Below are 69,739 nucleotides of genomic sequence, written 5' to 3'. Positions count from 1 at the left end.
TGTGGGGGGGGAGAATGTTGGGGGGGAGGAAGGGAGGAAAGGGGAGGGAGGAGAAGGGAGGAAGACAGAGGGGAGATGAGGATGGGGAGGGGGGGAAGAGGAGGCAGGGGAGAGAAGAGTGGAAGAGAAGCAAGAGAGGAGGAGGGTGCAGAAGGACATGTACGTTTCCATGACCCGTGTGTTCCTTTCTCTCTCCGTGGTCTCAGTGTTATTATTCCGAGCAAGTACGCTCCCACCCTCGCCAAGCTACTCTGCGCACTTATCAGTTTTGTGTTTCCATAGTCTCCGTCAGCATCCCGCACCTCCGATTAGCACGGTTGGCTACGCGAGGTGCGGAAGAAGTTCAACGTAGCTACACACGTGCTTGCAAACGTCCCTGTTGTCTAAAGACAAGTCATTTCTGACGACGTGCTGGGATGATACACGTTGCATTCCAGTATTAAGTTCAGATTTTCACAACGAAAAAAACCCAATGACACCTGTTCTCGCGGGAGGTAATTATGAGCAGGAGGTTATCGCACGGACTGCTGCCCTGTAGGTGTTACGATTATCACTCGGCAGTTGAATCCCCGACAGAGATTCTTGAACCCCTCCCCCCAGTGCCGGATTAAGCTAGTGCAGGGCCTGTAGCATATGTTATAAAGGGGCCCTAAATATTAAAAAACATGTAAATATTGAAACACAATTTTATTACTATATATTAAATTGTATTTTTTCATTTTCTATACAGCCAGATAATAAGACAAATCGCTAAGCTTAAACACCCGGTCGTTCATAAAAGTTGAAGGTGGTATAGTGCTATAGTAATAGAGCAAGTGCAGAATCGCCGAACCGGAATTGACAAGCTTGAAAGCATTTAGCGCGGGGCCCTTGAAAGTGCGGGGCCCGTAGCTCCTACTTACATATGTAGCTACTACATTTGTAGCTACAACATTTGTAGCTACTGTTGCTACTGGGATAATCCGGCACTGCCTGCCCCCCACATCCCCCAACCTCGCTTCTATCCACCCATCAGTCGATCGTGGCATGTCCCACGTGGTGGGGGCAAAGTGTGGGTACCCCCACCCCTTTCAAAATCGGAATGTTTTATTTATACTGGAGGAATCCGATGAGATTTAAAGCTCTTTTTTTCATAGATGTCCAGTATTTCACGGGATGTCTAGACCATAACTGTACTCCAGAGGTCGCAATCGGGTACCCGATACCCGTACCCTACCCGATACCCGGCTACCCGTACCCAGTCGGGTACGGGTACCCGTTTGCGACCCTGGTGCGGCCGGGTACGGGTAGGCCGTGAGTCACTGGTGAGTCACCGTTTGTCACTCATTTCCCAACGTCTTGCCTCTTCTCACAATTCAAGTTCCTAGAATCAACCCACCCGCGCCTGCAACATGGCTTCATCCCACAGGTCGCAATCGGGAACCCGTACCCTACCCGATACTCGGCCGGGTACGGGTAGCCGGGTATCGGGTAGGGTACGGGTACCCGATTGCGACCCTGGTGCGGCCGGGTACGGGTAAGGAATCAAAACCCGTTTGCGATCTCTGCTGTACTCTCTAGAACGGCTGTCTAAAGCTGCCTCTCAGATCTTATATAGATTCACAGTGCCTCATTATTCCAAGGCCCTTCTGTTAGCAGTGGCTTGAGCAAGCAGTTAAAGGGCTGGCGCCTTTGCCATTACCTGCCCATCACACGCGTCGATAACACTGTCGCCTTTATAGAAAACAATTAAATTTAAAAGGCGACGTTTCGTTCAATGTCCCTTCTTTACCTATCACACACGGGTCAGACAACTCAATTAGGTCCATCAGACGCCCCAAGTTCAAATAGACCTAGAACAATAACCGTAACCAGATTATCCGCGACTCCCGACGTGCACGTTGTGGTTAAGGGTGTCGTTACGAAACGTCTGGAAGGTTTGAGAAGCTGAATGCAAATTCTACAAGTGACTCATAGGGGGTCAGAGAAAGTCACGGGGAACCGCGGAGAGAAGACCCAGCGTGGAAGGCTGATCGTCAAGGGAAACGTATCATTCGTTTTTTGAGCTCACAATTGATGAACACCTGAGGCTCAAAACGCCAAGAGGCCAGGAACAAACAGCACTGCTGAAGGTGTAATAGAGAGTTCACACGCGGTTATTATCGTACGAGCTCGGGGTAATGGGACGAGGGGGAGAAGCTGCGATCTGCATTGGGGGTGAGTGGGTGAGTGAGTCATTTGGTGGGGTGGGTGGGTGAGTTGGTGAGTGAATGAGTGAGTTGTTGTTGTTGTGACTTGCAGTTTGTCGAACAGTATGGTTGGGGAGACGCAACACAGTGAGTGTCTGTAAGACCGAGTCGGCGCGTGAACTTTACTGGAACCGGTACCCACGGTACACTACTAACTAGTAGTCGAGATAGAGGGGTGAGAGGATAAGTGGGTGAGTGGATGGGTGGGTGAATGGATGGGTGAATGAGTGAATGGGTGAGTGAGTGGATAATTGAGTGGGTGGGTGAGTGTATGAGTGGGTGGGTGAGTGGATAAGTGAGTGGATGGATGAGTGGGTGGGTGGGTGAGTGTATGAGTGGGTGGGTGAGTGGATAAGTGAGTGGGTGAGTGGGTGAGTGGATGGACGAGTGGGTGAGTGGATGGACGAGTGGGTGAGTGGATGAACGAGTGGGTGAGTGGATGAACGAGTGGGTGAGTGGATGAACGAGTGGGTGAGTGGATGAACGAGTGGGTGAGTGGATGAACGAGTGGGTGAGTGGATGAACGAGTGGGTGAGTGGATGAACGAGTGGGTGAGTGGATGAACGAGTGGGTGAGTGGATGAACGAGTGGGTGAGTGGATGAACGAGTGGGTGAGTGGATGAACGAGTGGGTGAGTGGATGAACGAGTGGGTGAGTGGATGAACGAGTGGGTGAGTGGATGAACGAGTGGGTGAGTGGATGAACGAGTGGGTGAGTGGATGAACGAGTGGGTGAGTGGATGAACGAGTGGGTGAGTGGATGAGTGGCTGGGTGAGTGAGTGAATGAGTGGGTGAGTGGATGAATGAGTGGGTGAATGAGTGGCTGGGTGAGTGAGTGGATGAGTGAGTGAACGAGTGGTTAAGTGGGTGGGTGAGTGCTGTGTGGGTGGTTGAACAGAGTGTGGTTGATGAGACGACACAGTCTGTATCCCAACACGGGTGGACAAATGTCAGTTCAGTCGCGTTGCATTTTTAGTAATGGCCGAGAAGGCCGGGGAACGCCACGGAATGCCAAAGAAGGCTGCAGAATTTCAAAGAAGGTCGTGGAAGCCCGCGCCATTTCAAGAAAAGTCTGCGACGTTCTGAACGACGGAGGAATGAACGGCACGGGCGGGTGGCAGGAAGGCCATGAAGGCTTTGGGGGGGGAGGGGCATTGGGGAACGTTCGAGAAAGTCGGAGAAGGCCGGCGAGTGACGGGAAATGACATCGGGGAAGGCCACGAGACGGGCAGAAGAGACCGGAGAATGCCAAAGAGTGTGTTGGAATATGAGGAAAATCCAGGGGCGATAAGATCATACAAGAGAAGGCCGTTATTAGGGAAGGGCCGGAGTGACCGGGGAAGGCCTAGACATTACTGTAAACATCAGGGAAGGCCAGGAGAGATCAGGGAATGATGTGGGGGAAGGCCGGGGGAGGCCCGAGAAAGGCCGGTGAAGGCCCGGGAAAGGCCGGGGGAGGCCCGGGGGAAGGCCGGGGGAAAGCCCGACGAAGGCCGGGGGAGGCCCGGCTAAGTCCGTACCTCAATGGACATCGGCAGGGGACCCTGCGGGCCCGGCGCCGCATCCTCCTCGCTCCCCGCCTCCACCGCGAGCCTCAGCAGCCCCGGGAGGTCGCTAATGCGGCTGGGTCGGCCCGGGTCACCTCCTCCCTCGGCCATCGTGGTCACCGCCCGATGCCTCTCGAGCCCGTCACGATCAGCGAGCTGGGAGCACGAAGAGCGGGAGACGTGAACTACTGCTGCCCTGACAGCCACTGTACTGGGTTCAAGGAGGCCACGTGGGTTGTGGGGACGACCAACACCCCCCCCCCACCACAAACCACGTGGTCTCGACGTGAGTTCCCGCCGCCCGTAATGACGTCACGTAATACGATGCACATGCTGCGATGCAATGAGGTCATACTGCGATGCGATGACGTCATGGCGAGGGAATGTCATGCTGCGATAAAATGTAATGGCTGCGATGTGAGAACGTCATGCTGTAATGCAATGCCAAGCAGTAATGCAATGACGTCATAATGTGATGCAATGATGTCATGCTGTAATGCAACTGTCATGCTGTAATGGAATGGTGTCATGCTGTAATACAATGTCGTCATGCTGTGATACAATAACGTCAAGCTGTAATCCAATGATGTAATGCGATCTCCTTTAACAAATATCATAAAATGTATTGACACTGCAGGATGAATGCGATGAGCTACAAAGCTCTTGTAACTATTCCCGGCAAAGCCCACTACCGAGCAATTAGATTATTTTTCATAAGCGACCTGGCGATCGCAAACGACAGCTCAACAAAGTCGATTATCAGCATCGTGTGCGCGTCTCGCAGGGAGACTTGTGCAACGTGTTGAGTCTCAGTCCTTGATGATGTTGAGGCTGGAGGATAATGAGGAGTTCGTATAGAGCAGGAGACCAGCGGTTATTCTTCTTCTTCACTTGGGGTGCACGCTGCACCTCCGGTGTGAATGGACTAGTGGCCACGGGAGGTAATGCCAGGGGAGTCGGCCTGCAGTGTGAATGGACTAGTGGCCACGGGAAGTAATGCCAGAGGAGTCAGCCTGCAGTGCGAATGGACTAGTGGCCACGGGAAGTAATGCCAGAGGAGTCAGCCTGCAGTGCGAATGGACTAGTGGCCACGGGAGGTAATGCCAGGGGAGTCGGCCTGCAGTGTGAATGGACTAGTGGCCACGGGAAGTAATGCCAGAGGAGTCAGCCTGCAGTGCGAATGGACTAGTGGCCACGGGAAGTAATGCCAGAGGAGTCAGCCTGCAGTGCGAATGGACTAGTGGCCACGGGAGGTAATGCCAGGGGAGTCGGCCTGCAGTGCGAGTGGACTAGTGGCCACGGGAGGTAATGCCAGGGGAGTCAGCCTGCAGTGCGAATGGACTAGTGGCCACGGGAGGTAATGCCAGGGGAGTCAGCCTGCAGTGTGAGTGGACTAGTGACCACGGGAGGTAATGGACAGAGGAGTCAGCCTGCAGTGCGAATGGACTAGTGGCCACGGGAGGTAATGGCAGGGGAGTCAGCCTGCAGTGCGAATGGACTAGTGGCCACGGGAGGTAATGCCAGGGGAGTCAGCCTGCAGTGCGAATGGACTAGTGGCCACGGGAGGTAATGCCAGGGGAGTCAGCCTGCAGTGCGAGTGGACTAGTGGCCACAGGAGGTAATGCCAGGGGAGTCAGCCTGCAGTGCGAATGGACTAGTGGCCACGGGAGGTAATGCCAGGGGAGTCAGCCTGCAGTGCGAATGAACTAGTGGCCACGGGAAGTAATGCCAGGGGAGTCAGCCTGCAGTGTGAATTGACTAGTGGCCACATTAGGTAATGCCAGGGGAGTCAGCCTGCAGTGCGAATGGATTAGTTGCCACATTAGGTAATGCCAGGGGAGTCAGCCTGGAGTATGAACGGACTGGTGGCTATGGGAATGATCGAGAATAGGAGCGTGGCCAGGTGACGGAAGAGGACGGTGGAGTCTGCTGGTAGAGCGAGCGGTCTCGAACAAGCGAGAAGGTTTGGGAATGGGGGTATGGCCTCAGACCGTATATAAAAGGGAGATGCGCGGGAGACTCGGGGCTGTTGCGGTGGGGTCTTCGTCGGTTCGGGGGTGAGCACGTGAGTCCTTAAATAAAGAAACCATCTCAAGAGAAGTGCGTTGAAGTCGTCTTAACACAAACAAGACACAACTGTAATAAGATGATTTATTCTAAATACGTCCACAAGAAAAACAACGGACCAAAACAACATCGACTTTGATCGGCAGCTCGCGAAAGGGACAGTGTCTCTTTGAGTCCACATTCAAAAACGTCTAAATCTGAACGCCGTACAACTTGCACTTAAGGCCACGTGGCTTTGACGTCTGCAGACCGGGCGTCAAACAACCCTTTCAAGAATTTTCTTGGCTCCAGTTCGTCAAGGCACATTGCAGGAGAACGGCGTAAACTTCAGTCACTTGCAGATCAGTTGCAAAACGTCAAGGGCTTCGATTCGTACCGTGCCCATTTCAAACGCATTCAAAATCATCATCACCATCATCAGCATTTGAAGTCCCGAACGGTACTTTTTTTGCAGCACTAGTTAGCTAAAGGCACAGCGCTAGCTAGGTACAGCCCCTCGCTAGTTAAAGGAGAGCCCATCGAGAGCTTATCTTGGCCTACGCTTCAACGTTGGCCAGACTGCCTTGGAAGAAGATGTGGGGATTACCCACACTTTAACCCACCGCATGCGACTTGCCGATCGACCAATTGCAGAACCGGGCGAACCAGGAATGTAGAATTCCCACCGCTGGCTCTGCGGGGCTGTAAACGCTACACGAGCACCAATGCCTTCACGCTCATTTGAGTAGGAAATTCATTTTACTTGTTAAACTAAACAATTTTTATTTCACCAGGTAAGGCCCACTGAGCGACGCAGCTCTTTTTCAGAAGCAACCTTGCCACACGTGATAGTTCAACAACACGTGAAAATTCGAAATATGAAAGCAAAAACCAGAGGAACTGGAGAAAAGTCCACGCGACCACGGGAAGGGAGACACAGCAAACTCCAAATATGCAGCAGGTGTCAGGGTCGGGATCGAACCCACCACCTCCTCCATACCAGGCGAAGCAGTTAACATCTCATAGCCACTGCGGTGCCAATGACGCGGCGTGTGACGAGCACCACAGCGACCGAAGCCGTGCGGCAACGTTTCGTCACCTCTCTCGGCAGCGGCCGCCGTTGGCAATCTGGCAACGAGAGCCAACTTCCCGCGGAGCGCGGTGAAAATTCACAATGTGCAAAAACGAACGAGGGGGCGAAAATAAACTGCGCAGTGCACAACCTCAACACAACACCGTTCGTTAAATAACAGCTCAAGGCCACAAGGGCCAAGTAATAAATAACAAAGCGAGGCTACGGCAGAAAACGCGAACAAACAAACGACACCAATGCAACGCAACACTCCTTTCAGACGATTGTCATTGCAATCACCAGCACCCGTTTGGCAAAACATCGCGCGCGTCGCCCTTAAAAACACAATAAAAAGCTAGGCTCAAGGCTACAAAACGATTGATGGCGTGAAGATGATCGTGACGTCAAATCTCCCGCAGCTTTGTCACTGTGCTTCACAATGTCCATCGCATTTGCGTTTTGCCAGACCTCCAGTGAGGATGGTCACTTAACTGAAGATGAACAAAAGCCTGCCACCAATCTTCTAAATCACTGCAACTTTACAATTCCGTAATCTTCACGACAAAGTAAATTTGAGCGACGAGACTTACCTACCGAGGAAAGTCTCACTCGAGTCTATTTCTTGCAATAGGGGTGGGCGATGTCTCTACCCGAGTAATTTGCGGTGCCAATTTTACAAACGCGTGCCACGTCGCCGGACGCACATATGGCCATCTCTTTTTGCGAACGCCACGGGACCTTTTAAACGCTCACCGCGAGTTGGACGGTGCATATTTTGACGGCCGTTGCAGCGGCGGCACCCCGCCAGGAGTTTTAATCAGGGCGGCCGCCGGCGTCGAAACCCGCCCAGCGGCATACGGTCAGCGCCGCGTCGACGATAATCGCGGTACGAATTTATTTTGGAAAATGCGAGACAGGACATTATTATAAATCGCACTGTTCAACACCGCGGGCAACCCTACACTGACGTCAGCTGTTGGCTAGCCTCTCATCTAAACCACCCCCCGCGGAATTCACATTTGTCGGGAGAGAGTTCCACAAATTACATTACAAAGAAAAAACACAAAATCAAAATGCAAACTTCGCTTCAAAAGGTTTGGCGGCGTTAATAACGCACCGGGCCTTCTCACGAGTTTGGCAATAACAACCGGGCGTACGCATGGATTCTGCAACCCTTTCCAACACGAGTCCAACGGTAATAACAACGGCAGCGCTCGTGGCAGGCTCATGGAAAGCGGTAGGCCGCGATGTATGTACATTGAATTTCTTTCCCACTGTACGTAGCCAACCACGCAAATTTGAGTTTGCGGGAGATGACCCACCGGGACTTGGATAGCGGCCTTGCCTTGATCAACATGGCCGGTTTTATCTCAGAACAAGTTCCCCCCGGAACAGCAACGCAAACGTTACAACAAAATATTTTTCATTGATATAAATCAACGTTACGGGAATTATCATAACCCTACCCACCCACCTCAGCCGCTACAGACATTAACACTTTAAAAAAAGCATAAAACACCCCATATCACCAGCCCTTGCCGAATGAAGGCACCTCGGGAATTGATTCTCGCATATATACGAAGGCACAACTCTTTCCAGAATCTGAAACCAAACTTCTCTCTCACTGTGCAATTGTTTGCTCAGTGTTTCAGGTCAAAAGGAGACCTATTTACACACCTCCGTCAGGTGAGCACTCACATTACGTCGGGAAAACGGGCCAAAGTAAAACAAAACTCGAGGCCAGACTTTCAGGCTAAGCCAGATTAAATAAATTAAATTAAAACATCAACTAAAAACATCTCCCGAACGGAACACTACACACGCACGCCGATTGATCTGCGCGCGATCGGAGACTGCGCACGTGCGCACTAACGATTCTAAAAGCAGTTGTGCAGTCTACTTATCTGTTGTGTGGAATTCGACGTCTGCTAGGTACTCTCAATTGTTGAAAAAGAACACATTATGTACATATTTATCAAGACATATTACACGTAAAAAAACGCCTCCGAACCCACGATCTCCACGGTGCCAGAATCCGTGTCTCTGTCACTTCCCGTCTGCTGGAACACGTGGACGAGTGTCAGGGAGTCAGGCTGCTCGAACGGCGTAATCTGCCCGCGACGCCCTTCCGGTCGCTGGGGCAACGTTCCTTGGACATCAGCAACTGCAGCTCTCTGAGAGAGAAAGAAAGAAAGAGAGAGAAGTGGTGGGGGAGACGGTTACTCAATGGGGACATCATTCACAGACCGATGTCGGGGGCCTGCTCAGCGGCCGGCAGAGCGAGCGCCTTGCAATCGCAAGGATTTCGAGTTCAAATCCTGGTTGGGGTTTGACTGGACCCATCATCATCATCATTCCCATAAAACGAGTACCAATCTGCATGGAAATCAACAGCGGTTGGCTTATGGCGAGACTCGCCCCCACCGCCCCCATCCTGCCGTCAAAGGAACGTTTCCACCAATGGAAATATATATGATAATAGGGTTATCCCCCTTTCTGGCAATAAAACAGGTGTTAAGATGTTAAAACACCAAACTTAAACATTTGCAAGGAATCATGTCTGCATTAACCACATATACTTGTGGTGAACATGCAAACAAACAAAAAACATGCTCTGACAGTATATGGTGCATTGTCTTTGAAACGGATTGGTCCACACCATATACATTTCAAGAGCCGCGATGCACGTCAATACGAGACGAGCAGTCCTTAACAAACAAGAGCCGCATGGCGGCACCGGAGCCACAGGTTGCCGACCTCTGCACTAGAGAGAGAGAGCGAGGAAGGGAGAGCGGGGAAAGAGAGAGCGCGAGGAAATAGTGGAGAGAGTACGAAGGCCAGGGGAAGAAGCGTGGGCGTGCAAATCCTTGGTCTCGCTCACCTGCGCAGGTGCGCGTTCTTGAGGCGTTCGCACGACAGTGCGCGGCGCAGCGACCGCACGCTGCAAACCGCGGTGCCGCACAGCGCCGGGTGGCAACACAGCTCCCCCGTGGAGGGGCGCTCCCCCGCCGTGGGTCTCACCATGGCCTGCGTGAGTGGGGGGGTACACGGGGGGTGGGGGGGGGGCACACAGTGGGAGAGACGGTACACGGCCTTCAAATTGACACCTGGTGCGAGCGTGCGTGGCGCTTGGTCAACCGCACACAACTGATCAAAAACCACACCGCGCTCGCCCCAACGGTCCGCTGAAGGCCACGCCGAGGGATCTTTGTCTCCGCGCCCGCGCGTCAGAGGTCGCAAACGGGTTTTGATTCCTTACTCGTACCCGTACCCGGCCGCACCAGGGTCACAAACGGGTACCCGTACCCGGCCGGGTACGGGTAGCCGGGTATCGGGTAGGGTACGGGTATCGGGTACCCGGTTGCGACCTCTGCCGCGCGTCGCTTCTCTCTCACTCGCTCTCTCACCGTGAGGAGGGTGCGTAGCTCCAGCGACAGGGACGCCACGGCCGCCCCCTCCGGCAGCCACCCCTGCCGGATCCGTTTCCAGGCGGCGTCGTTCCGGGGCAGGGGACCTCCGCCGGCGGCCACCACCGCGCTGAGCGCCAGCGCGAACACGTCCGCCTGCGGCGACGCAGAGTAGTCCTGCTCGGGGTAAGGGGGGAGGGGTGGAGGATCGTGAGAGGATGGCTAAGATGGATGTACATACGTCAATTTTATTTTCGCACCGTACGCTGCCAACCGTGCTTATTGGAGTTGCGGATGTACGGCAGGCGACAAGTCCGTCGAATCGAATCGTCCGTGCGCTCACCGGCTGCAGCACCTCCAGCGCTAGGAACCGCGAGTCGCCCTCCTCCACGTGGCGGCTGTTCACCCGCGTCACGTGACCCAGGTCACCTGATAGGGGGGTGGTGGCGGAGGAAGGAGGGGGACACGGCGATGATGGACGCTCGGTGATGACAACAGCGGCTGCGGCGACGTGGTCCCTCCCGGTGGTGACATCACTCAGGCTGGGTGTCGTGTCGCGACGCACCCCCCGCCCCCGTGACCAGAGTTTGATTTCCGCTCGCGACCAACGTCGGGTGAGGAATATAGAACCTGCTTACGGACCTCCCCCTAGGTCGACTCAGCCTCAAATGAGTACCTGGTGGGGAGTGTAAACATCACCACTGGGGAGACAAAGGCGGCCGGAATGGCTGCGGACCACGCGTGCAGTTCCGGCCTTCGTAGGTGCTCGCTAACGTCACTTGCCCGACGGTCTCCATTCAGGCGACACGGGGGGGGGGGGGGATGGGGTCTTTGTCTTTGTCTGTGTGACCACGTGTGCGTGTGCCTACCGATCTTGTAGACGTCTCGAGACTCTCCCACGCTCCCCGCGTCGCTCTGCGGCTCCCCCTCCTCCAGCTCGGACGACAGCGTCCTCTGGGCGATGAAGATGTTACCTGGCGCCGCACGGAGTGGGGGGGGGGGGTGTACAGAGAAACGCTCCGGTCAAACTCATCTCGAGCTAGGCTCCACCATTGTTGAGTAACCACAGCATCACGCTGCAGATGCGGCATTCTACCATCCCACGGTGCGACTACGACTACCAAGTCTGTGTGGGTGGTTGGCTGGGTGGCTGACTGGTTGGGTGGGTGGTGGATGGATGGGTGGATCGGTCGGTCGGTGGTGGATGGATGGGTGGATCGGTCGGTGGTGGATGGATGGGTGGGTGGATCGGTCGGTGGTGGGTAGGTGGGTGGTGGGTGGATGGCTGGCTGGGTGGATGGGTCGGTGGGTGGGTGGTGGGTGGATGGCTGGCTGGCTGGGTGGATGGGTCGGTGGATGGCTGGCTGGGTAGATAAGTGAGTCGGTGGGTGGGTGGTGGGTGGATGGCTGGCTGGGTGGATGGGTCGGTGGGTGGGTGGTGGGTGGATGGCTGGCTGGGTGGATGGGTCGGTGGATGGCTGGCTGGGTAGATAAGTGGGTCGGTGGGTGGGTGGTGGGTGGATGGCTGGCTGGGTGGATGGGTCGGTGGGTGGTGGGTGGATGGCTGGCTGGGTGAATGGGTGAGTGGGCAGATAGGTGGCTGGCTGGTTGACTGGGTGGGTGGCTGACTCGGTGGGCGAGTGCCTGACTGGCTGGGTGGGTAAGTGGCTCGCTGACGAGGCGGCAGGGCGTGGAGGCACCACTCAGGGGGGTGGGGGTGGGCGGCTGGGCTCACTGGGCTTGATGTCCATGTGCACGAGGCCCAGGCTGTGGATGTAGCGCAGACCCCGCGCCACGTGCAGCAGCATCCGCCGCACTCGCCACTCGGGGAACGCGTGGCCCGGGGAGCGCAGCAGGGCGTCCGTCACGCTCCCACCTACATGCGGAACGCACACACGTGTAAGTAAAGACAAAGATCCCCACCCGTATAGCCTCAACATACTGTTGGGGCAAGTGCTGTCAGTGAGTAGCAGCACCTATGACGGACGGCACGGCACTCCCGGCCGCCTTTGCCTCCCCAGTGGCGATGTTTACACGACGCACCCAGGTACTCATTTGAGGCCGAGTCGACTTAGGGGAGGTCCAGGCTCAGTTCAGATAATCGTCACTGGCGTTGGTGCAGAAAAACATCGCTGCGGTGCTCATTCTGGATGTTCATGTGTGTGTACGTGTGGTACGTGCATACCGCTGCAGTACTTTTTTCGTATGTACACGTGGAGTGTGAGCGCGTGTGTAAGCGTGGTATGTGTGGTATGTATGGTATGTGTGATACGCGCCTTTCCTTACAAATCGCTGCAGTACTCTCGTTCTGGATGTACGCGTGGTGTGTGTGTGCGCATGCGTATGCTTGTAGAACGTCTATGGCACCATACACAGCCAACCGTGCTAATCGGAGGTGCCACACGTGTGGTACGTGTGGTACATGCGGTACGCGTGGGGTGTGTGGTACGTGTGGTACGTGTGGTGTGTGTGGTACGTGTGGTGTGTGTGGTGTGTGTGGTGTGTGTGGTACGTGCGGTACGTGCGGTACGCGTGATGTGTGTGGTACGTGTGGTACGTGTGGTGCGTGTGGTACGTGTGGTGCGTGTGGTACGCGCGGTGTGTGTGGTATGCGTGCGTACCGCTGCAGTACTCGTTCTGGATGTACATGTGGTCTTCCTCGGCCCAAGCCGAGTAGTACTGGACCACGTGGGGGTGCTGCCCCAGCACCGCGTGGGCGCACACCTCACGTAGCGCACTCTGCCTGCACCACCACCACCACCACCACCGTTCCACAGTCAGCACCACTCCAACATCGTCACTGCCACCAGAATCACCACCATGATCAACACCACCGCCACCTTCACCGAGTGAGCGAGCGGCGGATGAGAGAACGGGTGAGCGAGCATGTGGGCATCTGAACGACTGGATGGACGGGGGAGCGAGCGAATGAGCGTGTGGGCGATCGAGTGAATGGGCGAGTGAGCGAATGAGCGTGTGGACGAGCGTGTGGGCGAGCAAGTGAGCATGTGGGCGATCGAGCGAATGGGCGAGCGAGCGAAGGAGCGTGTGGGCGAGCGTGTGGGCGAGCGAGTGAATGAGCGTGTGGACGAGCATGTGGGCGAGCGAGTGAATGAGCGTGTGGACGATCGAGCGAATGAGCGAGCTAGCAAATGAGCGTGTGGGCGAGCGAGTGAGCGCGTGGTCGATCGAGCGAATGGGCGAGCGAGCGAATGAGCGTGTGGGCGAGTGTGTGGGCGATCGAGCGAATGGGCGAGCTAGCGAATGAGCGTGTGGGCGAGCGTGTGGGCGAGCGAGCGAGCGCGTGGGCGATCGAGCGAAGGGCCTCTTACTCGTCGGCAGAGCGTGCGACGGGCCGGCGCGATCGCTTGACCGCGTAGACGCAGCCGTCGAGGCGCTTGACGCAGCGCGACACGGAGCCAAAGTGGCCGTGTCCCAGCGCGCCCAGCTCGTGGAACTCGGTGGAGAAGCGCGACATCATCTCCGCCTCCCGCATGCTCATCATGCGCTGCACACGCGCGGCAGCGGGGGAAGGACAACAAACGAAAGACAAAAAGCAGTTGTGCAGAAATTTGTTTTCAATCTAGATGATTTAAAAGTGCAGTGGATTCCTAATACGAGAAGGGAGGGGTTACAGACAGCCGCAGAAGCGCATCCGAAAGCACGCCATGCAGTATGGGCGGGCCAAAAAATAAACCAACACGATACGAGTGCAAAGTATAGAGAAGTCAAGCAAATCACGAAAAGTAATTAAGTAAAATAGAAAATGGAACAAAACCTAAATAGGCGGCGAAGTGCGGTGGTGGAGACGCACGAGCGGAATTTAAAACGCGTGCGTCAGAAAACCAACGCAGGCTTAGAAACGTCACGTTGCTCTTCATCCAGCAGTAGATAGACCACGATGATGATGATGATGGTGATAAAGGCATCAAGAGAGATACATGCTCAGTTACAAGACAAAACCAGGTCAAAATCGGTTTACGAATCAACTTCCTGTTCTGCCGCAGAAAATAATGCAATCTCGTTAAACAGCAGGCTTTCGCTACCAATATCCATAATAGTTTTTTTGGGTTAGATCGCGTGAATATATAAATGTGTCGTTAAACCCTCCACCACCCGACACAGATTGACTTCTCCACAAATCTGGCTGTCCGCCTGATGATGCTGGTTATAATGACTGGCGAAACGTCGTACTCCGATCGTAAATGTTGTGGCTTGGCTCTCCAACACACCGGTGTGCTGTACTAGTATACTACACTATACAAAACAACTATTATACACTACACTCTACACTATACACTACACTATACACTAGTGCTGTACTCGTAACGAATTGGCACGTTCTGCTTACGTGACAAACCTTACTAATTGGCTGTGTCGGGTGGTGGCGGGTTTCACGACACATTTACATATTTACGTGATCCAACCCAAAAAAAAACCTGTATTATGAATGCAATCTAGGTTCGGGTTGTCGGCCCGCAAGAGTTATATTCATCGGTTACCTTGGGTGGATTCGGGCACTCGTCTTGTGACGTTCTCTCCATCCGGTCGTCATCGCTCCTGCGGACGGTACAGCGGGAGAGGGACCGTGACGCGGGGTGCAAACGAGATGGGGAGAGGGGGTGCAGGTGGTACGGGGGGCGCGCACGGTACGCCGCGGGCGCAACAGTCTCCACGGAACGCGCTAAGTCCCCCTCCCGGCGCGCGAGCTGCAGGAGTTCCGCGGTTTGAACCCCCGGCAGGCCGCCCTGGTAAACGCCGGCGGGGCGTGTTAAACCGCAAAAAGGAGACACGACGCCGAGAGCTCAACTGCGATTGGATTTGGGAGAGAGAGAAAAAAAAAAATAGAACGGCATTGTAAGCTCGACTTTTTTGATTTCCTATTTATCATCCGTGCGGGAAGGCTCCGACGTTTCACTTCTTACACACGCGGAGCCTGCACGGAAACACGGCCCAACCTTGACCCCCTTGACCCCCCCCTCGTTGGGGGGCGAGGAATTGAACCGGTGACCCGCAAACCAAGTCCGGTTCAAAGGCCGTCAGCGAGGATCAGAGTTGTTAGTCCACGTTAGCGGGATCAATAAACGGTCGCGGGCAAACAAAGTGAATGTGCTGCCCTTGCATGCCCGGGAGCTCATTTGAAGGCCCGTGCCCTGCCCTGCAGCAAGGGGTCGGAGGCCACGTGTTAGCGATTAGCCAGGACGTGCGACATGCGGTGCAGGGGTGCGACATGTGACAGCTGCCAGCGCCTGGCAGTAGCCATCCACCCCCCTGCCAACACACAAACACCCACCCACCGACCCACCCACTCAAACCCACCGCGTACACCAGTCACGTCCTTCACATACAGACCCGGGGTCAATTATAAGTACGGTTGTAGCAAATGTTTTGCTCAATTTACAAACAACATTGTCATTGCAATTCCCTGTAGAATCATACGCGAAATTACGATTATAATTGGCCAAGGTCTCCCACTCCGTCAACTCACCCACACACCCACCCGCCAGGCCATATATTTCCTATACCCACCCACTCACCAATTCACAACCACAATCGATCCCACCCACTAATCAATCTACATCCATTCTAATACACCCACACACTCACCCAACCACTTACCACAACCCACTCACTTACCAAAACCCATCGACACCCACCCCACATACTCATCAAACTACAACTATCCCACCCACCAACCCACTCACCCACTCGCCAAACCCATCCTCACCGACCACACACACTCACCAACCCAACCACCCACTCACTCACCAAACCCATCCCCACCGACCTCACACACTCACCAACCCACATACCACCCACCCACCCGCCACCCACAGTGGCACGAGTGTGAGGAAGAGGGCGGCCAGGTGTTGGAATCTGCACGAAGCAGCTGCATGGCCTCATCAATTAAAGCGGACTCGACAACAAAACTAAATTAGCCGAATCGACTTTCTGCAGTCGGGTGCGACTCACAAAGGGTAGGAGGGGGGGGCTCTGTGTACGGGGGGCTGCCGGGTTCGAAGCGCAGTGCGCGGACCGCAACACTACAGCTCCCCACAGCCCACGACAACAAACCGCCATTTGCCACTACATGGCGCCAGGCTATGTGAAGTGCACAACGCCCACTAGCAGACCCAGCTGCCATGGCTTGACCGAGTGAGATGACCGGCCGATGCACCACCTGTGCCCCCCACTGTGCCACCTCGCTGCGTTTTAGCCGCACGGCGCTGCGCTCGCTGCTGTGAGCGTCGCTCCTCCGCCCTCCGTTGTTGCTGGAGGGCGACTGCCTCCAACTTCCCAGCAGCGTCCTTCACGAGCCTCCTCCTCCACAGAGGCCGATCTTAACACCACTGCTACCGGTCATTGGTATCAGCAGTGCAAACCCACAAACACAGACAGACAATCGATCAGACAGAGGAGCCGGGGCCTGGGGGGGTGAATGTGAAGAGCTGTGCGTTGCGAGCCACTCACTCCCTCTTGCGGCTTCTGTGCAGGCAGGACCGCAGCACGTCCACGGAGTCCGGCGTGAAAGGGTTAAAGTTGATGCGGGGGCCCGCCTTGGGGGTGGACCGCGTGGGGCCGGCGCCCAAGCGGAACCCGGCGCCCGCGCGCGCCAGCTGCCTCAGGCTCTGCGACATGGACACAGAGACGCAGAGACACACCGACTGTTGGGGCGGGAGCCATTGGCGAGTAGCACCTGTGAAGGCCGGCACGGCGCACGTGGGGGTGGCGTAGACATACAACCAAAACTATGGACCTTATAGTAAACCCATAGAGATACATAGAGATGCATAGAGGCCGATAGGAATACATAGAGACCCATAGAAATACTTAAGAGTCCATAGACGTACACTCACAGCCACTGCATAGTAATAACGATTACCTCGCCTGGAATACAGGAGGTCGTGTATTTGATCCATACCCTGACGCCTATATATTTGAAGTTTGCATGTTCTCCCTGTGGCCGCGTGGATTTTTCTCCAGGTCCTCCGGTTTTCCCCTCCACGTTTCGAATCAACACGCGCTTGGAGAATATGGCTGCTATAAATGTCCACGCGATAAGCCACTTCGCTGAACTACTGTATCATTTGTATCGATCTGGCCTCATTTGACTGCATGCTATGAAGAAGGGCCTTTTCCCCGAAACGCCACAGCATACTCGCATCATCTTCTTTTCAAGGCAGCGCTATTGATTAACGTGTCGGGTTTTCTTTTTGACCAAAGTTGTGTCGTCACGACCCTCCACCGCACCACGCAAGCAAAAAAAAAACGAACTCAAATCGGCACTTTGTACGAGCGTTTAAAACAACGCTCCAGCTTAGCATTCATCGTTCCAGCTCCCCGCGAAGTTCACGAACAATTCTCACAAATGTAGTGATGGGATACAACGACTCTCGTGTGTGTGGCTACGTCGAGCATCGTCAGGACGAGACCCAGGAGGCCGAAGTAACAATTCCATTTAGGTCCAAACCTGGTCACACGTTTTTAAATCACTCCCCCCCCACAAATATCAGCTCTTGGCTCAAAACCCGACGGCGGCTGGGTGCGCAATCGCCAGCGAAACGTCGTTTAGAAAATGTTTCAAAGAATTCCACTCGCTTCCCAACGCTACCGGTTTTCGCTCAATAAACCCAAATCAATGGGGCTAGTTTGTCCACCACGTGACGACTTGAATCGCCGGGTGGTGGAGGGCACGTCGCCCCCATTGATATTTTACACACAAGCTTTAACCCTGGACAAATCGACGACAAATTGACCGCGCAGTACGGCTTGTGTGAATGCAAGTGTTACGAGCCCAAAATCGTGGGCAATCGTCGGTGACTGCATAGAAACACTTTTTTAAAATTTCTAAATGCATGGGCGAATGCGCTGATACTAAAATATGTTCGTACAAATTACTCGACTGAGATTACAAAGATCCCCCGTATAGCCGGAACTGACGTATAGGGGGCAAGTGCTGTTAGCGAGCGGCTAACTGGGATTTACACTCGCACACAGCAGCAGCAGCAATGAGGTCACCCTTGCACATGAGACTCATCCCGGTTATAAATAACAAAATGACAAAACTTTCCGTAGGCGAGTCTGCGGGAGGGGCTGTAAGTTTTACGGTAGAAGGGTGAGTCAACGGTTCAATGCGTAACTGTGTCGCAGGTGTACAGACAGGTGAGTGTATGGCTGGTTAAAGTCTGCCAGCAGACGTCAATGGGTTAGTGTTGTGGGCGAGTGGGTGAGTCAGCCGGTGAGTGTATGGGTGGATCGGTGCATTGGTGGTTGAATGGACACGCACGGCCCGTGTTGCCAATGCACTGCTGGATGCGTGCCTTCCCATGCCGTGCGGCTTATTTGGCCATATTTCACCACGCTGGTGAAAAGTAGAGCGCACAAGTCATACACTGTTGCACGTTATGGCCAGCAGGGGGTGGGGCGGATGCATGGCAGAGTCTTGAGCAGGTGAGTTTGTGTATGGGTGAGCGTATGGGGTGTCTTCGCCAGTGAGTGAGTGCACAGGTCAATTAGTGTGTGATAGGTGGCTAAGTCGGGCAATGAGTGTACAGGTGGGCTGGTGTATGGGTGGCTAAGTCAGGCAATGGGTGTACAGGTGTGGTGGTGTCTGAGTGTGTGGTGGGTGGCTGAGTCAGGCAATGGGTGTACAGGTGTGTTGTAATCTGAGTGTGTGGTGGGTGGCTGAGTCAGGCAATGGGTGTACAGGTGTGTTGGTGTCTGAGTGTGTGGTGGGTGGCTGAGTCAGGCAATGAGTGTACAGGTGTGTTGGTGTCTGAGTGTGTGGTGGGTGGCCGAGTCAGTGGGTGTACAGGTGTGTTGGTGTCCGAGTGTGTTGGTGTCTGAGTGTGTTGGTGTCCGAGTGTGTTGGTGTCCGAGTGTGTTGGTGTCTGAGTGTGTGGTGGGTGGCTAAGTCAGGCAATGAGTGTACAGGTGTGTTGGTGTCTGAGTGTGTGGTGGGTGGCCGAGTCAGTGGGTGTACAGGTGTGTTGGTGTCCGAGTGTGTTGGTGTCTGAGTGTGTTGGTGTCCGAGTGTGTAGGTGTCTGGGTGTAGGGGTAGGTGGGTGCATCTGAGGCTGCCGAGTGGGTGGGGGTGTCAGCGTGCCGCCTCTACCCGCGTCGGCTGCAGTCAACGGCGGGAGACGGGAGCTCTCCATTCAAACAGCAAACGGACACACACATCCCTGTAACATACACACACACGTGTGTACATACACACACCAGTATGTACATACACACACACCCTGTAACACACCAGTCTGTACACATACACCAGTCTGTACATACACACACACACACCAGTTTGTACACACACACACAACCTGTAACACACCAGTCTGTACACATACACCAGTCTATACATACATACACACACCAGTCTGTACGAACACACAAAGACAAAGGTCCCCCATAAAGCCTAAACAGACTGCTGGGGAAAGTGCTGTTAGCGAGCACCCATAACACACACCAGTCTGTACACACTTAAGCAAGCCGTAAGCATACGACTTTCTCTATGCACATACACAAATACAAGCATTTCTTACAGATCCCATCAGCAACGCAACCCTTGTGGGAGTGCATAATTTCGGCAGCATTGCATTCAATACAAGCGAAAACCGTGGACCAGTTTCAACATGCAGCGTCTCATCAGCAGGCAGGCTCGCATGAACCAACAATGATGGTGGACTGCCCAGATGTTTAAATGCAAACACCGGTTTTGAAATTCAGTGTGTCATCAGCAGTCAGCCTCGCTTGAAGCAATGAACTGCCCAGATGTTTAAATGCAGACACCGGTTTTGACATGCAGCGTCTAATCAGCAGTCAGCCTCGCTTGAAGCAATGCACTGCCCAGATGTTTAAATGCCAACACCGGCGTCACTTACCTTGGGAGAATGCGGCGAGTCCATGAGTCGCAGTTTGTGCATCGTCTTGTGTGGAGGCGACTCGGGGCGCATTGACCTCCCCACCTCACCGGGACTGCCCCCCACACCCTGGAACCCCCATCGGGGCCGGGGCCGACGCGGGGTGCGATTCTCCTTGTCGTCCTCATCAGCAGTGCCGCCACCGCCATCATCATCATCATCAATAGCAGTACCAGCAGAGGTGGCACCACCACCACCGTCGTCACTGCCACCTTCGCCAGCGCCACAATTGTCAAGTCGACGAGCTGCGGCAAAGTCGTCGCCCCCGTAATCTGTGCCACCACCGCCGCCACCACCACAGTCGCCATCGTCGGTGCCACCGCGGGAGAATGGTGGGGGAGAGCCTCCGCTCAGCAGCGAATCTTCGGGTGAAGAGGGCACAGCCGGCATAGGGTCGAAAGCACGCCACTGGTGGTGTGGGTGGTGGACGACGGCGCGGCTTGCCGAGCGTGGTGCTGCTGCTACTGCTGCTGATGGTGGTGGTGAAGGAGGAGACGATGGTGGTGTTGGTGGTGGAGGTGGTGGTGGGATAGCTGCAGGAGGGGAGCAGAAACTGTCCTCGTTGAAGGCGGAGTCGTCGGTGGAGGAGCCGCTGTCCTCATCCTGACTCCAGTCCAACCTCCGAGCCACCACAACCGTGTTGCTGCTGCTGCTGCCGCTACTGCCACCAGATCTCATCTTGCTGCTGCTGATGATGTTGATTCTGTCGGATCTGGGGATGTTGCTGCTGCTGATGTTGATTCTGTCGGATCTGGTGATGCTGCTGCTGCTGGTAGTGGTGGGGCTGATTCTGTCGGATCTGGGGGTGGTGGTGGGGCTGCTGTTGCTGATTCTGTCACATCTGGTGATGTTGTTGATGCTGCTGCTGTTGCCGATTCTGTCGGATCTGGTGATATTGCTGCTGCTGGGGCTGCTGCTCTTGCTGATTCTGTCGGATCTGGTGATGTTGCTGCTGCTGGGGCTGCTGCTCTTGCTGATTCTGTCGGATCTGGTGATGTTGCTGCTGCCTTTGCTGCTAGAAATCTTGCCGGTCACTTTGCTGCTGGGAGTTCCCTTGGTGTTGCAAGTCGACTTGGTGCTGGGGTTAGACCTGCTGCTGCTGCTGTTGATGCGACTGTTGTTGTTGCTACTGTTGCTGTTGTTGATGATGTGCCGCAAAATTTGACGCCTGGCCCTGTAACTCATGATTTCCTTCTTGTTACGTATCAACTCTACTTAAACTTAACCAGAAAATGCTGCTGATGCTACTACTAAAATTTCTGTTGAACTTCTTTCGCACCGTACGTAGGTTGTCAATCGTGCTAAACCGGCTGGCTCGTAAAAAAAAATATCAGACGAGATACCCACCGTGACGGTCTTAAAAACACTATTAACCACCCTATAAATTGTCCTAAAACTTAAAAAAAAGTTTCACAAATCTTTCCGGAGCAATTCAGCCCTCCCCCAAAGATGTAATATTAACTTTGTTAGTCAGCCTGCCCCGGCAAGATATCATTTACTTTGCCACTTTTCTCTCCGCCAGTTGGGGTTGTTGGCAGTTGACAAACCGTGAGGAATTGCAGAACTCACCACCCCACCGGGTTCCACTTCTACGACAAGCAAAGTAGTTCAAAAGTTGCACGCAACTTATTAGTCGACACTGTAATGGTTACAAAGTTACGTACTGTACGTACCTACTTTCTTTCGACTGCATGCACACAATCTAAGAACGCACTCGAACACACAGATTACGCTACGTGCATTTGCACAATGCCAAGTGGCGTGCACGCACTAGCTGCAACGCACACACACACCTCTTGCAAGATATTGTACATGCACAATTATGTTGCACATGCAGTATACGCACACAAATGTTATCCGACTCACCCGGACTCGTTACAGCACACGTTTACAAACCGCTAACTGTTGTAATCAGCTCCTCCCCACCCACCCCAATGCTGCCAACCACTCCTGCTACCAGAGAGAATGAGAACGTACCACTGTCTGTACCGGAAAACATCCAGAACGCGCAGCTAAAACTCTGAAACTTATCGCGACGTTCAGCGGTAAACACGTGTGGCGCCACCGCCTTATATAGGCCGCATTCAAGCGCGCGCGTCCGTTAAAAGGTGTGGCTCGCTAGTTGCGACTGGCCAATGAGCGCGTTCGCTTGCAAATTAGCTCCGCCCACGCCTACTTAAACCCCGCCCATCTCGCGTCATCCCACTCAAGCTCCGCCCCTAGCTGTTTAAGCTCCGCCCACAAGTTGTTTACTTTTTTTGTCTGTCTACTGAATCGCGAGTTCCGAAACTTTGAACACAACCAACGATTTAAGGCTTTCGTGACTGCAGGGATTCATCTTCTTGGTTCTTTCGGTATAGTCACGTAGAATGGAAATAATAAAATAATAAAAATAAAACATTATAAAATTATTCTCACGACGTTTCGGCCACAACGCAAGCAGCCGTCCTCAGGTGAAGAACAGGTCTGTCGAGACGACATTCAGACTCTGTCTACTCGACAGACCTGTTCTTCACCTGAGTACGGCTGCTTGCGTTGTGGCCGAAACGTCGTGAGAATGATTGTATTGTTTTATTTTATTATTTTATTACCTCCCTTCTACGTGACTTTACCGAAAGAACCAAGAAGATAAATCCCTGCAGTCACGAAAGCTTTCAATCGATACTCTTTGTATATTAAGCAGTGGATTGACCACGTCTGATGACAAGTTCTTTCAAGAATTTAAATGAACGGGGTTCAAACGTGTACAATGCAATGTGCAATTTAGAATCTGTGAAGACGGGATTGATGGATCACGCAAAGATCATCGTCTGGTTTCGGCTCCCCGCCTGCAGGGCTATGACGCAATCCAGGGAGTGGGTGACTGCGTGAAATGCCCCACAAATTGCCCCTCCTATCCGTCTGGGAGTTTCCCCAAGGTATTCTAGGGAATTATCCCACCACATTCCTTTTGGCAATGGTCAGTCAAAGTGTAGCCTCGTCATTATAATAATATACAGCCCTATTCTTAGGTTTTTTTCGGTAAAGTCACGTAGGTAAAACATTAAAATTAATAAAAGTAAAATAAAATAAAAAAATCACGACGTTTCGGAGGCAACACAAGCTTCCGTCTTCAGGTGGAACCGTCACAGCCACGACCCTGCTGTACCCATTCGTTGTGTTGCCTCCGAAACGTCGTGATTTTTATTTTATTTTACTTTTATTAATTTTAATGTTTTACCTACGTGACTTTACCGAAAAAACCTAAGAATATGAATCCTGGCAGTCACGAAAGCTTCAAATCTAGAATATACAGTCCTCCCAGTTTATTTTCCTACTTGAACGAAACACAGCTTACTTGCACCTATAAATAAATGTTTACGGCGCATATTACTCTCGTATAAGAGTTGCATTTTTATTATTATTTGTATGTGTTTCAATCGGGAATAAAAAAAATGCGTATTTATACTCGAGGAATCCGATGAGCTTTAATGCTCTTTTTCACAGATCTCCACTACTTTTATTTCATTTTGTTAGTTGTGCACTTTTCGATTTAAAGCTTTCGCGACTGCAGGGATTCATCTTCTTGGTTCTTTCGGTAAAGTCACGTAGAAGGGAAGTAATAAAATAATAAAAATAAAACATAATTATTTTTATTTTTAAAATAATAAAAATAAAACATAATTATTTTTATTTGTATTATTTTATTACTTCCCTTCTACGTGACTTTACCGAAAGAACCAAGAAGTTAGTTGTGCACTATTCAGTAAAGGACCCTGCTGTACCCATTCGTTCTCTGCAATATCGATGCTTTTATCGCTTGCTGCTGTACTAACGCACCACACGGATCTTCCGTGTAAAGTAGCCGTGTGAGTGGCGCTCAACGGGATAAAACAAAATCGACTCTCAAACTCTAAACGCCGAAACAACGTGGTAGCCTTCCTCTGGCCCCACTAACCTCCCGAATTAACATCGATCCCTTTTGGAATCCAGCCTTCGTCTGACACTACGAGAGTGGATTGGAGCTGGCCTCTCATTAACTGCTCGCCACTAGCGGCAAATGCTCAGATATTCCGCATTGCCTTTGTTGTTGATGTTCACCGTTTTGACCTCGTTCTGTGACCTAACACCGGTGACGAGACACGGTCGTGGGGGAGCATTGTCTCTCTGGTGTGGGTCAATCAGTTTCAAACACAACACACATCCAAGCACGCCTGTTCGCATGTTTTACCACATGCGTGTGCGGCTAATGTTTTACCTACGTGACTTTACCGAAATAACCTAAGAATAAGAAGCCTCGGTGTTTATTTGGCGTTTTGAATGTCTGAACACGGATGTGCGACGATTTACTGCATTTACATTTAATATATCCATTCCCAAATTCGTTGAATTTCAAAAAATGAAGCAAGTTATTTTTTTGTTCACACGGTAAAAAAAAAATGTGGGAGACGCTTTTAAAAGATCATAATATTACTGCGTTTCCACGGCAACCAGGTGGCTTTTACCTGGTGGGTGACGTCAAGTCTACAAGGGCCTAATCTCGGAATTCAAGGGTCAAAGACCTCCCTCTCCATGCATTCTAAAACAAAATTAACTCTTTTATTTTACATTTTACAAAGTCGATGGCCAGCACCACGCCCGACCGCCTTTGTCTCCTCACTGGGAATGTTTACACCCCCCCACCAGCTACTCATTTGAGGCCGAGCCGACTTAAGGTGCCTTGAGACGTTAGTGGACGTTAGTGATTAGGGGAGACCCATGGACCGGTCAGATAATCGTCACCGGTGCCCACGAGAGAGAATCGACCTCGGGTCGCTGGGTTACTGGCGCAGTGCGCTCACCACTGCGCCACCGCTCTCCACTATTCATCTATCGAGCCCCAACTTACACTGACACGCACGCAACATATAGAACGTCGATCTCGTTATAAAGTTGTATTATTTGATTACTTTTTTTACCCAGGGAAGGCTTTACCGAGTCTCGCGACTCGTTTTTAAATCATTTATATTAAGTTCACTTGCTTGCTTGCTTGCGCACTTACGACCGTGCAAATCTTTCGGTCGTTTTTTAACCCACTTCCCGTGATCCAATCGAGCTGACATTTTGCACACAGACTCGTTGTGCGTGATAATTAATGTTCGTGAAAAAATTTTTCCAAAATTTTACACTTTTTAGGACAAAAATATTATATTTAATTACCAATTGCTTAATGGTGCAATGCAATCATCTGACCCATAGGTGGCAGCCATCTCAAGCCAAAGGACGAGAAGACTCTAGCCGCCACGCATATAAAGGATTTATAGTGAAAAACTTTGTTTTTACGGGTTAAATTTTTTTTTACCCAGGGAAGGCTTTACCGAGTCTCGCGACTCGTTTTTACACGTGGGTCCCGGCCACGTTTTCAGAGTAACAATGCCCATCATTGCTTGCGCATTCTCCGAATTTGCAGTGTTAATCCCAGTTTTTAGCTGAGTGCCAATGTCCAGGTCCTGATGCTGGTCACGACGAGACGAGACAGATGCCTTCGAGAGAGACAGAGAGGGAGGAGGGGTCGGGAGTTCGTTGCGTAGTAGTGACGATAATCCTCCTCTTCCTTTGAAAGAGCGCAGACGATTAAGCATCCAACGCAATTGCGTCACTCTACACAACAAAGGGACTTGAGACTTTGAACTAATTAGTCGCTCATTCTCTTCGTGCCCTTGGATTCTCCTTGGCCAGGGCTCTTCATCATCCCCTTGATGATATGATGTAATGCGACGAATGCATTAGGGGGACAGTTTTTTTTTTATTATAAATATATAACGCGTCTGAGTGTGTGTCGGAATAAGCGGTCGTACGGCTGCCTCGGCGTAGCATCTCTCTGGGTCTCTGTGAGTCTGTGGGTCTCTGTGTGAGTCTGTGGGTCTCTGTGTGAGTCTATAGGTCTCTGTGTGAATATATGGGTCTCTATGTGAGTCTGTGGGTCTCTGTGTGAGTCTATGGGTCTCTGTGTGAGTCTGTGGGTCTCTGTGTGAGTCTATGGGTCTATGTGTGAGTCTATGGGTCTCTGTGTGAGTCTGTGGGTCTCTGTGTGAGTCTGTGGGTCTCTGTGTGAGTATATGGGTCTCTGTGCGAGTCTATGAGTCTCTATGTGAGTATGTGTGTCTCTGTGTGAGTCTATGGGTCTCTCTGCGAGTCTATGTATGTCGTACTTATTTCGCAACGTACGTAGCCAACGGTGCTATTTGGAGGTGTCAGTGGACACCGATGATGTAACGGTCTCGTCCATTCACGTCCGAGTCATTTGCATGCAGCTGCGTGAGTGTTTATTGGTGCGTGGGTGTTTATTGGTGCGTGGGTGTTTATTGCCAACTTTTTTTTGCTCTCCTACTTGTGTTCACGCAAATTCAGTGGCACGTACATAAATGTTGAGTGCATCGGTTTCAATATTAACCTTGCCACGGGAAATATTTTCCAGCAGCATTTGTTCAACTTAACATCAGTGCCGGATTATCCTAGTAGCACAAGTCACTACATGTGTAAGTAGCTTGTCTGTCACGTTTGAGTTTCAATGGCCACGTGCGATGATGACCTCATTTGTGTGCGTAGTGCGCGTGTGGCGGTGATGTGATGGTGACATCAGTTTGGTGTTGTGAGGTCGTTTGCACGGCGTGCAATGTGTGTGGTGGCTCTTATTTATCCAGTTGCCCTCGCCTTCCTAACCCCTGCTGATAAGAACAATAAATAGGTGACGTTTCAGGCAATGGGCCTTCTTCACAGGACGTAAATATAGATGCCAGAGAGGCCGGGTGGATGATGATGATGATACCACTTATGAGACTGAAGTTTACACCATGGGAGGCCCTGATGAGAGAGTCGAATGTTTTCTGATGACAAGTTTTTTTTAAAATCGGCTTATGTGCCTTGTACACATCCAATGTTGCATGTTTACTTGGTGATGTTACCTACAGAGGTTAGTAACAAAGCCTTTAGTAAGTACACTCCTGATAAGAAAACGCTGCCTGGTGGATTGATTTGTTACGGATGAGTAAGCACAGAATACAAATACAGGGCTGTGTACATACACTACAAGTGCTTAGGGGCAATCCTTTTCGTACGATCGCAAAAAATATCTTAAAACTTGAGCCCTACCCCCCCGAATCCTATAGAACGGTCGATATTTAATCCACACAGAAACGATCAAGGATTAATAATATTAACGTGTTTAAGCAAACAGATAGTCCACCGTCGGACTATCTAACTAATTTAAAGGCCAATGTAGACAAATTATTATCGAGGCATCACGCCCCATACGCAAGCTACGTATTTGGGTTAACCCCCCTCCACTAAACGGATTGCCCCTTACAAGCACTGTGGTTTAAACTCCTGTTGATACACAGACACGGCAATGCCTCTCTCGCCGTGAGTCGGCACTGTGGATTAAACAAATGACGTTAAACTCCCTTCCCGTGTGAGTCGAGCAGGGAGGGAGACGTGAACCCTGGGCTCGCCAAAATGTGGCCTTAGAGCAAAAAAAATTAACCCGTAAAAACAAAGTTTTTCACTATAAATCCTTTACATGCGTGGCATCGGTTTTATTTTATTATTCATTTCTGTTTTTCTTGAGTAAGAGTTTCATTTTTATCACATTGGTATTTTAAATTAAATATTTAAAAAAATTACCTAAAAAGTGTAACATTTTGGAGAAAAAAAATTCACGAACATTAATTGTCACGCACAACGAGTCTGTGTGCAAAATGTCAGCTCGATTGGATCACGGGAAGTGGGTTAAAAAACGACCGAAAGATTTGCACGGTCGTAAGCGCGCAAGCGAACTTAATATAAAGGATTTTAAAAAGATGTTTGCTCCATCTGTTCCATCAGTACGTTGGTGAAGTGTTACCCAGCGCACGTATGTGTTTTATAAAGTTTATTTTATCTTAGGGGCCGTCCATAAATGACGTCACGCACCTAAGGGGGGGTCAGACATTTGTGACGATGTGTGACGAGGGGGGGGGGGTTGAGAAATGTGACGTCATATAAAAATGCGCAACTTTAAATATAGACAACACGTTCTACTTAATTAAATATACTTTATAATAAATGTTTTCTCCTACAACATCAGAGTGCAGCGCCACATTAAATACGCACTACAATGACAATAGTTTAAAGTGACACCCACCCCCCCCCAAATTAACATATGTTCAAAATGTCCCTCCCAATATATTGCTATAAAAATATTTTTAAAAATAATAATTACGATGTTATGTAAATAAAAACAATTTGCTAAACCTTGGCCACAATATCTGGACTCGTCTTCATATAACAATGCATAGATTTCTGTCCATATGATTGTGGTTATGGTTGTACTTTATGAATCCCTAATCTCTGCCATTACATACAATGAAACAAGAAAAGGTAAAAAAGTAAAAACAGAGCAATGTAATACAATACACTATTAGACATTATTGTAAAAAATCAATCTAAAGTCCATCCCATGTGTTTGTTAATTTTTTTTTATATTTTAGGCAGGAAATGAGTTTTAAAATTTATATATTTTTTTCTGGGGGGGACCCCAGACCCCCTGGAAGATTTGATCCCCCCCCCAATGTAGACTCCATGGCAGAGGTCGCAACCGGGTACCCGATACCCGGCTACCCGGCCGGGTACGGGTAGGCCGTGAGTCACTGGTGAGTCACCGTTTGTCACTCATTTCCCAACGTCTTGTCTCTTCTCACAATTCAAGTTACTAGAATCAACCCACCCGCGCCTGCAACATGGCTTCATCCCAGAGGTCGCAATCAGGTACCCGATACCCGTACCCTACCCAGCGCACGTACCCGTTTGCGACCCTGGTGCGGTCGGGTACGGGTAAGGAATCAAAACCCGTTTGCGACCTCTGCTCCATGGCTCCGGCCTTGATACATACAGCAGGCGTCAGGGTCGAGATGGAACCTACGCCCTCTTGTATGCCATGCGAAGGAGATAACATCGCATAGCCACCGCTGCGCCCCCCATGGTACAGTACACAATCGGTGCCACCCACAAAACACAAAGACCCCCCCCCCGTCTAGCCTTCAAAAGATTGCCGGGGGCAAGTGCTGTTAGATACCACCTATTGAGTCCGGCACGGCACATCGATGGGCGTAGTTGCTCAACACCACGCACCGGCCGCCTTTGTCTCCCCCAGCGCCACGTGCCCACGTGCCCGGGGTTGGTGCGCCACTGTACCTGCCCACGTGGTGGCCACATGCGGGTACAGTGGCGCACGTGGTCACGTGCGCGGGTACAGTGGCGCACGTGTGATCAGGGTACGTACAGTCACGCGCGCCCGCTCTGTAAACACGCCGCAGTTTGCGAGCGCCTATTGACGCCGCCGCCGCTGCTGCTACATGGCCCCGGGTTTCACGTGTGCCCACCACCGCTGTTGTGTCGAGGGCTGCGTTTCTGCGACTGCCGGCTTTGAATGGGTGTCTACTGCGCGAGTAATGTTTGGGCGGAGCGGTTAGCCACGCGAGTTTTTTTTAAAGTGGCGATCAACACTCTAACACTCGTCTGCTGATGGACGCTGCTCACGTTAGCTGCGGCGCACAATTTACAATAATGCAGCACGCCCGTCGACAGCACTGTGGCCTTAAGAGAGAAATAATATATAATAGACGTTTCGGGCAATGACCCTTCGCCTATAGGCACACAGAGAGATGCGAGATGGATACTGAACTTTACACCAATGGGACCCTGAATTGTATATATTTTTTTTATCTTTCCTGCAAATCAGTTTTTTTTTTAATAGGCAAAGCATAAAGTATATTCTTGGTAATTTCGGTAAAGTCACGTAGAAGGGAAATAAAATAATATAAATATCAAACAATAAAAATCTAAATTTAAAACATAAAGTAGTTACACTATTAGGTGTTGAGTAACAGACTTTTCGATAATGTTGGGGTCTTTGGCAATTGTGCTTGTGCAACATTGCTAGCAGTGTCAGATAATTTGTGTATTGCAGGTACCAAACATCATTTGATTTGACAACCGGATATGTTCCCGACTATTAGACGCTTCAGAAAGTAAGACGGACCCTAAAAACCCGTGCCGCGTGTCAGTAGCATCAATGCCGTCATAATATCTATTGGTGGGATCCCCAATATATATTATCCCCCAATATTCAAATATGCTCAAAATGTCCCCCCCCACCCCAATATATTGCTATAAAATAGATTTTCTGTTTATATGATTGTGGTTATGGTTGTACTTTATGAATCCCTAATCTCTGGCATTACATACAATGAAACAAGGAAAGGTAAAACAATAAAAACAGCAATGTAATACAATACACTATTAGACATTATTGTAAAAAAAACGTGATAATGTTTATGTTTTATTTTTATTATTTCCCTTCTACGTGACTTTACCGAAAGAGCCAAGAATATGAACCCCACCTAGTTATTAACTTATTTTTCAGAAGCGACCTGGTCTTCACAAACGATAGCTCAAACAAAAGTGGCCCCATCATTTGGACCACGGGGAGAGTGAGACACAAACTCAAAACATACAGCAGCAGGCGTTTGGGTCGGGATCGAACCCACGACCTCCTGTATACCAGGCGAGGTAGTTCACATCTCCTAGCCACCGTGATGATGATGATGAGAGAAACACGCAAACTCCAAATATACAGCAGCAGGCGTCAGGGTCGGGATCGAACCCACGACCTCCTGTAGACCAGGCGAGGTAGTTCACATCTCCGAGCCACCGTGATGATGATGAGAGAGAGAGAGAAACACGCAAACTCCAAATATAAAGCAGCAGCAGGCGTCAGGGTCGTGATCGAACCCACGAATCTCCTGCACTGCAGGCGAGGTAGTCAACATCTCACAACACCGTGGCACCCCTTTAATAAATAAAAAGTACATACGTTCAAATTGCATCATATATATTTAATAATTACATTTCATACAAGATGCAGCAACATTTGCTTTCAAATGCACAGGTAAGGGGCGTATTATAGTCCTGAGAATCATGGGTGGAAAAAACCCGATTTTTGTCCAGCGGCAGGCATCGGGTTTTTCCTTTAATACAATTAAACCCGATTTCGGGGAATTAGAACCTGGTTTATTGAATACGAAACTCTGATCCAAGGCTTAGGCTGCTTCCTCGTCGGTGCTGCTATCGTACATGCGGCGGCCAGGTTGGTCTTGATGAACACGAGCTTCTCCTCCACAATCGTGGGCGCTAGTGAGTTCCTGAGCTTGGAACGGATGAAGCCCATCGTTGAGAAGTTGGCGAAGTGCGGTTCTGCAATTAGAACCAATGAAACCGGATTTCTCCCAATCTCAGATGATCGGGTTTAATATAAAAAGACAATTAAATCCGATTGTAAAAAATCCGACTGTGCCACCCTTAAATTTCGATTTAAAGCTTTCGTGACTGCAGGGATTCATCTTCTTGGTTCTTTCGGTAAAGTCATGTAGAAGGGAAGTAATAAAATAATAAAAATCAAACATAATAAAATATTATTGTTATATAATATTATTATAATAAAATATTATTGTTTGATTTTATTATTTTATTATTTACCTTCTACGTGACTTTACCGAAAGAACCAAGAAGATGTGCCACCCTTGCTGAGAATACGGTTTGGCACAAACGCTCCCTCGCTAGAGGTCCCTTCCCAGTGACCCTTCACAAACGTTGCCCCAACGTTGTGGCAACGTTGGCCCAACGCTTGTGAAGGCGCCAACGTTGAACGAACGTTGAAACGTTGGTCAATGAACCGTTGGGCCAGAGTTTGGAACGTTGACTGAATTGTCCCACTTTACCCGGTTCAGATGGGGTCTTCATCGTCATTTGCAGATTTCAATACAGTAATCACCAAACGCCCGATTTGCTCATCCAGTGCTTAATTATTCACCTGTCTCCGTCACTGATTGGTGTCTGGAGCGTGGGCAATCACCCATTTGTTTGCACGCGACCTCGATAATCTTGCCTGAATGTTGTCCTTTCTGATCATGGTTTTAATTAACTCTGCCCTATCACCCGATCCATTCACTATCAAAACTCTTTTCCACCCTAGTTTTTCCGACCATTGTATGTGCCGTGAACAAGGGCAATTGCCCGGAACCTCTCCCATCTTATATATTTAACTTTTAAGGCCATATCGTTTTTTGTTTATTAAACAAATTTGTTGTGTTTTTGTTTTGTTAATATGTGTGCGCTTGCACACAACGGCCAACGCCGCAGCAGTAGAAGCGTCAGTAGTAAATTTGTTTAACATTGACTACAATATAAGTACGTACGTTTTTAAAATGTACGCTTTCGCGACCAATATTCATAATATAGGTTTTTTTTGTAGTTAGATCGCATAAATATAAATATGTCTTTAAACCCGACACCACCCAGTGCAGCCAATTAGTAAGGATTGTCACGTGAACAGAACGTGCCAATTCGTTATGAGTACAGCACACCGGTGTGTTGGAGAGCAAATCCACAACATTTACTATCCGCATGTACAATAACATTTACAATAAGTAAGTACGTTGAACTTCCTTTGCACCGTACGTAGCCAATCGTCCCATTTACTGGGAATTAAATAAAACAATTTCGAACAATAAAATATCGTAAATTCTAGTAGCCGTTTCTCAATCCACTGCTGGATGGATGCCTCCCCCAGGCCATGCCAGCAGAGGTCGCAAATGGGTTTTGATTCCTTACCCGTACCTGTACCCGGCCGCACCAAGGTCGCAAATGGGTACCCGTACCCGTACCCAGCCGGGTACGGGTACCCGTTCCCTACCCGTACCCGTACCCTACCCGAAATGAGTGACAAACGGTTACTCATTAGTGACTCACGGCCTACCCGTACCCGGCCGCACCAGGGTCGCAAACGGCTACCCGTACCCGTACCCGGCCGGGTACAGGTAGCCGGGTATCGAGTAGGGTACGGGTATCGGGTACCTGGTTGCGACCTCTGCATGCCAGTCATGGCGTGTGTTTGACCGTACTTCACGCTGGTCAAAACAGGCCAGTGAAGGGGTGGGTGAGGTGCAGTCAACCGGGACCGGTTTGGATGTGACCACTTATGTTGGCCGCAGCCCGAAATGAAATGCACACAGCAACATTTGTGCCAGGCTCGGTGCACTTGAGGCCACGTGAAGTATTGAAGGATTGCTGGCAGGAAGTCATGGGACAGACCCAAGTGCCATGGGTTGATTGACTGAGATGACTGGCACATGCACCACCTGTGACCCTCTACTGTGCCAACTTTCTGTGTTTTAGCCGCCCGGTGCTCCGCTCATTGTTGTGAGCGTCGCTCCTCTGCCCTCCGCTGTTGTTGAAGGGCGACTGCCTCCAACTCACGAGCCTCCTCCACAGAGACCGATCTTGACACCGCTGGTTCCGGTCTTCAGCAAGTCCACTCAGCTCCACATCCTTCTGTACCGCATCAGTCCATCTCTTCTTCAGGCCGTGCCGTACCATTTAGCCCCCTCTATCCGGCCAATCAGAAGCTGCTTGGGCATGCGTTGGCTGAGCATGCTGGCTTCGTGACCTATACAGCATATACAAAGACAAAGATTCCTCGGATAGCCTTAACAGACTGTTGGGACAAATGTTTACACAACGCACCGGATACTCGCACACCCGTGTTGTTCACACGTGTGTTTTCTGCGCGCAGGAATTTCTACCTGGGCCATGCTGCCATCCCTGGGGCCCCGTTTGCTGGCGACACGTGGACTGAGTGGCCTGCGGATGGGACCCCGTTGGTCACCGGTGGCCCAGGGCCTCCGCAGGCCCAGCGGGACGCACGGCGGCACGGTGAGGCCGCAGGGAGAGGCGGCCGTGCGGGACTTCATCGAGGCCAACACGGAGGCGAGCCGCGAGCACCTGACCCCCGAGCTGACGCTGCGGCTGCTCACGCCGCGCTGCCCGCTCTGGACCGCGCGACCCGAGACGTGGCCCTTTCCCGCCGATCCCTACTGGGCCATCTACTGGCCCGGCGGCCAGGTGCTGGCCAGGTGCGCTACTAAACTTAACCATTCTTTTTATTTTACCAGGTAAGGCCCACTGAGCTATGTTTCTCTTTTTCAGAAGCGACCTGGCTGTCACAAATGAAAGCTCAATGAAGTGGCTTGTCACGTGGACATATAGCAGTCAAGTAATCTAAACGCACGTGGAGGGAAACACCGGAGTAAAATGCACGCGACCGCGTGGTGAATATGCAAACTCGAAATATGCAGGTGTCAGGGTAGGGATAAAGCCCACTACCTCCTGCATACCAGGCGAGGAAGTTAACATCTCGCCACTACGGTGCCCACAGCGGTGACGACTCATTATTGCCGGCTCGGATCAAAGAAATACAACTGTAAACGTGAAACGATATTTCGCGTAGGGTTTTCCACGGTTGTGCTGCGTGGCGTACAGGTGTGGTTTTTCAGGTTGTGCCACCCCACGTGTTGTTTCCGCGGCATGTCCGACGTTTTGTTGCACGTGCCTCGGAGCTTTTCTTCATGCTCTGCAATTGGCAATTCCGGTTGCTGAACAAAAGCTCCCAGCACTGAAATTTTAACTTCCCTTCCTGGATTCAATTTTAAATAATAAGGAATAATAAATAAACAATAATCGCCCAGCACATGGCAGCGAAACGACGGACATCGCACCAAACGATATGCTGTACAACGCCGCAAAAGCCTTCGCGGCGGCCGTTGGCTTTTACTGTTCATAAATATGTAATACAGCTCGTTGAGACGACTTCTGGAATCCGTCTTTTATTCAACTTATGTTACAGTTACTTCACGCTGCTGATAGGCAGCGTGAGAGGGACAGATAGACAGAGAGAGACGCACTGCCACGTGGCAACTCGGAGCCCCCCTCCCGCGTGGCCCCCTTCCTCCGTTCGTTCCCGTTCTGACCAAGTGTCGTTCGTCTCCACCCCTATTTAATACCCGGGGCACGTGGTACGTTTCCGCCAATCCTCGTTAGCCTGCATGGAATGTTCCAGGCTCCCTCGTCAGCTCCCGGGACCACGCCCCTGACTCATCTCCCCATTGGCTGTGGCCAAAGCCAGCAGAACCAATCCTCATAGCTGTCATCTTTCCATCACGTCAGGGCCACGCCCCCAGGCTTTCCCCCATTGGCTGTAAACCAGGACCGGCAGAGCCAATCACCATGACGAGTTGTGATACGTCAGTGAGCCGGATATATCTTCATATTACAAATATTTCACGTTTACGCTTCGGCTTGAAATGACTCGGTGGAGAAAGAGCTCTGGTCGCCGGGTTGTCGTTATCATCGTCGTCAATGTGTCGGTCTCCAGGTTCCTCCTGGACCAGCCGGACGTGGTGGCTGGCCGGGCCGTGCTGGACCTGGGCAGCGGCTGTGGGGCCGCGGCGATCGCGGCCGTCAAGGCGGGGGCCTCGATCGTGGTGGCAAATGACATCGACCCCGGTTCGTTGGCTCCGCTACACAAACCGCTGTCTGCCCCTGGCACATTCAGAAACACCCGTTTAGATTCGTTTGGATGCTTTTGCTGCTGTAAATTTCCGCATGATAAGCCACTTTTGTTGAGCTAACATTTGTGGCCAGGTCGCTTCTGAAAAAATAAGTTAAGAGCTCAATTGGCTTTACCTGGTAAGAAAACAAATTGTGTAATTTTTTAAAAATATTTTTAAAAGTGATTTGTTTACTTTTCCTATATTTTTGCACACCTTTCGTGTGTTTTTTTAACTTGTTGCTGTAACGTTCTGACCCTGTGGCCCTACTGGATATCTGTGAAAAAGAGCTTTATATCTCATCGGATTCCCCCAGTATAAATACGTATACTGATTGTGATTCCAACTCGACGCTTCCTCCCCACCAGGGGCTCGCAACTCCTTCACACAGAAGTGAGGGAAACCCTCTCCTTTTACTGGGATCGAACCGGCGACCTCCGGATGTCAAGCCCAGTGTGCTGACCACTAACAACCACAATTGTGGCAGCATCCCCAATGTGTGTAGTTATACTGGTAGGAACCTCCTGGTTACACCAGCCCACAGGGGATTATTGTGTTCGTCCGTCCGTCGTGCATCCAAAAATGGGAAGGGTGGGGTTGGGTGGAGAGGGGAGGGTGGGGAGGGGCTGGGTGGGGGGTGGGAGGGGTGGGGCTGGGTGGGGAGGGGCTGGGTGGGGGGTGGGAGGGGTGGGGCTGGGTGGGGAGGGGCTGGTCACCCCGTGGTGCCCTTATAAAACTCAACGTTTAACCTACTCACGCCGGCTTGTGCCCGCCCTCACAGTCGGCCACATTTGCGGAACATACCACGCCACCGTTGACCCTTGCCATTGACCGAGCAACCCAACGTTCCTACCAGCTCCCTCCGCAGGAATGTGTTTATTACTACTACCAGTATTCTTGTTGCTGGCCTGTACGCACTCTTCCGCCATACGATGAGTTTCTCACAATCTCCAGTGAGAATGGAGACCCGGCTCCTTTCTCAACCTGTCACGGCTCGCGCTCTGCTGCTAGAGGTCGTGGGAAGTCCGCGGCGTAGTCCATGAGCCCAGACCAGTTATCTGACTGTCCAGTACCACCTGATGTCGCATGGAGCTTTTGCGGTCCACATTTCTGTCTGTGGCCAATAGCAGTGCATTGTGTGAGAACAATGTTAAATGAGTGGGGTTATCAAGCAATTCACTCTTAATTCTAGATTTGAAGCTTTCGTGACTGCAAGGATTCATACTCTTAGGTTTTTTTCGGTAAAGTCACGTAGGTAAAAATAAATAAATAATAAATAATAAAAGCAATATAAATAATAATATACATAAAAGGATATTAATACATTTTTTTCCTATCACTTTAATTATTTATTTTCATTATTTATTTTTCCCTACGTGTCTTTACCGATAAAACCTATGAGTACAATTCACTCTTCTTCGCCGTTATAAAGAAATCGGAACGCGTGACGTTTTGCTTCCTTAGGTGGTAACGGTATCAGCTCTCTCGTCCATGGACGGAACAAAGTGCCGAGTTTGCTGTCAATCAGGGGCGGTTTCTTCATTAGGGCGATTGGGCGACGCACCACCAATGTCATTCAACCACAGAGTCACGCTAGCCGTCACTGTGCCGCTGGATATAGTCCAATCAGCGTCATGCTACGTTCTGTGGAGTACCGCCTCTTTTTGGGCGATTTCCCTCCAGCTGAGAATCGCCCCGAGTGGTCCCATAGACTTACATTCAAAGATGTTTTTTTTCGAACGGGGGCGCTGCAATGCATTCTCTATGGCTTCCGGGAGGGCTCGCCCTAACGTGCTTACGTCATCATACGTGCTTACGTCATCATACGTAAGCACGTTTCATCCAACAATATAATTTGTCGCCACCTAGTGGAATCTTTAATAAAATAAACCTGAGTGGTTTGTTTTAATAGTGAGTATAGAAACAAACAAGATGTATTGTAAGAGTCACTTTATTTTTCATTAATATTAAAGAAGTGAAGTTGCCTTTACATGCTTAAGCTGTTAATTTATCCATTGCATGGGTGGACCTTATCCTTATCAATCATCCAGACATTTGCCCCCCCCTGAGAGATTTTGCAGGAGCCGCCACTGCTGTCAATGCTTGCCAGGTGATTGTACGATGTCGTTCGCTCTCTAGTGGACAATGTGGCAACTGCAGCTCTTGCGGAGATGAGAATGGGAAGTGCTGAACCACTCACATCGGTTCGGACCACTTAAGCAGAATGTGTGTACGTGCGTATGTAGGGGGCACAGGTGGTTTCAGTTCCATTTATTAGGATTTACCCTGTGAGCCATTCGGCTCTTGATTTGGGTTCAACCGCAACAAACAATAAAATTACAAGATACTCATAAAATGTATTGTACACAAATCTAAAAATCACAAAAAAGTGCAAAAAATTCCATTTCGATGCATCGGCCAGCCATCTCAGTCAACCCATGGCACCTAGGACCGTCCCGTTCCTGCCAGTGGGTGCTCGACACTTCGCGTTGCTTTAACGTGCACATAGCCTGGCACAAGCGCCGAGGTGAGGTCACCACCACTTAGTGGAGAATGGCGGTTGTTGTTGTGCGTGTGTGCACGTTTGTGTACACGCGTGCATAGCGGAGAGCGCGCTGCACTACAAACCGGGCGACCCGAGTTCGATTCCCACCCACGGCCAAATGAGTACCTGGTGTGATGTGTAAACATTGCTACTGGGGAGACAAAGGCGGCCGGGCGTGGTGTTGGCCACCCGCCTCCTCATGTGCTATGCCCGGCCTTTATAGGTGCTTATTCTTAGGTTTTTTTCGGTAAAGTCACGTAGATAAAAAATTAAAGTTAATAAAAGTAAAATAAAAATAATTTTTACCTACGTGACTTTACCAAAAAAAACCTAAGAATATGAATCCTTGCAATCACGAAAGCTTCAAATCTAGAATTTATAGGTGCTACTCGCTAACAGTACTTGCCCCAACAGCCTGTTGTGACGATACGAGGGATTTTTGTGTCCGCGCTTCCCACAGTGGCAGCCGTCGCCATCACCCTGAACGCGGAGCTGAACGGCGTGCGCGCAGACTCCCTGCACATCGACGTGCGCGACCTCCTCTCCCCGCACCGCGCTCCGTCTCCCCCGTGGGACGTCCTCCTCCTGGGCGACATGTTCTACGACGGCACCACCGTCCACTCGCTCCTGCGCTGGCTGGAGACCTCGCTGGCGCAGCAGCGGCGGCGGCGGGGGCAGGAGACGGAGCCCCCGGCTCCGACGGTGCTTGTGGGAGACCCCGGGCGGCCGGTGTTTTTGGAGCGATACGAGGCGTGGCTCGGAGCGCGGGCGGCGGCGACGGCGCCGGTTCTCCGCGAGCTGGCGCGCTACGAGCTTCCCGAGAGCGCCCGCAGAGACAACAGCGGGCTCAGCGACGGCGCCGTGTGGACGCTGCACCTCTGACAGTTGACCCCGTGGCCAGTCTTTTTTGAGTCCGCTTTTTTCCACGAGGCTCAACGGGGACACATGCTGAGCTGGCCAGCTCCTTAGCGCAAAATCGCCCTCGCGTGATCAAGTTCAAGTTCATTTATTAGGTATAGCCCTGTGAGCCATTCGGCTCTTGAATCGGGTGCAACCGTAACAAACCAAAAACAAAAACATGAACAAAAAACATCTTAAAGTGAATATGTGACTAAGTGCAAACAGAAATCCAAGACAAGACAGCAAAACATTGCAGAATAAAATCACCGTACACCAACGCTGTGTGCAAAAATCCCAGTGGGATGCAAGTCAAACAACAACAACCACAAGACAACTTAGATTAAGGCCATCAGTCTAACTCTGTACTACAACAAACAAAGATGGCTAAACCAATATAACCAATATCAAAGGCTGCCGAGAAGAACGCGAATCTGCAGGGCTGATATGCAAGCGGATGACACGTTATTCCCTCCATGTCACTGAACACCGTGAAGGAGAAGTGATTTAATATTAACGAAGCATTCACTGCGCGGTGTGATATCATAGTGTCCATGCTGCCTGTGCTGTAAGGAAGGAAAATAATGGATTTGTCGGACACGCAATGAAAATATTCGATTCACGCTAAAAGGTCAGAAGGACAAGGGCCGTGTTTTTTTCCGATGTTTTTATTGATTAACTATTTACAGGAAAGAGTGACGTCAACAATTCCAAAAGTGATGTTTCTTATCGCACAAAATAACGAAAAGTCAATAACAAAATCACAAGAAATGCTGTTGCAGTGTCCGCTTTCAACACAAACTTGCATTACTCTGCAGGATATATTTGTAAAAGAGAACGGTTAAACAACATTTAAGGCTCTTGTTCCAGGTTTAATACACCACCAACAGCTATACTACAACTATTTTCCAGAATGTGAACTTTAAACAATGTATATTCACCTATCAACGGCGTCTGAAGAGGGATCTGGTGACCATGTACATGCTTTATCATTAAACAATTTTAAAATATTTTCGCCTGAAGCTGGTTGTAATTACTGGCGAAACGTCGTACTATTTTCCAGAATGTGAACTTTAAACAATGTATATTCACCTATCAACGGCGTCTGAAGAGGGATCTGGTGACCATGTACATGCTTTATCATTAAACAATTTTAAAATATTTTCGCCTGAAGCTGGTTGTAATTACTGGCGAAACGTCGTACTATTTTCAAGAATGTGAACTTTAAACAATGTATATTCACCTATCAACGGCGTCTGAAGAGGGATCTGGTGACCATGTATATGCTTTATCATTAAACAATTTTAAAATATTTTCGCCTGAAGCTGGTTGTTATTACTGACGAAACGTCGTACTCAGATTGTAAATGTTGTGGATTTGCTCTCCAACACACAACCGGTGTGCTGTACTAGTGACGAATTGGCTACATTCTGTTTATTTACAAATTGGCTGTGTTGGGCGGTGGCGGGTTTCACGACACATTTATATATTTACACGATCTAACCCAACAAAACCTATATCATGGATATTGCCTCCTACGTAAGAGTCGCGTGGGGCGGTTTTGACCATACTTCATCATCAGTGTGGGTTGACAAAGTTGTGTGGGGGGGGGGGGGGAAGAGCATAGACATGAACGTCGGCATAGAAGTATGGTACAACCATGGATATTGCTGCACTACACTGCTGCCGAGAATCGACCCCTACAGCCTATAACACCTGGTGTGCACGGTGGTTGCACCATCCAAGAATTGTCCCGGCTCTTAGCTGGAGCATTCTAAATGTGGTTTTGGTTATAGGGGCCGTCCATAAATGACGTCACGCCATTGTGGACGATTTTTGACCCCCCCCCCTTCGTCACACAAAAAGTCAGACCCCCCCCACTCAAATATGACGTCACAAAGCTCTGCCCCCCCCCCCCCCCAAATAGAAAACATGCTTCAAATCGCTTTAAACTAGAGAAAACATTTATTAAAAAGTCTATTTAATTAAGTAGAACGTGTTGTCTATATTTATTTAAAGTTGCGCATTTTGATGTGACGTCACATTTCTCAAACCCCCTCCCCCCTCGTCACACATCGTCACAAATGTCTGACCCCCCCCCCTAGGTGCGTGACGTCATTTATGGACGGTCCCATAGGCGTATTTTGGTTTAAGGCAAATTAAAATTACGCGACATATCAAATCGATCATTTATTGGTATTCCTCCACTTAAACTATCAGTACGACAACTATTGTAATTAAATACATTTATGATTAATCGTAGATTTTTGGGTTAGGCAACTTAATATCTGGGCCCAAGTCGCATTGCGGCTTTCACAAGCGTTTAAACGAGGCAATTGTTTCACGATTGTTTGCGATGCCCGGGTAGGCGAATAAAAATGATTCACTACGTTTCGCGTGAGACTACGATCAGCACCGGACCTTAAATGTAAGTTAAATATAAAAATAAGTGAAATAAAATTGTAAAAAAAAAATTGTTTTGGAGGATGCGGGCATCGATCCCGCTACCTCTCGCATGCTAAGCGAGCGCTCTACCATCTGAGCTAATCCCCCACTCCGACTGCCACCTCACCGAGTACTCCTTATATAGCCGGTGCATGACGTGGCGATGTTATTAAAAGTAAATATAAATCTACAGTATTGTCTACTTTTAAATTGTCAATTAACGTGTGAATTCGGTTAATTGCACTGTTTAAAAAAAAAAAACGTCGCTGAGGTAAATAAATAAATTACATAAAATAAGTCCAGATACTTGGTGACGATGTTACTTATTTAACACGTTTCGGTAAGCGGCGACTTTAAATTGTTTAATAAATATACAGTACAAGTACTTATGCAGTGTTTAAAATGTAAAGGTTCAACGCTGCACAACCCCGTCGATTCTAGAGTACTGATTAAAACATCCCCGAATCGATTCCCAATTATTTTCCCGTATATAACGTCAGTTTTATCCCTCCTGCCCGTTTCGTTTATTCTATCCAGTTCGTTCAACCATACTAGACTTAAAAAGGTCTACATAATTGTAGTTCAGGAGGTGGGTGAGGGGGGAAATATACATTTTATAGTTTCGCGCGCGAGGAATCGATAAAGGAATCGGATGTAGACGATCTCTCGCAATGGATAATCGATCGGGGGGTCTGGGTTCAAAGGTCTGCGCATGCGCGGTGAGGGTCTCTTCGGACCGGGCCCCGCTAAGGCTGCGAGGTGAGGGGATGGCGGTGGTCGTACAATCTCGCGAAAATCCGCGCCATCCGTGTCCCCATCGCTTCAATCATCGCAACGTTTAATGTCGCGGACTCTTGTTGACCGGCGGGAACCTAAATGTCGCGTCGATGGCAACGTTTTAGGCTTCTTAATCGACATCGATGTGACCGGTATCCCTTGGCTACCGGAGTAGGCCCGCGGGCCTGGTTGTCGCCTATGGCGCTTAAATGAAGACCGGCGCGATTTTAACTCCCATGGAACTTAATTCACTCTCGGTGTTTTATTGTTCGTGTTTAAACAATTCCGTTGCGTATTGTTTTAAGGGCACCGTCTACACATGTTTGTTCGTAGTCGGCTCGGCACAATGCCTCGCGGGCTACTGAAGGGTAGAAAGAGAGGGATTCATCCAGCAGTGGATATAACGTCTCTTATCAGTGGATAGACAATACTATCCAGTAATGGATAGGCCAAACTATGCAGAAGTGAATCGACAATACCATCGAGCGGTGGATAAGCGATAGTTAATAGCGATGAGTTTGGCGGAAACTAAGCATTAGTTTCATGGGTGGCCTCTATCCTGGCATAAGAATGTGGACTTTACAGCGATGTTTACAGAGGCTTTAAAGCTATTAGTCTCGGACGTGATGAGAACTTGTGTGTTTTGGCCTACTCTTCCACCCCTTTATACTGCCGAGTGAGACATAGGCGAGATTAATGTTAAGAGACGTGCACAGTTTCAACTGCCGCGCCGAGCGATCGAAAGTTGAATTCGAGATTTGCAAGCCAAGTGCGTGACCCACATTGGTGGGGGCACTATCTCAATTCACATGCGGGGTTGATGGCTACAGTGTGTCTTCGAGTTATATCATAGCCAGTTGGTGGTTTATATGGAGAGGTGTGCGCGCGATGGAAACACTGGCTGGGGTACATCTTCTTGGTTCTTTCGGTAAAGTCACGTAGAATGGAAATAATAAAATAAAACATAAAATGATTTTTACGACGTTTCGGCCACAACGCAAGCAGCCGTCCTCAGGTGAAGACCAGGTCTGTCGGGGAGACGCTGTGAGACGCTATCTCCCCGACAGACCTGGTTTTCACCTGAGGACGGCTGCTTGCGTTGTGGCCGAAACGTCGTGAGAATCATTTTATTATGTTTTATTTTATTATTTCCATTCTACGTGACTTTAGCGAAAGAACCAAGAAGATGAATCCCTGCAGTCACGAAAGCTTTAAATCGAAATTTAAACTGGCTGGGGTAGTTAGTTGCAGATGCTCTGGTGCCCGCTCGCCCTCACAATGATGACTAGCACTGGGCTATGAGGTTCCCTCTGATTCGAAACGTGCCCCGCTCAGGCCTGACATCCTGGCGGTACTGAGTGAGTAGCGGCGAGCGTGGTTGCCAGTCTTTTTTTTTAGTAGCTGATAAATATTTATTAAACGGAGACTTGCGACAGACACTTTGTCAATCCACTGCTGGATGAAAGGATTACCCTCTCGTGTGTCGTGTTAGGTCGTAGGAGGGTTGATTATCCATACTTCGATCACTGATGTTTGCTAAGCTAGGTTTATGGCCGGGGTTCGAACGAAACAATTTCTTTACTGCACTGCGCTAACTACAGCGCCACTGCACCACCTGTGGAAACGTAATCTTAATATTTACTGGAATGTCAGTCTATGCTTTAAAAGCTGTTCCTGTGCATTTAGACGCTGCATTAATTAAAAATGTAAGTGTGAACCTTTGGAAGAATGTTTAAAAGTAATAGCCGTAGCGCACAGATTTAATGATCAATATTAATCCTTTAATAACTCCTTCAGCTTTTGAACCTTTAGACGTATAACACTACACGACACACTAAACTATTACACTAATACTACAAAGCTGCCGAAATTATGCACTGCCAGAAGGCCACGCGGCTGGTGGATTTTATCTACGAAATTTATTTTTATGTAACTACACGCCACGAACATTGGACTCTAAACTAATGCTACACAATGCACTGATAGTAATGTTGATACCTCCTTTGTAAGCGTATAATGATTGGGCAGTGGTCAGTTATGCGATGAGCAGGTTAGATTCAACCACATTTGCAAAAGGTCGACTCATTTCCCACTTGGAGATGTTGTTCAAACACGATCGTCGGTACCAGGGGCGGTGACGCTGATTGTGTCGTCTGCCACCCCATCCACGTGGTTCCCCAGAATGTTGATGCCCAAGAAGGACCGTGTGGCCATCTACGAGCTCCTCTTCAAGGAGGGAGTGATGGTGGCCAAGAAGGACGTGCATCTCGCCAAGCACCCCGAGCTGGCTGAGAAGAACGTGCCCAACCTGCACGTCATGAAGGCCATGCAGGTGAGGCAAAGGCTGCCCCCCCCCCCCCCCGCGGCTATCCGCCCGTCGCGTTTCCCGCCCAGAACAATTAACCGCCCAAATGCATTATTTGTGCGTGGCGTCATTGTCATGACGTACAGACGTTTTACAAAATGTGACCTTTCACTTGTGTTCTGCATATCAGGTTGGGCACGTTTTTCCTTGGTCATGTTGCTCGTTGGTTGGCACGGGTGCTGTTAGCGAGCAACTGTGAAGGACCACACAGCACTTTGAGGTGGAGATTATGTGGCTGCCACCAATAACAACAGTTCCCATCCACTGCTAAGTGGTGATGATACCCATCGCCACAGACCAGGCCCAGACCAGCCTCATACCAGCCTCATGCACACACGAAACTACCTCCTGGGATAGCCAGCCCTTGCCTTCACCGTGATGTCTCAGCACTGGGCTATGAATGCCATGTGATTACAATGTGCGCCCACCGTCACTTGACATGCGGTGGCACTGAGTGAAGGCACGGCTACAATACCGCCCCCACACCGCTCACCTCGCACTCATCACAGTGTGCAGCATCCCATGTTGTTCATCATAAGCCATGGTCATTCCCCTGTTATTTGAAGGCTTCCCCCAAGCTGCCACCGTCCCGTGATACAGCAATCCGTCTAGTACTCCATCTTTGAGTGAGACGGTACCGTCAGATGCGTTCCAGTCCATGGCTCCCACACTGTTAGTTTTTACGAATTCTAGAAGCAAAAACAAACGACTGTTCACTCCCATCTCCCCGTGTCTTCACATCTTCTTCCCTTGCATAAAACCTCCCTTTTGTCTCCTGGCACCATCTCTTGTCTCATCTTCTTGTGCATGAACGTTAACCTCCTGTTCTCTCTCTTGCCCTCCTTCGGTCTCCCCTTGCCTCAACGTGCACCACCGTTCACTTATCATCTCTTCTGACCTCCACTCGTCCCTCCACCTTTCTCTTTTTTCACCTCCTCGCCTTAACCCCCCAGTCCCTGAAGTCGCGTGGCTTCGTGAAGGAGCAGTTTGCGTGGCGCCACTTCTACTGGTACCTGACCAACGAGGGCATCCAGTACCTGCGCGACTTCCTGCACCTGCCGCCCGAGATCGTCCCGGCCACGCTGCGCCGCCAGATCCGGCCGGAGACGGCGCGACCACGGCCCAAGGGTGAGTGGAGGGGCGCCGCGCCACGCGCGTTTGCCGCAGTTTGGCACAGTTCAGCACAGATCAGCACGCGTCGCTTGGCGGCGTGAGCTTAACCACGCCGCACGAGCAGCGACCAAACGTCTCGTCTTAACCACAGCACTCGGCCCGCTGCGAGTACTAAACCGCGTCTTAATCACACCGCACGACACGTACTTAACCGCACTTAACCACATGGTACGGCGTATAATTTACGCACCGCTTAACTATACCTCGTCCCATGGCGAGTACCAAACCACAGATCGCCTTGGTTTTGTGATGTGGGATTGTCGTGTGGTTGTGGTATCCTATGTGGGGTGAAGTGGTGTGGTATGCTGGTGTCATGTTAATGTTTAGTTGTATCACCAGACATGACGTGCGGCTGTCGGCATGGGAGAGGATTGTGTGCTATGGCGGTGGGGTGTGGTTTTATGAAAGTTGTGCGGTTGTGTCACGCGTGGCTTGTGATTGTGTAGGCCTGGGAGATGACCGTCCCGCCCGTCTGGGCCGTGGGGAGGGCGACCGCGATACCTACAGACGCGCTGGGCCCCGTGAGTACAACAGACGCACGGCTCTGCACACTCCACTGTAACCGTTAACACTCGCTTAACTTTCACTCAACCACACTTGCCACTCGATCTCTAAGCATGCTCAATATCACCCTCAACTCACCACACTCAACACTTCTCGTTGGCCGCCCACCATCATTACCTTCTCAACACGCGTAATTCGCTCACGGCGTCACTGAAGCTATTGCAGTGCGTAAGGCTTTCTGACAGAGGACAGCATCACAAACTCGCCCACCTGCTGTCACCCTCTGGGGCAGCCAGCCAGCCATTGCCTTCACCGTGATGTCTCAGCACTGGGCTATGAATGCCATGTGATTACAATGTGCACCCACCGTCACTTGACATGCGGTGGCACTGAGTGAAGGCAACACGGCCAAGATACTGCCACCACTATCGTGCTCCGTCACCCACGGCACTCAACGCTCCCTCATCACAGTGTGCAGGATCCTATTTATCTCTGATAATTAAGGAACGTGTGCATGTGAGAGTGGGGTGGAACGCCGGCCAAGTGGTTAAATACATTCCGTTCTGAACCCCGGGCATCATCTGTTGTATTTCTGGCCACGGCTATGACACTGGACCAAACTCCCTCTCCACATCCGACTCTCCCCCCTCCCCTCGCTTTCCTCTTTTTGCACTGCCCTCAGGTCGTCCTATCTCTCTTAACTCCCTTTTCTCTTCCGCTACCAGCACCAGCTAACACCCCTAATGCCTCCACCTTGCTCCCTCCACCCTAGTCACTACCGGATCCCCAGCCCTTATCTTACCTTTTTGTACTGTAGTCAGAGCAAGCATTGTTAAGTGCCTTGGTGTAAGGCGCTTTATAAATCCAAAATAGAATAGAATCTATGTATGTAGGACTTGAGAATAGGTTTTCCCCCTTTGTTCTGGCAACAAAACAGCTGTGTTAAGATGTTAAAACACCAAACTGAAACCTTTTACAAGGAATCATGTCTGCATTCACCACACATACTTGTGGTCAGAATGCAAACAAAAACATACTCTGTAATATATGCATTGTCTTTGAAACTGATTGGTCCACACCAGAGACAGCTTTCTTTGGAGCCTAGTCTCAAAAGGTGTTAGACCAGAGGACGCCCGTACATAGCCAACCATGTTGAATGGGCCTGAAATAATTGTCTGCTGGGTAAACAAAGGTGACGTGGACAATGTCCCACTGTGCTAACTAAAACAAACAGGGGCTTCCCTTGTAAACACGGGGCTTATTTTTACCAATGGGGGGGGGGGGGGTGTTTGCTATATCTCCACAAGCAAGTTGCACTCAACAGATAGATAATAACCCTCTGGCACATCAAATCAAACCGAACAAACCAGGACAGAGGCAATCTGATTGCCCAACACTGCTGCCAGTGGCCCATCTGTTTTGTTAACGCTTTGGAGCGATATCCAAATTTGTGATGTTGGCGAGTGACTGGGTGGGGTCGGTGGCGTTTGCTTAGCGGCTGCGTAGTGTGGCGATAGCTGGGTTAGAACTCTGTATTTGTTCAATCGCACATGTTAACCGTGTATCCACCTGCATCCCTCCCCCTCCTCTCTCGTGTGTACACAGCTGGTGCTGACAAGAAGGCTGAAGCTGGGGCTGGCGCCAATTCGGACTTCCAGTTCGTGAGTACTGCTTCTGTTCTCTTGATAATATACGCCTGGCCTCCACAGAGCGATCATGACAGATTAGAGCTGCCCTCTGATTTAGGGTTTTCTTACAAAAAGGGGCTCTTGCGTATAATCATCAGGCAGTTTAACATTGGTTCAAACAAGCCTGGCTGCTGACAATACGTTGAATTTTTTCTTGTATTGAATCAATGCTTGCTGATGAGATGCACTTCCAGAAGGCTGTTTGACTGAAGCATTGTGGAGACACAGTGGGACGAATGCATTATTTTGTGATTATTTCGTAAATAGATTACACTCCAAATCGGATAAGAAAATCGTTCCTCCGAGGGGGGCAAAGCCTGTTGTCATGTACACCACTGGACGAGTGGTAACAAGCGACAGGGCTCTGGCGTTTATTGGTAGCAGCAGCAGCCGCCGTGCCCTGCATGGCACGGCTTGTAAGGGTCTCCAGTAATCGGTGACAAAACGAATACTCAATCGCAATTTTTAGTCTATTTAATTGACCGAGTTGCAGAGAAAATGTACTGCCAGGACTGGTTTGCGTATCACTCGCCACTGATGTTATCCATGGCTGGGAATCAAACTTGGGTCACTGGATTCATAGTCCAATGCTCGTGAGCTGTTGGATGTTTATACGCATTGACCCTTTGTGTATGAAAAGTCTGCCCATTACGCCATCATCATTCCATCCCCATTTTATCTTGATTAGAGCTTTCAACTGGTACTGGAGTAGCGTGGGTCGCACAAGCTGGTTGTGTGTTAAGAGATGTTTGGATTGCATCTTCTGTTGAACTGCTCGGGACATCCGCACGCCTACATTAAGGACCCTAAAAACAAATATAAGCAGACCTCCGATTTGTCTCCCAATGTTACGTAAAAAAAAAATGTTAGTCCCATTGGCCTATTGGTTTTTCCAAAACCAATGAGATTCTAATTCTAGATTTGAAGTTTTTGTGACTGCAAGGATCCATACTCTTTGGATCGTTCGGTAATGATATTCTAGCAGCATCTGTTTAATAAAAAAAGCACTATGGACTGGTTTTGACCACACCTGGGTCTTGTCAGCAGGTTGTGTTTTGTTACAGAGACTAACGCCCTGTGTGTCTTGTCTGTTTTGCTTTGCAGAGAGGAGGCTTCGGCAGGGGGAGAGGAGGACCAGGTGGACCAGGTGGACCAGGAGGACCGCCGCAGTGATTGGTCCGGCGCACGCTCTTCACAGCACGTCGCGTTAATAAATGATTCCCTTGTGAAGCCCTGCGTCTCTGTTGCCTATTTTAAACGTCAATCGCTTCTTGGCTTGAAGTTTCCGTGACTGCAAGAATTCATGTTCTTTGGGTCTTTCGGTAAAGTCACACCGACAGAAAATAATAACAATAAAATAATTAAAATAAAGTGAAAATAATTTTGTATATTTTTCATTCACTTTAGTTGTGTTATTTTATTATTTTTTCTATCTATGTCACTTTACCGAAAGACCCAAAGAATATGCTAATCACTTCGTTTTAATATATTTCAACATTAACTTTCACACTGGGTGTGTAATTTGACCGCGTGGCTTTTTATTTTTACCCAGGTTTTTCACGTGACCTTGCGTCCCCTGCCACCATAATGTGGAATTTCAACCGCAGGCTCGGAGATGGCGCACGCCACAAACGTTCGCTCGACACGCAAATCTCCAAATTGGCAGTACGGCGGTTTATTCTGAGCAAACCTCCAACTGAAGTCGGACCTCCAAGGCACACACAGCCGGACACTTGCACCGCCCCCTCCTTTGAGAGTTGCTCACAGAATGCTTGGCCACTTAGTGGTGACCGTTTGCTCGCGGCAAGCTGCTGCCACCACAACACTGCTGTGGCAGCACACAGTGATCAACCAACCGCCTCTGGACTTTGCGGTGCTCGTGCAGCCTGGAATCGTATACTCTGGTTGTTTTCGGTAAAGTCACGTGGGTTATAAAATAAATTAAATCACGACGTTTCGGAGGCAACACAAGCTTCCGTCTTCAGGTGGAACATCAAGGCAAAATTACTATCACTTGTGTTGCCTCTGAAACGTGATTTAATTATTTTTTTTTATTTTTTTTACCTATGTGACTATACCAAAAAAAACCAGTATGGATCCTTGCAGTCATGAAAACTTCAAATCTAGAATGGAATCGTATACTTTGGGTTGCCACCTTTTATATGGCAGACCACAAGCCCTGATTTCTCAATCCAGCCAAGGTTTACACCATTGGAACCTCATTTGCCAGTAAAAAATATAATTGTTTTTTTACCCTTCTATCTGGCAACACGGGTAAAAAACCAATTATCAATTACCAGCCAAGGTTCTTTTTTCAGAACAGCAGTAACCACACCATGCCCACCAGATCTCCAGACAACATTCCTGGTCAAACCCACAGATCTTGCTGAGAATGCCAAGCCTGTCTTGTCTAAGGATTCCATCTATGTTGAACTTATTTCGCAGTGTACCTAGCCAACCACGCTCGTAGAGATGTCCGAGGGAAGGACAAAATAAATCGGTTAATACACTGGCCAGTCTTATTGCATTTTAGACTGATAACATCCTGAGAACAGCAAAAATGAAAACGTTGCACGCTATTGGTAAAAACATGTTAAATTTGCATAGCGAACCTTGAGCTTATGCGAAGGATTGACTACAAGGGCTTTCCACCAAATCTCTTCATCGTCCTGCACAATCACGTGGTTGCTGGGTAACGCCCAGTGGTAAACCCTGGCGACTGGGTGATTTAAATAATTGACTACCCATTATGGGATACAGGACTCGCATGTAACATGGGGAAACAACTATAGGACGAGATAATTTCTTCCCCCACTTGTGCCGCTGGATGAGAGATTTGCGGCTACATTGTCACATCAGCAACCTGTGGCGGAACGTGGCATTGGCCATTTTTAAATGATGCCCCAAGTACTGGACCATATACAAAGGCGCCACATTTTAGCTCTCGATACGCAGAGGCGAAGGCATAAAGTTCCTGCAGAAGCTGCCAACACGTGCAGCGAAACGTCGGACGTCGTGCCAAACACGAGTGGCACGATCCACAAAATGGCGGAGAACAACCGCAAACACCGACGCGGCACTGCCGGATTATCCCAGCCGCACAATCGGCTACAAATGTAGCTAAGGGCCCTGCGCTAAGTGCTTTCAAGCTATCAATTCCAGCTCAGTGATTCTGCACTTCCTCTATTACTATAGTACTATACCGCCTTCAACTTTGATGAACGACTGGGCGTTTAAGCTTGGCGATTTGTCGTATTATTTGGCTGTATAGCAAATTAAAAATACAATTTATTGTGCAAGTAAACAATGTGTTTTTTTATTTTATTTAGGGCCCCTTTATAACATGCTACAGGCCCCGCACTAGCTTCATCCGGCACTGCTACGTGGTATGACAATTGTCAATCTATTTGACGCGATGGCTTGTCCCGGGCTCTCGCCAATGTGCGAGGCTTGGTGTTCCACAGTGACACCCAATAGATAAATGGGAGTTGAGTGAGAATACGGTTTAAATTCTTGATAACGATCAGGCAGGTACCGATTAGGTCTTTCTTTTTGAACTCGCGGGGCTGTCCCACCAGCTCCGTTCCCGAACTTGGAGCCGCCACTGCATCCACGTTTGCGTGAGGGTGTCCTCACTTCCACGTGGTCGGCAGGGGCCTCCCCGAGTCTCGCAGCCGTGTGGGGGCCTTGGCCAAGACGTGCGACCCCGTGCGGCCCCTGGGGTCGCGTTCCAACGTCGCCGCCGCCTCGCTCTGCGCGGCCAACTCCTCGTCGTAGCTGCCGGGAGGACGAGGAGGAGGAGATGTTAGTGCAGGTGAAGTTAGCAAAGGCTTCCGATCGTGGAGGCTAATTATCGCTAACGACAAACGGTTCCTGTGGACGTCGGTCATCGAATCCTCTCATCCACAATGTTCAAACCACCACACGGCAGGTCACAACAATACAACGACCTCCCCCGTGTAGCCTTATAACAGACTCATCTTCTTGGTTCTTTCGGTAAAGTCACGTAAAGGAAAAATAATAATAAAATAATATATTATGTTTTATTTTTATTCTTTTCCTTCTACGTGACTTTACCAAAGAACCAAGAAGATGAATCCCTGCAGTCACGAAAGCTTTAAATCGAAATTTATAACAGACTGTTGGGGCAAGTTCTGTTCGCGACCATGGCACACGACGGGGTGGGTGGCCAGCACCACGCCTGGCCGCCTTTGTCTCCCTAGTGGTGATGTTTAAACACCGCACCAGGTACTCATCTAAGGCTGAGTCGACCTCGGGGAGGCCCAGAACTGGTTCAAATAATCGTCACTGGGATTGGCTGTGAGCAGAAATCCAACTTGGGTGGCCGGGTTCGAAGCGCAGTGCGCTAACCGCGACACTCCTGATACCCACAATATACCCAGTCAATCACCCACCCTCTGACACACTCATCCACTCACTCAGCCACTCACCTACCCACTCTGACCCACTGTAAGTCACAACACTTCTCTTTCTGCTTCTTTCCTCGCCATGGTCATGTTTCTCTCAAGTTCGTATAAAATTGCTTAAAATTCAATAAATGTCAGCTTTTTTGTTTTACCATCGACAGTGCTGTTTGTTGCTGGTCGCTTGCCATTCTCGGCTTGTGCACAGCAAGCGTGAGTCTTAAAACAACGGCACGATTCGTGAACGAACGCACGCACACCATGACGCTTCACAAAGCCATTAGCACATCACTTCAGCAACTAAAAGATAATCATAATGGTGATAACGATTTGTTTGGATAAAGCGCCCTACATACCAAGAGCGCTTGACACCACGCGACATCTCTCAACACATTCGAAAGGGCACCCACGGTGGCAGCTGTCCCTGTGCGGCACAATGTGACCCAGCACCTAGCCTGCGAGCGGACATCAATCTTCCCGGAGCGGGCGATGATTTCTGCGTGGTCTATCCCAGGGCACTCCCAGTGGCAGCCGTCCCTGTGCGGCACAATGTGATCCAGAACCTGGCCCGCGAGCAGACATCGGTCTTCCAGTAGGGGGCGACGATCGCTGTGCGTAATCCCACATTTCAATCGATCGATTTTCATAAATGCGCGTCACCGCCACCGGGACGTTTCACGGAGGGGGCCCCCTCCCCACCCCCCACCCCGGCACGCGAGCCATTTCCCCGAACTCACAGGAGGTCGTAGTTTCCGAGGGCCTCTCGAGCCGGCACCTTGTTCCAGCGCGGGTCGGGCATGTCTGCGCCCGGCATTACGATGTTGAGCGTGTCGTTGATGAGGTTGTACTTCATGATGCGGTCGTTGGCCGTGGTGGAGGAGAGCGAGGGAGACGCGTTCACCTGGGGCGTAGGACCGCGGGACGAGCGACGTGGGGTTTTCACCGACAAATACAAAAACACGATTGGGGTGCAAAGTATAGGAAAGGTAAGCGAATCGCTAAAAAAAAACATATACAAGAAGACAACTATTTTATTTGACCAGGTAAGGCACACTGAGCTATTAGTTTCTTTTTCAGAAGTTACCTGGCCACGAATGATAGTTCAACGAAGTGGCTTATCGCGTGGAAATGTATTGTATGTATGTTGATCTTCTTTCACACCGTACATAGCCAACCATGCTAATCGGAGATGCGGGAAATACTCTAAATAATCTAAACGCGTGTTTCTCATTGCCTGCCTGCATCTTTATCACACTCCTGACTCGGTGACCCACTGCTTTTAGATTAATATAAAGACCTCCATTCTACGCAGCTAAACAACACATTGTTTCAATAGCCCAAACTTGTGCACTCTTATCATTTATCAGGACAAATCTCACGTTAAACCGTACAACCGATAGTATTAGTAATCTCGCTTGTTTTACCCAGCAAGGCCTCACCGAGTCTCATGGCTCTCTTTCACGAGGGTCCTGCCAAATGTTTTCGCAGTAGAGGTGGCGATGCTGTTGCTGCTGCTGCTGCTGTGTGTAGTGCCAATTGAGTAATGTTCGGCTAATCTTACAGCGTTGGGCCATTTTGTTTCAGCCAAAACCGGTTACGTTGTATGTTTTGGCGTTTTCGTGGCTACGCGAGAAAGCCCATGCACATCACAGGGAGAAATGCACAAACTTCACGCAGCAGGGCGCCATTTTTTGGCTCGTAGGCGCGAGCTGAACCGTACCTCGATGAGCCAGGGCTTGAGTTTGTCATCGATGATGATGTCGTAGCCGTAGCACTCGAAGCAGTGCTTGTCATTTGCCATAACTCCCTGCAGACGGTGAGAATTGAGACCGTTTTACAAGCTCAACTGAACTGAACTTTGAACTTCTTTCGCGCCGTACGTAGGCAACCGTGCCCATCGAAGGTGCAAAGTAATCTCGCGTGAGTGTTCTTCAAATGGTGGCCCACAGAGCAGAGGTTTGCATGTAGACGATAGGAGTGAAAAGTATAGGAAAGGAAATCACTAAAAATAAATATGTAAAATGTATTAAGCATATCAGTTCAAATTGCAAAAGTACACAAATTCCCAAGCATGGGCACGGGTGCAAAACATAACAGCAAAACAATAGTTGAAGGATATATGGCATGGCAGAGAGACAGAGATGTGTGTATGTATGTAGAACTTCTTTTGCACTGTACGTTGCGAAGCATGCTAATCGGAGGTGTGGGGGAAGGACAACAAACCAAACGCAAGAAGCAGTTCTCAAGCAATGAGTTTTAAATCAAGATGATTTAAAAGTGCAGAGCTTCAGTTCCTAATATCGGACGTGAGAGCGTTCCAGACTGCCGCAGAAGCGCACGTTAAAGCGCGTGATGCGTCGACCGTTTTTGTTTGATGGCCAGTCAAAAGCCGCTGCCGGAGTTCGCGTGATGGTTTATGTTCCTTGACGGGAGATCAGCGAGGTATTTGTGGTTCATTTGCGGCAAGCACTTTGTCCCCCATAATCGGTGCAAGTCCTTAACCGAGATGGAGAGATGGAGACAGCGAGAGAAAAATTGAAAGAGATGGAGAGAGAGGTGGATATGAGTTTGCGTGATGAGAGGACGATGGCGTGTGAGAGAGAGAAGGGGAGACATGGAGAGATTGGGCGAGAGATGGACATGGGATTTCACGTGATAGGAGGACGATGGCATGTGTGAGAGAGAGAGAGACGGAGGGGATGGAGGGCCAGCAATCGGTGCAGGCAGTCGGTCACTCACCGCGACGGCGCGGAGCGAGTGCAGCACAATCCAGTGCATGTCGTCAAAGAGCTTGTTGGTGACCTCGCGACCCCGCGTGCTCTCCAGGAACAACCGCAGGTTGCTCACGGTCCACTTGCCCCCGTGGATCACGTTGTAGTCGTCCTGTGATTGGAGGGAGAAAGCGTCGGCCTTGTAAGTACGTACGTAGAACTTATTTCGCACCAGTACGTAGCCAACCGTGATAATCGGAGGTGCAGGGGGAAGGACAAGGAGAGGTCTGTATTTCACTTCTCAACCTCGCTGGACCTTACGCCTGTAACGTGCGGCATGACATCAGCAGATTCAGTCAATAGCCAGCGGCTGGGTTGATGAAATCATGGATTGAATCTATAAAGTGATGCAGTGGGCAGGAAAAAAATAATAATATGATGATAGAGAGTTGGAGAGACAGGTGGAAATGACGGAGACTAAAGATGGAGAGACGGATCGTGAGATGGAGAAGAGAGCCCCAGACAGATGGAGAGAGATGGAGAGAGAGGTGGGTAGAAAGACGGTGAGAGATTAAAGTGGCCACCACCTCCGACTAGCACGTTTGGCTACGTACGGTGTGAAAGAAGTTCAACATACATACACACACACGTAATAAACCACAATCCCCCACCAGCACCACCACCAGGACCACGACGGCAAGCACGGTGAGATTTGTACGGCGGCGGCAGTCGGTGGCGGTGGCATGACTCGGTGGAGCGGCTCACCCACCCTCACCCACCCCGTGCTTCTGGATGGACACGTTGGTGAGGTGGACGAACATGTTGTCCAGCTCGTTGGTGCTGGGGGAGTACTTGACCGTGCAGAATCGGCAGAAGCCGAGCCGGTACCTGCACAGCGGAACGGGCGCACGGAGCCATCACAGACGAAGGTCTGCCTATGCATGGGAATCAGAATGTTGTATTCATACTGCAGGCAGGAATCCGATGAGCTATAAAGTTCTTTTTCACAGATGTCCAGTGAGGGCACGAGGTCAGAACGCTACAACAACAAGCAATACGAAAACACGAAATGAGTGCAAAGTATAGGAAAAGTAAACAAATCACTTCGAAAAATCCATGAGACTAAACAATTTTACTTGACCAGGTAAAAGCCGACTGAGCTGTTAGCGACCTGGCCACAAATGACCGCTCAACGAAGCGGCTTACCACGTGGAAATGTATAGCATGCGAATAATCTAAACGCATGTACGTTGAACGCCTTTCGCGCCGTACGTAGCCAAGCGTGCTAATCGGAGGCGTGGGGGCAGGACAACAATCTAAACGCACAAGAGCAGTTCTAAAGAAATGAGCTTTCGACTTAGATTTAAAAGTGCATAGCTCCAGTGGCTTCCTAATATCAGAAGGAAGAGCGTTCCAGACGGCCACACAAGCCCATCTGAAAGCGAGCGATGAGGTGAACGTCTTTGGAGCTATGCACTTTTAAATAACCTCGATTGAAAACTCCTTTTTTTGCCTTTAGTTGTTGTCCTTCCCCCGCACCTCCGATTAGCATGGTTGGCTACGTACGGTGCGAGAAAGATTCAACAACATACATGCATTCACCCCGTGCGAATTGCGCGATAGAAACCGAGTTTATCATTATTATTATCGTATATAATTATCATTATGATTAAGAGCCGCCGTGTTGGACGTACATGTAGCACTTGAGCGGGCGGTAGGAGGTGACGAGCACATAGAGCCTCAGGTCAAACTTCTTCTCCCCGATGAGGAGTGGGTTGTCGATGTACAGGGAGATGACGTACGCCTCCTTCGCCGACGGAGCCACGAACCTGGCGAACGCGCACACAGAGCACGGCGCGTGGAGCGAAACGTCGGACATCGTGGCGAAAACAACACGGGCGGTGGCCGCAGCACGACCGCAGAAAAAAATACCTACGCGCGATTATCGTTTACAATTTTATTTCGTTGATCCGAGCCGGCAACACTGAGTCGTCAGCTGGACGCACGGCAATCACCGCTGTGGGCGCCGTAGTGGCTAGGAGACGTGAACTACCTCGCCTGGCATACGGGAGGGCGTGGGTTCGATCCCAACCCTGACGCCTGCTGCTGTGTATTTGGAGTTTGCGTTTCTCTCTCATCATCATCACCACGGTGGCTAGGAGATGTTAACTACCTCGCCTGGTAAACAGGAGGTCGTGGGTTCGATCCCGACCCTGACGCCTGCTGCTGTATCTTTGGAGTTTGGCTGTCTCCCGCTCTCCCCGTGGTCGTGGTTTTTCCCTCTGCATTTAGAAACAACGTGCGTTTATAGTATTTGGCTACTGCTATGAATTTCCACGTGATAAGACGTGTCGTTGAACTATCACTTGTGGCAAGGTTGCTTCTGAAAAAGAGCTACGTAGCTCAGTGGGCCTTACCTGGATAAATTAAAAATAGTTTAGTTTAACGAGTAAAAGTAATTTCCTACTCAAATGAGCATGAAGGCATTGGTGGCCGTGTAGCGTTTACAGCCCTGCAGAGCCAGCGATGGGAATTCTACATTCCTAGGGTTGGGGCAAGTCTCTCTATAGCACAACCGCTGTTGAATTCCCAACAAAGTGGTAGTAATTGTATCGACCCCGTAGGGATGATGGGCTGAGTTAACCCCCACCCAAGCAGGATTTTAACTCGCGACCTGACGACTGCGAGCTGCTCGCTCTAGTGCCAAACCACCTGGCCTGTTAATATCCCAGGAGCATCCCAACAGCGTGTGTCCCTGACTGTGTGTGGCTACTGAACGTAGTGAGGACAGTGCCTCTACTCAGGCAGGGGTGGGGAACCTTTATTCTGCCAAGGGCCATTTGGGCATTTATAACATCATTCGCGGGCCATACAAAATGATCATCTTTAAGATTAGCCTGTTATATTTGGTCAAACATTTAATTAACTCACCCCTAATGTGATGGCTGGAACTGTTAAATGAGGGCCGGACGTTCCCCACCTCTGCTCTCCTGAGACACCCAGAGGGGAGAGAGTCTCTACTGAGACACCCAGAGGGGAGAGAGTCTCTACTGAGACACCCAGAGGGGAGGGAGTCTCTCACTGAGACACCCAGAGGGGTGAGAGTCTCTACTGAGACACCCAGAGGGGAGAGAGTCTCACTGAGACACCCAGAGGGGAGGGAGTCTCTCACTGAGACACCCAGAGGGGTGAGAGTCTCTACTGAGACACCCAGAGGGGAGAGAGTCTCACTGAGACACCCAGAGGGGTGAGAGTCTCTACTGAGACACCCAGAGGGGTGAGAGTCTCACTGAGACACCCAGAGGGGAGAGAGTCTCTACTGAGACACCCAGAGGGGAGAGAGTCTCACTGAGACACCCAGAGGGGAGGGAGTCTCTCACTGAGACACCCAGAGGGGAGAGAGTCTCTACTGAGACACCCAGAGGGGAGAGAGTCTCACTGAGACACCCAGAGGGGAGAGAGTCCCTACTGAGACACCCAGAGGGGTGAGAGTCTCTACCGATCACATCTCTTGTGCTGAAGTACGTGACAGAGTCACGGCGCTCACGAGTTGGTCTTGCAGTCGCGCGACCACTTCTTGATCTGCGACAGCTTGTTGATGAGGAAGATGCCCTTGCCCTGCGCCTTGCCGCACGGCTTCATGATCCAGGTGCTGGACGGGTTCTTGCGGAACTCCTCCACAAACAGGTTGTAGTCGGCCGGCAGCAGGAACGTCACCGGAACAAAATCTGCAAAGCACTCGGCAACGTTACATTCCACAACGACGCTACGGGGATGAGTTTGGGGGGGTTGGGGGGGGGTGGGTGAGAGGGGGCGGTGGTGTTGGGGCGGTGGGGCGGGGAGGTACGGTAACTCTTGTATGTACGTACATATGTTGACGTTGTTTCACACGGTACGTAGCCAACCGTGCTAATCGGAGGTGCGTGGGAAGGACACCAAACTAAACACAACATGCAGTTCTAAAGAAATTAGTTTTCAATCTAGATTGGAAAGTGCATAAGCTACCAGTGGCTTCCTAACATCCGAAGAGCATTCCAGACGGCCGCAGAAGCGGCATCTGAAAGCGCGTGATGCGGCGGCCAAAAACCGCTGCTACGAGGCTGACCGGAGTTCGCGTGGCAAGCGCTTTATGTGTGTGTAATGAATGCAACCTTATAAAGTGGAAGAGATTTGAGATTTTAAGTGCTATAAAGAAGTGCCACTGAACGAAAGGTGAGCTGTTAAATATGATTTAGTTTAAGGTCACAGTGTCGATGATGAATGTGTTGAGTTTTACTTTGTTATATGTCCTTGTGCACGACTGCCACTGCAGCAGCATCACCAAATAATTCGCGGTTTAAAGGTGTGTGTCCGCTGAACGCAACTTTATACGATAAAGCGCATCAAAGTATAAAGTGGGAAGAATTTATCTCATTACGAAATAGAAAAAAATCATGCACGTGCATGGATTAGGCAAAGCTTTTTAATGTGGGTTCATCTTCAGAAGAATTAAATTGGCGGTGTGGAATCCCACGGGTCGCTGCTGGTCAGGGCATGCGCCATTTGGCACATTTGCAAACGGTCCTTTTGGCTCTGATTTGCGTCTCCAAATTTTGATAATTTTGTCCAGTTTTCTGCTGATTCAAGTCCCTGAGAAGCAACACACGACTCTACGCCACGGGTTTATTCGTACTGCTGCACTACCGCTCCCCACATACGTAGAAAAAGACAAAGATCCTCTGTATAGTCTGCACCGACTGTTGGGGCAAGTGCTGTTAGCGAGCACTTATGAAGGCCAGCACGGCACACGAGGGGGTGGGTGGCCAGCACCACGCCCGGCCGCCTTTGTCTCCCCAGTGGCGATGTTTACACACCGCACCAGGTACTCATTTAAGGCTGAGTCGACATAGGGGAGGCCCAGGACCGGTTAAAATAATCGTCACTGGTGTTGTGCCATGAGCGGGAACCGAACCCGGGTCGCCAGATTGATAGCGCAGCGTAGCGCTAACCACTACACCACCGCTCCCCACACACACACACTGACACACACACACACTGACACACACACACGTGTACATGCACGCACACACACTGACACACACACACACCGCCCGTACCGAGGTGCAGGTATCGGCCCGTGTCGTCGCGCTCGGCGACAACGCTGCCGTCGCGCTCCAGGTCCCGGCGGTAGCGCTTGATGTTCTTCACCATGAGGTCCTTGCGCGTGAGCTCGTAGTGGTTGGGGTAGTGGTTGACCAGCTGGTCGTCGGCCAGGCGGAATCCCGTCTCCAGGCTGAAGATTCCGCGCGTGCTTTGAACGCTCGCCCTGCGTAACGAAGAGAGAGCGAGGTGTGCATAATGGAGCGGACGCAATCATCACCATCGTGATCTTACATAATGGAGCGGACGCAATCATCACCATCATGATCCTACATAATGGAGCGGACGCAATCATCACCATCGTGATCTTACATAATGGAGCGGACGCAATCATCACCATCATGATCCTACATAATGGAGCGGACGCAATCATCACCATCGTGATCTTACATCATGGAGATGTTGTGGATTTACTCTCCAACACATCTGTGGATTCCTCCTGCAGTATAAATAAAGATTCTGATTCTGAGTGCAACAGCGTCTGTTTTAACAGGGGGCGGTGAAAGGGGTTCAGAGTGGGGGTGGCCACACTGAGGCAACGTGGTTTATGGGAGGCTTGAGATGATTTACTGTGTGCTGAACTTATTTCGCACCGTACGTAGCCAACCGTGATAATCGGAGGTGGGGGGGGGGGACAACAAACTATGGGTCTCTGGGGGTCTATGTGTGAGTCTATGGGTCTCTGTGTGAGTCTATGGGTCTCTGCGTGAGTCTATGGGTCTCTGTGTGAGTCTATGGATCTCTGTGTGGGTCTATGGGTCTCTGTGTGAGTCTATGGGTCTCTGTGGGTCTCTGTGTGAGTCTATGGATCTCTGTGTGAGTCTATGGGTCTCTGTGTGAGTCTATGGATCTCTGTGTGGGTCTATGGGTCTCCGTGTGAGTCTATGGGTCTCTGTGTGAGTCTATGGGTCTCTGTGTGAGTCTATGGGTCTCTGTGTGAGTCTATGGATCTGTGTGTGAGTCTATGGGTCTCTGTGTGAGTCTATGGGTCTCTGTGTGAGTCTGTGGGTCTCTGTGTGAGTCTATGGGTCTCTGTGTGAGTCTATGGATCTGTGTGTGAGTCTATGGGTCTTTGTGTGAGTCTGTGGGTCTCTGTGTGAGTCTCTGGGTCTCTGTGTGAGTCTATGGATCTGTGTGTGAGTCTATGGGTCTTTGTGTGAGTCTGTGGGTCTCTGTGTGAGTCTCTGGGTCTCTGTGTGAGTATATGGGTCTCTGTGTGAGTCTATGTGTCTCTGCGTGAGTCTATGGGTGTTGAACTCTTTCGCACCGTACGTAGCAAACGGCGCTAATCGGAAGTGAATCGTGATAGGGTACATTAGATAGATACCATTCAGAGTAATGATGTAGTGTTTTATATCGCATACTCATGGATAACCAATACGGTTACACATTATCTGCACCGATATTAATGTTATTTAGTATTATAATAAAATTATATCATGGAATATATAATTCAATTAATCGAAATGCTACAATTTAATGTTAACTAAAAATCTTAACTCTTAAGATTGAATGTCACACAGTACAGTATTAATGAATATTCTGGTATACTGATGGGAATGTTGTTATTTGATATAATAAAAATGTACAATTATCGACGTAATAAAAACAATTAGTAATAATAAACAAAGCTATTTAAATCGTACAACTGTAGATATTAAGGCAATGCAGTAATTGATAGTACTGCATTGATGCGGCAATTTAATATCATACTATAGATAGTAATGCAGTCATTGAATATCAATTAGTTATAATGGGAACTGGTGATGCAGTAATTTCACATTTAATTGATAGCGATGCTGTAAGTACAAATTGTAGTACTGCTAGTAGTTCCATTAACTGTACAGGAAAGCAGCGCTGATGTTTAAATATCCATATTATAGATAGGAGTTGCGATTTGTTATCGTACTATAGATAGTGATGGAGTGATTTGATATCGCGGAGCGGATAAGCATAGGCGGGTCCGCACCAATAAATGTTCCACGCCTCGTCAGGAGCCACCTGGACCCAGCCGCGCTTCTCGAAGTTGTTCACCAACACCGACTTCTCCACGTCCGTGGCCCACTTCACTCTCCCCGCCATTGCGAAGTTTCGTTATCGCCCCTAACAACAGCGGCAGCAACGTGAAGCTGCCATTGTCAACATCATAGCAACGCGCAACGCGCCCGCTGATTGGCCGATGACGCGTCACGTGGGGAAGTCGAAGCAATCGGAGCGCGAGTGAGCGGAACTCCTACAGCAACGGATACCGGATTAGGAAGATTCTTCCGGAATCGGTGGTGGCGTTTTATTCTGAGAATATATCCTGCAGGAGATTCTACCGGTTTAGGAAGATTCTGCCGGAATCGGTGGTGGGGTTTTATTCTGAGAATATATCCTGCAGGAGATTCTACCGGTTTAGGAAGGATCTGCCGGATTCGGTGGTGGCGTTTTATTCTGAGAATATATCCTGCAGGAGATTCTACCGGATTAGGAAGATTCTGCCGGAATCGGTGGTGGCGTTTTATTCTGAGAATATCTGCAGGAGATTTTACCGGTTTAGGAAGAATCTACCGGATTCGGTGGTTGTGTTTTATTCTGAGAATATAATAGGCAGGGGATTCTACCGGTTTAAGAAGATTCTACCAGATTTGGTGGTTCGGTTTTATTCTGAGAATATAATCTGCAGGAGATTCTACCGGTTTAAGAAGATTCTACCGGATTCAGTGGTGGGGTTTAATTGTTCTGAGAATGAAAAATAAGTAACCACCTCAGGGGGCTTTGCCTGGTTGAATGGGAATGAATTTCGATTTAAAGCTTTCGTGACTGCAGGGATTCATCTTCTTGGTTTTTTCGGTAAAGTCACGTAGAAGGGAAAGATTCTACCGTATTGGGAAGATTCTACCGTGTTGGGAAGATTCTACCGGCTTGGGTAGATTCTACCGTGTTGAGTAGATTCTACCGTGTTGGGAAGATTCTACCGTATTGGGAAGTTTCTACCGTGTTGGGAAGATTCTACCGTGTTGAGAAGATTCAACCGTTTTGGGAAGATCTACCGTGTTGGGAAGATTCTACCGTGTTGAGAAGATTCTACCGTATTGGGAAGATTCTACCGTGTTGAGAAGATTCTACCGTGTTGGGAAGATTCTACCGTGTTGGGAAGATTCTACCGTGTTGGGAAGATTCTACCGTGTTGAGAAGATTCTACCGTTTTGGGAAGATCTACCGTGTTGGGAAGATTCTACTGTGTTGGGAAGATTCTACCGTGTTGGGAAGATTCTACCGTGTTGGGAAGATTCTACCGTGTTGGGAAGATTCTACCGGGTTGGGAAGATTCTACCGTGTTGGGAAGATTCTACCGTGTTGGGAAGAATCAACCGTGTTGGAAAGATTCTACCGTGTTGGGAAGATTCTACCGTGTTGGGAAGATTCTACCGGGTTGGGAAGATTCTACCGGGTTGGGAAGATTCTACTGTGTTGGGAAGATTCTACCGTGTTGGGAAGATTCTACCGTGTTGGGAAGATTCTACCGTGTTGGGAAGATTCTACCGGGTTGGGAAGATTCTACCGTGTTGGGAAGATTCTACCGTGTTAGGAAGAATCTACCGTGTTGGGAAGATTCTACCGTGTTGGGAAGATTCTACCGTGTTGGGAAGATTCTACCGTGTTGAGTAGATTCTACCGTGTTGGGAAGATTCTACCGTATTGGGAAGTTTCTACCGTGTTGGGAAGATTCTACCGTGTTGAGAAGATTCTACCGTGTTGGGAAGATTCTACCGTGTTGAGAAGATTCTACCGTGTTTGGAAGATTCTACCGTGTTGGGAAGATTCTACCGTGTTGAGAAGATTCTACCGTGTTGGGAAGATTCTACCGTGTTGAGAAGATTCTACCGTGTGGGGAAGATTCTACCGTGTTGAGAAGATTCTACCGGGTTGGGAAGATTCTACCGTGTTGGGAAGATTCTACCGTGTTGAGAAGATTCTACCGTGTTGGGAAGATTCTACCGTGTTGGGAAGATTCTACCGTGTTGAGAAGATTCTACCGGGTTGGGAAGATTCTACCGTGTTGGGAAGATTCTACCGTGTTGAGAAGAATCTACCGTGTTGGGAAGATTCTACCGTGTTGAGAAGATTCTACCGTGTTGGGAAGATTCTACCGTGTTAGGAAGATTCTACCGTGTTGGGAAGATTCTACCGGGTTGGGAAGATTCTACCGTGTTGGGAAGATTCTACCGTGTTAGGAAGAATCTACCGTGTTGGGAAGATTCTACCGTGTTGGGAAGATTCTACCGTGTTGGGAAGATTCTACCGTGTTGAGTAGATTCTACCGTGTTGGGAAGATTCTACCGTATTGGGAAGTTTCTACCGTGTTGGGAAGATTCTACCGTGTTGAGAAGATTCTACCGTGTTGGGAAGATTCTACCGTGTTGAGAAGATTCTACCGTGTTTGGAAGATTCTACCGTGTTGGGAAGATTCTACCGTGTTGAGAAGATTCTACCGTGTTGGGAAGATTCTACCGTGTTGAGAAGATTCTACCGTGTGGGGAAGATTCTACCGTGTTGAGAAGATTCTACCGGGTTGGGAAGATTCTACCGTGTTGGGAAGATTCTACCGTGTTGAGAAGATTCTACCGTGTTGGGAAGATTCTACCGTGTTGGGAAGATTCTACCGTGTTGAGAAGATTCTACCGGGTTGGGAAGATTCTACCGTGTTGGGAAGATTCTACCGTGTTGAGAAGAATCTACCGTGTTGGGAAGATTCTACCGTGTTGAGAAGATTCTACCGTGTTGGGAAGATTCTACCGTGTTAGGAAGATTCTACCGTGTTGGGAAGATTCTACCGTGTTGAGAAGATTCTACCGTGTTAGGAAGATTCTACCGTGTTGGGAAGATTCTACCGTGTTGAGAAGATTCTACCGGGTTGGGAAGATTCTACCGTGTTGGGAAGATTCTATCGTGTTGGGAAGATTCTACCGGGTTGGGAAGATTCTACCGTGTTGGGAAGATTCTACCGTGTTGAGAAGATTCTACCGTGTTGGGAAGATTCTACCGTGTTGGGAAGATTCTACCGTGTTGAGAAGATTCTACCGGGTTGGGAAGATTCTACCGTGTTGGGAAGATTCTACCGTGTTGAGAAGATTCTACCGTGTTGGGAAGATTCTACCGTGTTGAGAAGATTCTACCGTGTTGGGAAGATTCTACCGTGTTGGGAAGATTCTACCGTGTTAGGAAGATTCTACCGTGTTGGGAATATTCTACCGTGTTGAGAAGATTCTACCGGGTTGGGAAGATTCTACCGTGTTGGGAAGATTCTACCGTGTTGAGAAGATTCTACCGGGTTTGGAAGATTCTACCGTGTTGGGAAGATTCTACCGTGTTGAGAAGTTTCTACAGTGTTGGGAAGATTCTACCGTGTTGAGAAGATTCTACCAGGTTGGGAAGATTCTACCGTGTTGGGAAGATTCTACCGTGTTGAGAATATTCTACCGTCTTGGGAAGATTCTACCGTGTTGGGAAGATTCTACCGTGTTGAGAAGATTCTACCGGGTTGGGAAGATTCTACCGTGTTGGGAAGATTCTACCGTGTTAGGAAGATTCTACCGTGTTGGGAATATTCTACCGTGTTGAGAAGATTCTACCGTGTTGGGAAGATTCTACCGTGTTGAGAATATTCTACCGTCTTGGGAAGATTCTACCGTGTTGGGAAGATTCTACCGTGTTGAGAAGATTCTACCGGGTTGGGAAGATTCTACCGTGTTGGGAAGATTCTACCGTGTTAGGAAGATTCTACCGTGTTGGGAATATTCTACCGTGTTGAGAAGATTCTACCGTGTTGGGAAGATTCTACCGTGTTGAGAAGATTCTACCGTGTGGGGAAGATTCTACCGTGTTGAGAAGATTCTACCGGGTTGGGAAGATTCTACCGTGTTGGGAAGATTCTACCGTGTTGAGAAGATTCTACCGTGTTGGGAAGATTCTACCGTGTTGGGAAGATTCTACCGTGTTGAGAAGATTCTACCGGGTTGGGAAGATTCTACCGTGTTGGGAAGATTCTACCGTGTTGAGAAGAATCTACCGTGTTGGGAAGATTCTACCGTGTTGAGAAGATTCTACCGTGTTGGGAAGATTCTACCGTGTTAGGAAGATTCTACCGTGTTGGGAAGATTCTACCGTGTTGAGAAGATTCTACCGTGTTAGGAAGATTCTACCGTGTTGGGAAGATTCTACCGTGTTGAGAAGATTCTACCGGGTTGGGAAGATTCTACCGTGTTGGGAAGATTCTATCGTGTTGGGAAGATTCTACCGGGTTGGGAAGATTCTACCGTGTTGGGAAGATTCTACCGTGTTGAGAAGATTCTACCGTGTTGGGAAGATTCTACCGTGTTGGGAAGATTCTACCGTGTTGAGAAGATTCTACCGGGTTGGGAAGATTCTACCGTGTTGGGAAGATTCTACCGTGTTGAGAAGATTCTACCGTGTTGGGAAGATTCTACCGTGTTGAGAAGATTCTACCGTGTTGGGAAGATTCTACCGTGTTGGGAAGATTCTACCGTGTTAGGAAGATTCTACCGTGTTGGGAATATTCTACCGTGTTGAGAAGATTCTACCGGGTTGGGAAGATTCTACCGTGTTGGGAAGATTCTACCGTGTTGAGAAGATTCTACCGGGTTTGGAAGATTCTACCGTGTTGGGAAGATTCTACCGTGTTGAGAAGTTTCTACAGTGTTGGGAAGATTCTACCGTGTTGAGAAGATTCTACCAGGTTGGGAAGATTCTACCGTGTTGGGAAGATTCTACCGTGTTGAGAATATTCTACCGTCTTGGGAAGATTCTACCGTGTTGGGAAGATTCTACCGTGTTGAGAAGATTCTACCGGGTTGGGAAGATTCTACCGTGTTGGGAAGATTCTACCGTGTTAGGAAGATTCTACCGTGTTGGGAATATTCTACCGTGTTGAGAAGATTCTACCGTGTTGGGAAGATTCTACCGTGTTGAGAATATTCTACCGTCTTGGGAAGATTCTACCGTGTTGGGAAGATTCTACCGTGTTGAGAAGATTCTACCGGGTTGGGAAGATTCTACCGTGTTGGGAAGATTCTACCGTGTTAGGAAGATTCTACCGTGTTGGGAATATTCTACCGTGTTGAGAAGATTCTACCGGGTTGGGAAGATTCTACCGTGTTGGGAAGATTCTACCGTGTTGAGAAGATTCTACCGGGTTTGGAAGATTCTACCGTGTTGGGAAGATTCTACCGTGTTGAGAAGTTTCTACAGTGTTGGGAAGATTCTACCGTGTTGAGAAGATTCTACCAGGTTGGGAAGATTCTACCGTGTTGGGAAGATTCTACCGTGTTGAGAATATTCTACCGTCTTGGGAAGATTCTACCGTGTTGGGAAGATTCTACCGTGTTGGGAAGTTTCTACCGTGTTGAGAAGATTCTACCGTGTTGAGAAGATTCTACCGTTTTAGGAAGATTCTACCGCGTTGGGAAGATTCTACCGTGTTGAGAAGATTCTACCGGGTTGGGAACATTCTACCGTGTTGGGAAGATTCTACCGGGTTGGGAAGATTCTACCGGGTTGGGAAGATTCCGGGTTCTGCGACATTTCTCCCATGGCAAAAACAAACCACGCAGTTCATATTATTCGCAAGACGGTGACCCCCACAACACAAGGGGCGTTTTGCGTTCTGCAGTTCAGCAAGACTGAATCCGTAATTGCGGTGCAGCGTGCGTTTCAACGGCGTTTTGCCATTGATCCGCCAATGTCAAAGAGCATTCGTCGTTGGTAGCGACACTTTGAGGAAACAGGCTGCTTAGGTAAGGGGAAGAGCACGGGGCAACCACGCACCTCAGAGGGAAACGTGAGAAGAATTCAAGAGAGTTTTCTGCGTAGCCCGTGCAAGTCCACTCGTCGTGCTAGCCGAGAACCTGCGAATGACTGAGGCTAGGGGCTGTTTGTGCGCTGGGAGAGGCATCTTGCGGTAATCATTTTAAACTCTATGCCCCGCCCTTTCAAGTGGTAAGAGTTTAATTCATGGGCGGTTCGTGGTTGCAGAGATATAGCGATTTCAAGTCGGGTCCATCTATTTGAAACACCCTGTATAATTGGATTTTGCGGAGTCTCTCTCCCCGTGGTCGCGTGGATTTTTCTCCGGGTCCTGGAGTTTTCCCCTCCACATATAGAGTAGTACGGTATTTGGCTGCAATACAAAATACACGGCAGGCCACTTTGTTTGAGCTTATCCATTCGTGATAGCCAGGTCGCTTCTTGACATACGTTTAAAAAAAATAGTTTTTGAGTTTAGAAGCACTCTCCCCTCCAACCCCCCTCACCTCCCACCACCGACATGAACCTGGGGTGGGTTTGTCGTGGCGGGGGGCCCTCCAGCCCCCCACTTCTCCCCACTCACCACCACCACGCTTCTCACCTTCACGCTCCACGCACAGCCGAGTGCCCTCTCTTGTGAGTGCCCGTGGCCATGACCAGCGACACGGTCAAGGCGCAGCCCTGCAATAGCTCACCCCGCATCACTGCGGGAGGAACGACCTCCTCTAGAGAGCCCCCCCTCCCTCCCCCACCTCTAGACGAGTGGTAATTGGCCTACTCTTCCACGAAGACCAAGTCATAATAATTCCATTTATAACTCGTCAGATTTTGCAAACATGGCAATAACTCAGAGGATCGGAGACACGCCCTGAGACCAGAGAGAGAGCGAGGCCTTTAGATGTGTGTTAAGAGTCCGAGTGAATTCGATGTTGTGGATGTGCAAAGGGATGTAGAGTAGAGAGTTCCACTCAGACGGGGCGACAGCAGAGAACCGATGTGAGGCTGTAACAGTCGAGTGTAGTGTATAGTGTATAGTGCAGAAGTGTATAGTGGTACATAGTGTAGTGTATAGTAGTGTATACTGTATAGTGGTGTATATTGTAGTGTATAGTGGTGTGTTTAGTGCGTAGTGTATAGTAGTGTATAGTGGTGTATAGTGGTGTATATTGTATTCCTAAATATTACAGCTTCCGTCCGAGGACGGGCAAACAAGCTAGTGAATAGTTATTGGTCGTGAAAGCCTACATGTTAAACAGTTTCTTTAGAGGTTGCGTCTCTCTCTCATCATCATCGCCGCGGTGGCTAGATGTTAACTACCTCGCCTGGCATACAGGAGGTCGTGGGTTCGATCCTGACCCTGAAGACGCCAGAAGCAGGTGGATTGCTTCACTATTCTGGCAGATCGCCTGATGATGCTGGTTGTGGTAATTACGAGCGAAACGTCACGGTACTCAAATTGTAAACGTTGTGGGTATACTCTCCAACACACCGGTGGGCTGAAGTAGTACACTACACTACACACTCCACTACACTATACTCTACACTATACGAGTAAACTAATTGGCGCGTGTACGTGACAAACCTTACTGGCTGTGTCCG

The 69,739-nt window shown here is 49.6% G+C and overlaps 5 protein-coding genes and 3 non-coding genes across 10 annotated transcripts in view; 4 read left to right on the top strand and 4 right to left on the bottom strand.

Moving 5' to 3' along the window:
* HSPBP1 (HSPA (Hsp70) binding protein 1) overlaps window positions 1–4,031 on the bottom strand; it is a 13,397-nt gene extending 9,366 nt beyond the window's left edge. For both annotated transcript variants that reach the window (XM_078882358.1, XM_078882357.1), the window contains exon 1: window positions 3,749–4,031. In XM_078882358.1, coding sequence (XP_078738484.1) covers window positions 3,749–3,886 — 138 coding nt within the window. In that variant the 5' untranslated portion in view covers window positions 3,887–4,031. The remainder of the gene's footprint in view (window positions 1–3,748) is intronic.
* Window positions 4,032–5,912: 1,881 nt separating this feature from the next.
* On the bottom strand, window positions 5,913–22,616 carry LOC144951847 (wee1-like protein kinase 2). The gene is made up of 11 exons (XM_078882194.1): window positions 20,185–22,616; window positions 16,772–16,929; window positions 14,803–14,860; window positions 13,633–13,808; window positions 12,922–13,043; window positions 12,036–12,176; window positions 11,170–11,274; window positions 10,644–10,729; window positions 10,301–10,477; window positions 9,775–9,920; window positions 5,913–9,067 (listed from the first exon to the last, which is right to left on the bottom strand). Exons 1-11 carry the CDS (start codon window positions 21,406–21,408, stop codon window positions 8,974–8,976), a joined length of 2,487 nt encoding a protein of 828 aa, XP_078738320.1. The 5' UTR covers window positions 21,409–22,616; the 3' UTR covers window positions 5,913–8,973.
* Window positions 22,617–33,867: 11,251 nt separating this feature from the next.
* ETFBKMT (electron transfer flavoprotein subunit beta lysine methyltransferase) lies at window positions 33,868–39,239 on the top strand. The gene is made up of 3 exons (XM_078882360.1): window positions 33,868–34,190; window positions 35,489–35,619; window positions 38,669–39,239. The coding sequence occupies exons 1-3, from the start codon at window positions 33,868–33,870 to the stop codon at window positions 39,088–39,090; spliced, it is 876 nt and encodes a 291-aa protein (XP_078738486.1). The 3' UTR covers window positions 39,091–39,239.
* A 2,346-nt stretch (window positions 39,240–41,585) lies between these two features.
* TRNAA-AGC (transfer RNA alanine (anticodon AGC)) lies at window positions 41,586–41,658 on the bottom strand. Its single transcript has one exon. It is a non-coding gene; the product is annotated as a tRNA-Ala (tRNA).
* A 551-nt stretch (window positions 41,659–42,209) lies between these two features.
* RPS10 (ribosomal protein S10) lies at window positions 42,210–49,287 on the top strand. The gene is made up of 6 exons (XM_078882294.1): window positions 42,210–42,309; window positions 44,509–44,659; window positions 45,646–45,820; window positions 46,312–46,386; window positions 47,975–48,030; window positions 49,162–49,287. The coding sequence occupies exons 1-6, from the start codon at window positions 42,263–42,265 to the stop codon at window positions 49,228–49,230; spliced, it is 573 nt and encodes a 190-aa protein (XP_078738420.1). The 5' UTR covers window positions 42,210–42,262; the 3' UTR covers window positions 49,231–49,287.
* LOC144951984 (small nucleolar RNA SNORD88) lies at window positions 45,060–45,153 on the top strand. Its single transcript, XR_013640562.1, has one exon. It is a non-coding gene; the product is annotated as a small nucleolar RNA SNORD88 (small nucleolar RNA).
* LOC144951983 (small nucleolar RNA SNORD88) lies at window positions 46,676–46,769 on the top strand. Its single transcript, XR_013640561.1, has one exon. It is a non-coding gene; the product is annotated as a small nucleolar RNA SNORD88 (small nucleolar RNA).
* Window positions 49,288–50,014: 727 nt separating the features above from the next.
* TTLL1 (TTL family tubulin polyglutamylase complex subunit L1) lies at window positions 50,015–62,483 on the bottom strand. 2 transcript variants are annotated; one of them, XM_078882292.1, is made up of 9 exons: window positions 62,301–62,483; window positions 60,289–60,497; window positions 58,740–58,920; window positions 56,887–57,021; window positions 55,972–56,080; window positions 55,221–55,364; window positions 54,202–54,288; window positions 53,219–53,382; window positions 50,015–51,834 (listed from the first exon to the last, which is right to left on the bottom strand). In XM_078882292.1, exons 1-9 carry the CDS (start codon window positions 62,411–62,413, stop codon window positions 51,690–51,692), a joined length of 1,287 nt encoding a protein of 428 aa, XP_078738418.1. In that variant the 5' UTR covers window positions 62,414–62,483; the 3' UTR covers window positions 50,015–51,689. The 2 variants fall into 2 exon arrangements, with proteins under 2 accessions (XP_078738418.1, XP_078738419.1); XM_078882293.1 differs by lacking the exon at window positions 54,202–54,288.
* Between the last annotated feature and the right edge of the window lie 7,256 nt (window positions 62,484–69,739).

Source organism: Lampetra fluviatilis, chromosome 64, assembly GCF_964198595.1.
Source record: "Lampetra fluviatilis chromosome 64, kcLamFluv1.1, whole genome shotgun sequence".
In the NCBI taxonomy this organism is placed as follows: Eukaryota; Metazoa; Chordata; class Hyperoartia; order Petromyzontiformes; family Petromyzontidae; genus Lampetra; species Lampetra fluviatilis.
Note: the sequence above shows the minus strand (reverse complement) of the source record. Positions and strands in the feature narration are given on the sequence as shown.

Coding starts and splice junctions, on each gene's coding strand:
- LOC144951847 (XM_078882194.1), bottom strand. CDS start 21,408: ATGAGTTACAGGGCCAGGCGTCAAATTTTGCGGCACATCATCAACAAC. Junction 16,930..20,184: donor ACTCGCCGCATTCTCCCAAG/GTAAGTGACGCC, acceptor TCCATGTCGCAG/AGCCTGAGGCAGCTGGCGCG. Junction 14,861..16,771: donor CACAGAAGCCGCAAGAGGGA/GTGAGTGGCTCG, acceptor TACCGTCCGCAG/GAGCGATGACGACCGGATGG.
- ETFBKMT (XM_078882360.1), top strand. CDS start 33,868: ATGCTGCCATCCCTGGGGCCCCGTTTGCTGGCGACACGTGGACTGAGT. Junction 34,191..35,488: donor GGCGGCCAGGTGCTGGCCAG/GTGCGCTACTAA, acceptor GTCGGTCTCCAG/GTTCCTCCTGGACCAGCCGG. Junction 35,620..38,668: donor GGCAAATGACATCGACCCCG/GTTCGTTGGCTC, acceptor CGCTTCCCACAG/TGGCAGCCGTCGCCATCACC.
- RPS10 (XM_078882294.1), top strand. CDS start 42,263: ATGCGCGGTGAGGGTCTCTTCGGACCGGGCCCCGCTAAGGCTGCGAG. Junction 42,310..44,508: donor GGCCCCGCTAAGGCTGCGAG/GTGAGGGGATGG, acceptor GTGGTTCCCCAG/AATGTTGATGCCCAAGAAGG. Junction 44,660..45,645: donor ACGTCATGAAGGCCATGCAG/GTGAGGCAAAGG, acceptor TTAACCCCCCAG/TCCCTGAAGTCGCGTGGCTT.
- TTLL1 (XM_078882292.1), bottom strand. CDS start 62,413: ATGGCGGGGAGAGTGAAGTGGGCCACGGACGTGGAGAAGTCGGTGTTG. Junction 55,365..55,971: donor TGTCCATCCAGAAGCACGGG/GTGGGTGAGGGT, acceptor CTCCAATCACAG/GACGACTACAACGTGATCCA. Junction 53,383..54,201: donor TCAAGCCCTGGCTCATCGAG/GTACGGTTCAGC, acceptor CCTACGCCCCAG/GTGAACGCGTCTCCCTCGCT.